The sequence below is a fragment of the Anomaloglossus baeobatrachus genome, chromosome 1 (genome assembly GCF_048569485.1).
Source record: "Anomaloglossus baeobatrachus isolate aAnoBae1 chromosome 1, aAnoBae1.hap1, whole genome shotgun sequence".
Lineage (NCBI taxonomy): Eukaryota > Metazoa > Chordata > Amphibia > Anura > Aromobatidae > Anomaloglossus > Anomaloglossus baeobatrachus.
The window spans coordinates 855419174-855491262 of record NC_134353.1 but is presented as its reverse complement, the minus strand read 5'-3'; the positions used below and the strand labels follow the sequence as shown (position 1 = coordinate 855491262).

The 72089-nt window shown below is 47.0% G+C and overlaps 1 protein-coding gene across 1 annotated transcript; it reads right to left on the bottom strand.

Annotated features, from left to right (window-relative positions):
* Positions 1–18641: 18641 nt before the first annotated feature.
* On the bottom strand, positions 18642–59403 carry LOC142255431 (proteinase-activated receptor 1-like). The gene is made up of 5 exons (XM_075327062.1): positions 58476–59403; positions 58284–58367; positions 33316–33345; positions 29863–30141; positions 18642–18814 (listed from the first exon to the last, which is right to left on the bottom strand). The coding sequence occupies exons 1-5, from the start codon at positions 59401–59403 to the stop codon at positions 18642–18644; spliced, it is 1494 nt and encodes a 497-aa protein (XP_075183177.1).
* Between the last annotated feature and the right edge of the window lie 12686 nt (positions 59404–72089).

Genomic DNA, 72089 nt, shown 5'->3' with positions numbered 1-72089 from the left:
GTTTTCTGCTGATTAGAATTCTGTGCACAGGGGTCTTCTCCTCCCTGTCGGTGATTCCCAGGCCCCTCCACCTGCCTCCAGTGACTGAGCTGCCTTCTCTGTTGAAATATCAGTAGTGACCTATCATTCACAGATTGGAGGCAAGTAGGGGTATGGGTAATCACAGACAGGGAGGAGACCCAGTGTACAGTCTGGCCCCTATGCACCAAAATCTAATTAGCAAACAATTCAGAAGAAAATTTCAAATGGTGATTAAAGGAGAACCATAAAGCAGATTTCTGCACCAAAGGTATACATTTGATTAGTATTACAGCATTATTACAGCCATGTTTTTTCTTTACATTACAAAATCATGGAGACAAGTTCTCTTTAAAGGGCTTTTCCCATCTTCAAATTGCTATCCAATTTGTGTATTAGGTGTAATAATAATAAAATTAGAAAATACCTCCAATTAGAAATGTAGTATAGTTCTCCTGATATAACCATGTATCTTACCTCATGTGCAGGCCATTGAAGTTTAGATATCCATGGTTACGACCATGAGCAACTAACTGACTAACTGTCACGATATGAGTGGATGTAACCATGGATTCCTTAGCCAAATTGCCCTGCACATGAGGTGAGAGACATGGCTACATCAAGAGAACTAAATCACATTTCTGATTGATTTGCTAATATTATTCTTATTACACCTACTACATATTGGGATAGGATATTGGAGATGGAAATAAACCTTTAGAGATAGTTGTTTTCTACAACCTTATTCAAAATCATTATTTTTTTATATAATTTGGCACATAATATTGGTCCAAACACCAAACTCATGCCCTGTTGCTTTGACACTAAGCAAGCGACTGATTGGAATTCTAAGGTCCCACCAGTAACATTGACATTGAGGGGCCCAATGTTCAGCTACATGCAAATATTACAATACCCTCATTCACAAATATAATTATACTCTTTGCTAAATGAATGATTAGATGCTACCTTGATATGTACATAGTGAGTACAATACATTGTGCAACCATTGCTCCTGTAGAATGGCAGGGGAAACCCTTGCACTGAGGCATACCGGGGGATTCACTTATACCCCTGTGGGCCAGTCCTTGCCTGTACGCTGCACTACATCTGTAAGCATGCATTCTGAAAATTATCATAATAGGATGAGTTCCATACTTACTAATGTATTCCACTAATGAAATAAAAACAAGGAAAAAAGAAAAGATTTATCAATTCCAATATAGTTAATGTCACAAATACATTAATCAGAGGTAACTATGTAATTTACTTTGTGATATCAAAATATTACATTTCCACATGAATTTATCTATTCTACTCCAGCGTACATTACTGCGTATTGTTGGGCTTTGTTTACATATGGATTGAGAGCCTGTAACCCTTTCTGGTATTTTTTTGAAAGTGTAGTTTGTCAAATATTCCTTGTATCCATTGAAAAATGCATACAATATAGCTGTCATTGATATAGTAAGATCCAGAATATTTGGACAGTGACAAGTTTTAGAATTTTAGCTGTTTACCAAAACATATTCATTATACAGTTATATAATCAATAGTGCAACCTCTAAGGTTTAAATTGAGGGTATTCACATCCTAATTGGAGTTAGGGTTTAGAAATTACAGCTTTTTAATATGTAAAACAAAAAGATAAGAAGGCACTCCTGTGTAAAACCAATTGGGGAACGCGAGGTAAAATGACAAATGCACTCACCTCCCTCGGTTGTGCTGCGAGGCACAACTCTGTGACAGCATGTTCACAGGTCCTCTCACCTCCGAGCCCTCGCGAGGTGGACCAGTAAAACCTCCAAACAACCGCATCCGTCAACTCCGGTGAGATATTGAAATGTCTCAGTCGACTCTGTGAACTCCGGATTGAGCTGCTGCACCAAACGCCCGCTCCCTGGGCCAGGAGCTGATAAACTCTCAGGGATAACAGGCAAAAAGGTAAGCACCTGATAAAGTGGATGCACCATCCCGGAAACACGTTGTGCTATTAAATGGTTAAACTTCAAACCTCCGTGTGGCTTGGATTTGTGCAGCGCCCGGATCACTTTCCTTTTTGCCTGTTATCCCTGATAGCCTTGTAATATGTAGCTGCCCCTTTCTCAAGGGATGACAAGTAAATGGATAAGTATCTCAAAAGCTTTTTAATAGTCTGCATGGGCTATTCCCTCATTAATCCATCATTCATCATGCAGTTAAAAGGTTTGGAGCTGATTCCAGATGTGATATTTGAAAGCTGTTGCTGTGAAACCATAACATGCGGTCAAAGAGGCTCTCAATGGAAGAGAACGGACCATCATTAGGCTAAAAAAATAAGAACTCCATCAAAGAGATAGCTGAAATACTGAGTGGAAAAATCAGCAGTTTGGCACATTCTGGGGAAAAAAACAGCACACTGCTGAGCTTGGGAACTCAAAAAGGCCTGGACGCCCATCGAGTACAATAGTGGAGGATTACAGAATCCTTTTCATGGTGATGAAAAATGCCTTCACACTCTCCAGTAGGTAGATGTTTTAATATCTACGTCTGCCATAACGAGAAGAGTTAATGAGAGCAAATACAGAGAGTTCACCACAAGGTGCAAACAATTAATCAGCCTTAAAAATAGAAAGGCCAAAAAAAAAACATCTAAAGAAGTCAGCCCATTTCTGGAAAAGCATTGTATGGACATATGAAACTGAGATCAATCTGCGGCAGAGTGATAGAAAAAAGAAAGTATGCAAAAGGCTTGAAACGGCTCATGATCCAAAGCACACCACATCCTCTATAACATATGGAGGAGGCAGTGTGATGGCCGGGCGAGCATGGCTTTCAATGGCCCTGGGTCACTAGTGTTTATTGATGATGTGACTGAAGACAGAAACAGTCGGATGAATTCTGAAGTGGACAGGGCAATACTTTCTGATCAGGTTCAACCTAATACAGCAACATTGATTGGATGGCGCTTCACAGTACAGATGGACAATGATCCAAAACATTCTGGTAACGCAAACCAGTTTTTTAAGACAAAGAAGTAGAATATTCATGAATGGATGAGTCAATCATCAGATCTTAACCCCCATCGAGCTCCATTTCACATATCAAGACAAAACTTAAGTCAGAAAAAACAACAAACAAGCAACAAATGAAGTCAGCTGCAGTAAAGGCTGGCAAAGTATCATGAGGATACCCAGTGTTTGGTGACGTCCATGGCTTCCAGACTTTAGTCAGTTATTGCCTGCAAAGGATTCTCTACAACATATTAAAAAGGTACTTTTAAATTATGGTAAAGTAAATGTGTCCAATTAGTTTTGAGCCCTTGAAATGAGAAAACATTGTAAAAAATAAAAAATGTAATAATTAAACATGCTATAGGATATTATTGTTCTACCCCTTTAATGAAACTGAAAGTCTCCACTTCATTTGCATATGAGTTATCTCATTTTAATTCAAAAATAGCGGCATGCAGAACCAAAATCACAAAGATTCATTCACTGTCCGAATATTTCTGGACCTAACTGTATACTATAAATGGAAGCCATAATTTTACAGTAAATAGATAATTATAAATATTGTAAGTTGCTATATAGAAACCCTAATTATTATTACCTTCTAATTTAGACTAGTTCTTGAAAGTTGTTTGTGCCATTAAACACTTTCACAAACATGTTGTGAAGATAAAATTTGATAGAGCCCTGTTCTTTAAAGCATAACCATTGTTTTAATTTTTACTTCTTAACTCAATAGTAAACATAAAAATAAGTGACTTTGTAATAAATCTGATCAGACAAATCTGCTTCTTTCTCTGCCAGAATTGATCAGTCAATATCAATATTCTTAAGTCTAAGATAAAATCTGTGTTCAGTGAAGACTTTCTTATTACTGAGATAGTTGTGGTTACTTAAAAGATTTTTTGTTGATAAGAGGAGCTCTGCCTCTAACCTCTCCCTCCTCCCATCTTCATAAAATTTCATTGTCATAGCTTGACTCTGGGGCTCTATCCAGTGACATCTGTGGTGTGGTCGGTTTCCCTCTCGATTAGACCACAGCATGTTTTGTTACAGTCCAGCTGCTCTTAGTTCTCTTGTCTTTCCTTTGCCTTGCCTTTCTGTTTTATCGCCTTTCAGATGTATCCTTTCCCTCATTTTAGGGGCCATTTATACACATCATACACGTCTCAATGCTAGCTATATTCCAGAGTTGATGGATGTATGGAGTCCCAACCTTTTAGGATAATCTTGCTCAGTTATCACTTTTGCTTTTCCCTGCATTTTTGTGTTTCCCTTTCCAGCATTCTCCCATTCTAATTCATTTGGAATTTTGAGGAGTTCCACTAAGGCCTGTTTCACACGTCAGTGATTCTGGTACGTTTATGCTTTTTTTTAAAACGTACCAGAATCCCTGACATACGCAGACCCATTATAATGAATGGGTCTGCTCACACGTCAGTGATTTTTCACTGCACGTGTCTCCGTGCGGCATACCCGCGTGTGCGTGATTGCCGCACGGAGACATGTCCATTTTTTTCTGGCATCACTGATGTCCCATGGACCACGCAGTGGTGTGGTCTGTGAAACACGTGCCAGAAAAAAACGTGATTTTAAAATAAAAAACATTTTAACTCACCCGGCGTCCAGCGATGTCCTCTGCAGCCCGTGCAGCTTGCTGCTTCTGAGCCGGCTCATTATTGTCGCGCATATTCATGATGCGCGACACAGCCGACCCGGAAGCAGCTGCTGCGGGGGTCAGCGCCGGCCGGATGCTGCACCGCGGGAGTGATCAGCACCATGGAGAGCGGGAGCGGGCGCAGGTGAGTTGATTACTAAGTGCAATCACGGGCCACGGAGAACGGAGCCCGGATTGCACTTAGACAACCCACGTGTGCCGTGATTCACGGCACACGCAGGGACATGTGCGTGTTTTACACGCCAGTGAAAAACATCAGTGTTTTTCACTGACGTGTGAAACGGGCCTTAATCTGTAAGTCTTTTCAATTTATTTCAGTTTCTTCTGTCTGCCATGTATGACTGTGAACATGTCTTTATGTATCTCACCCTCTGCCTGTGTAAACTTTTTTTATACTGTATTTATTAGTGTTTTGTGTTAAGGGTGCTTTACACGCTGCGACATCACTAACGATATCGGGGTCACGTTGTTAGTGACACACGTCCGGCGCCGTTAGCGACATCGCAGCGTGTGACACCAAGGAGCGATGGTCAACGAGCGCAAAAATGTGAAAAATTGTTGCTCGTTGACACATCGCTCCTTTTCCAAATATCGTTACTGCTGTAGGTACGATGTTGTTTGTTGTTCCTGCGGCGTCACACATCGCTATGTGTGACACAGCAGGAACGATGAACATCTCCTTACCTGCGTCCACCTGCAATGAGGAAGGAAGGAGGTGGGCGGCATTTCCGGCCGCTCATCTCCGCCCCTCCTCTGCTATTGGATGGCTGCCGTGTGACGTCGCTGTGACGCCGCATGAACCGCCTTAGAAAGGAGGCGGTTCGCCGGCCAGAGCGACGTCGCAGGGAAGGTAAGTCCATGAGACTGGTGTTAGCGATGTTGTGCGCCACGGGCAGCAATTTGGCTGTGACGCACAACCGACGGGGATGGGTACGCTCGCTAGCGATATCGGTACCGTTATCGCAGCGTGTAAAGTACCATTTAGGCCTTGTGCCCACGGGAGCTTTTTGCTGCGGAGTTTGCCGCGGAAAACCTGTGGATTTTTCTGGATTTTCCAGATAAATCCGCAGGTTCTAGAATGTACAGGCACTCCCCATGTTACCCTATGGGACATGGGGAGTGTCTGTGTCCACGCTGCGGAAAGTGCGGCTGCGGAATCTCCTGCCGAGATCCCTCAGCCGCACCTAACTGCATGTCAATTATTCATGCGGATTTACTTGCGGAGATCCCGGCCCTCCGCTATGGAGATAGAGGCCGGGACGTCCGCAGGTAAATCGTGTGAAACTCCGCATGTTTCCCGCAGCTATTCCGCTGGAAACTCGCAGCTAAAAATAGCTGCGGATACCAGTGGGCAGCTGCGGGAAACATGCGGCCGTACCTGCGAATATATCCGCAGGTACGAGCGTCCCGTGGGCACATGGCATTACACTTGGTTTATAGTTTTACAAGGGAAAAATTATCAGCTAGGAATCCATGGGAAATATATAAAATTTAATTTTTAATGTTCCATTAAAACTCTGTTACACTGGCATCTTCCATACTGACCTATCCAGTGGTTATATGTGAGGACAACGTCTTCCTCCGGATTCCTAGCTGATAGTTTTGCCCTTGTGGTTCTACATACTGAGAGCTTGGCTACATGATATCGTGCTTGGATCCTGAGGACTTCACTACAGAGGTGCATACAGGCATACCTTCTGAATGGTGAGCGGTTACTTTTTCTTTCTTTTTTCTTTCAGAAATTGGTTTATAGTTTTGGGCACAATTAAGGACACTCAGGGTCAGCCATCGTTGAATGGCGGCGCCATTGTGTATCTTTAGAGTGCCAACCTACTCTGTCAGGCAGAGACAAAACAGGGTCACGTTTATAGTATGCCTTGTCTGTATAGGGATCTGTGGTTAACATCTCCCCTGGTTTGTTTGTCTCCATATGAGCAGATGGGCTCAGTTGTAACACTCATTAAATAACAACTGCCATCTCCTATCTGAGTAATGGGAAAGTTTTCACTAAATACAGATTTTACCTCAGAAATGAAAATTTTGATAATGACTGATCAATTCTGGCAGAGAAAGAAGCAGATTTATATAATAAGATACACTGACAAGCAAAAGGGTAACAATCTTTTGAACTTCAGAATTTCAGGCTCCATATCGCACTATACGCTACAACTTTGAGCGTGAAACTACCGTCACTTTATAAACAATCATATTAGCTATCTCATACATAAATTTGACCTTCAACTACGCATATTTAGCATATAATTAGTTATGCAGATTCTTGTCATGTCACTGTATTGTTATTGTTTTGATCCTTAAAATCTAAATTTAAATTTTTAGTATTTTGTTAGTATTTTGTAAATCCATCTTTGGCTTTCAACACTGCCTGCATTCTTCTGGGCATCTCGACCGAAATCAGATCCTAGGTCTCTTCTACACGCTCGAAATGTTGGTGCATACTTGTCGACTCACTTGGGTAATTTTACAGCTTTTCTTCAACTCTACCCACAAGTTTTTGATTGGGTTGAGGTCTGGAGACTGTGGGGGCCAATGCAGCACCTGTAGTGGAGGGGAGGAGCCTGCCTTTCTGCTGCTGGAGCTGCTGGGTGTTGGCTGTGGATGACTCAGCTCCTGGTTTTCCACACCACACCCGTCCTGGCTGTCTCCTCTTCCCCAGAGAGGAGGCAGCCTGCCTGGGCAGTCCATGGAGGCCCAAGCCCCCCCCCCCTCCGGTTACCATACGCCGAGAGGATTGGGCGTATGTTCCGGAAGTTTGAGGAAATGGGGCTGCAAATGTGTGATTTACGGGAATGGTTGAAGGATGCCAGTTTCTCCCGGGACCACTGTGCTAAGCGGTACTGGGAGGAACACGGTGCAACGGTCAGGGCCCTCCAAGCCGAACTAGAGGCGGTCATCGCTCTCCTTGAGGGGATCCTTAGGAATTCGGGTAACTTCATGGAGAAGCTGCAGAACGATGACCGCTTCGCAGCCATGAGGGCAGTGAAGTCAGGGGCTAGATGAGCGGTAACAGTCCCTTCGGGGTCTTCGGCTGGGGAGGACCTGTTTTAGCTTCACAGCCGGGAGTGGCCCCACTCCTTGTGTCAGTGTAGCGGCTTGGGAGTCCAAGATGGGAAGGTGTACTAACCATGGCAGCGCCAGATACTGCTGTATCTCCACGTGGCAGTATTGCAGCGGCCCTCCACGTGGCATCCCCAAAACCGGAAGTGGCGTCACCAGAAGTGGCGTCACGGAAGGCGGGGGGTGCTGCAATGGAGGGTGAGCCACGGAGCTGCATGGCCCCAGCCACCGGCACCATACCCCCTGCTAAGGTCAGTGAGGCTGGTGACTGCAAGGAAGGGGGAACCCAGCCTAACAGTGCTGCTGATAATACAGGTGGTGCTGGTGTGAGTAGGCGGGTTTGCCCTGGCAGCGGTAAGCAGGGGGAACCAGTGAACAGTGGTGGCTCAGGGATCGGGGGGGATACTGCCGTGCCTGTGGGGAAGAGACCTGCCCAGGAGGAGGACAACCGTCCCGTGGTCACCAGCCGCCCCACTAAAGCTAAGGAAAAAGGTAAAAGTAAACTATACTGTAACATTTCAAGGAGCAACACCTTCGTGTGCCCAGGACAGGAGACACATGGAGGTGAAAATGAATAGGACATGGACACATATAGCTCATCCTCCTCTGAGGGGGATGGGCTGTTGTGAGAGATCCGGCACCTTGAGTCCCCAGTGGAGTTGTCGCAATTTTGTTTTGGGGACGAGGAACATGAGAAGAGAGGAACATGAGAAAAGTGAAGAAGTGAATGTGAAGAAGAGGAGGGAGGTGGTGGCATACAGATATACATCTATGTCTGACATGGAGACCACCACCTCCATGTATGATGAGGAGCGGCGGGTCAAGCAGGGCCAGAAGGAGAGCCCTGTGCGGGGCCCCACTCCCAACATGAAAAGTGTGGCAGATTTCCCGTCACTTCCTTCCCCACAGGGCCCGGTAGTATCTGGAGTGGGTGGAGCGGACGGGAGGGAAAAAGGAAACAAGCCCCCCTGAACAAGGGGGAAAAGGTGGTGCCGGGGGTGAAGGAGGTGGCCCTGACACAAATGAAGCTGGAAATCGAGCCCGACTCGTCAGGTGTGCATTTGGTGAATATATCGGGGGCTGCGGCTGGTGTTCTGGTTGATCTAACGGATATGGAAGTTATTTCGGCTTTGGCTACTGTGGATAATGGTAAGCGTGAGAGGGAGGAGAAATTGCAGGAAGAGAGAAAGAGGGGGAAGAGAATGTTGCGGGCTCCACTGCTTCCCCGGTGGTGGCACCTGGCCCGGTATGGGCAAGTACATATGCCCAGGTTGCTGCTGCTGGTGGTGGTGCAAGGGGAGTGGCTGAGGCTTTGTCCGATGATTTTGGGTCTGGTGATTTGCAACAGCATCTCCTGAGCGCCCTGAAGAGAGGAGAGGAAACTTTGACAGTATGGGACAGGGTGGTAGACCTGTCTTTTTGGATAAAGAGACATGGTTTGTCAGCCTTCCAAGATAGAGAACAGGAGGGACCCATGGTGTGGTCCCTCCACACAGCGGGGCGAGGTAGTGCCACTAAGAACATGGTCCGTTTCCGATGGTCCACCTTGAGCGATGAGACATGTCCTTGGAATTGCAGGGGCAGAATAGCTGATCTTTTATCGGGAATGGGCTTTAAGGGTCGCCACCTGGCTGGTTTTGGCCAGCCTTTTGGCACTACTGTTTTTAAGGCCAGTTTCATGACTCCAGAAGGCTTGAAACTCTTCTGGTCTCGATATGAGCTGGCCAAGAATACCCCTTCATGGTGTAACATCAAAGTAGAGGCAGTTAAGAAAGTGACTGTAATTACAGTTAACGTGTTACTTTCTTGTGTTGACATCATCACCTGGATCGGCCGTTATGGCGAGATGGTCCAGGTCCCCAAGAAAGTGAGTGATCGATTTGGTTTCTGGCCTGGTGCCTGGACTTTCATGGTATAGTTGAAAGTTTCGGGAAACTCTGTTGCCCACATCCCTCCCTCAATGTTCCTGGGGAGGGACCGGATACTGATCCACTATCAGGGGCAGCTGAGGATCTGTCACAAGAGCGGCAGCCCCTGCCACTTCAGTGCCGCTTGTATGTACAGAAGTGTGCACTGTGTGGGGCACATGACCATCTTGCCGCCACGTGTAAGGTCATTCAGTGTAACCTGTGTGGGGATCTGTGTCACCCGTTTAGCCATTGCCCACGCTCTTTTGCACTGCGGTCCTTCATCCTGCCACAGCTCCACAGGGTGCTGAGGAGTCAGTAGGGGAAGGTACTAACAGAGGTGAAAAGAATAAGGGTCCTGTGAAGAGTAAAAGTATGCCCTACGAGTGAGGCGACAGGAGCAACGTCGGAGGGAGAGGGAGCGAGGTGTGATGACTTTGCCCTCTAACTCTGGGGCACCTGGAGCTGAGGACCTGGCTAGCGAGCTAGATATGGAGCAGAGGAGGTTGAGAAAAGAGGAGGAGGTCAACACCTCACATTGCTCTTCCATTGAAGATCAGGAAGAGGTGTGCAGGCATGGCAAAAGAAACACCGTAACAAGAAGGGTATCAAGAGCAAAGCCAGGAAGGGAGACAGAAAGAGGGAGTCCAGGACTCCTTCTCTGGAGTGGGACCCCTCAGGGACATCTATCCTGGTTGACCTTCCTGGTACGGTTTCATCAAATCAGTCCAGGTGACCAATGGAGGCTTCTGCCACCCCACCTCTGGTAGCCATCTCCAACCGGTACCAGGCCCTGGATGAACACATCCCTCTCTGCCCAAGTGGGGAGGACAAGGGCACGGTGCCGGTGAAGGACATAGGGGCCTCTGGGGATGCTGGATCCCCTCCGCTGGAAGAGTCCTCCTTGGAGGGGGGAGCGCCCCAAAACCACCGGACAAAAGGGTGTGTGCTAAAAGCATGGATGTCACAGTATGCCTGAAGTGTATGGCCTCGTCAGAGGGTGAACAAGATGAGCGTGTTGGTGGAGGTGGGAAAAAGCTGGCTGTCGAGCTCAATCAATCTTGATGGCGGCACTCACCCCGTTGACGTTGGCGAATGTCACCAGCATTAAGTCTGATATGGCTAGGTTTACGGCCTTTGATTTTTTCGGTCATTTTGATGCTAACATTTTGTTTATGCAGGAGACCAGGTTGACAGATCAGTCATCCTTGCAGAAAGCAAGGCAGGTGTGGACCCATAGTCCCTCCTACTGATCTCTTGCGGCTGAGTCATATCGCGGGGTGGCGATCCTTTTTAAGATCGCGGAGGTTTCCTACCGACAAATTATTGAGCTTGAAATGGGAAGGTGTCTGATACTACAGTGCTGGCCAAAAGTATTGGCTTCATTTAATTTGTCGTCAATGAAAAAAAAAACATTTTCATAAAGCCAAATTGGATATAATTCCACACCAAACATAAAAAAGGGGGTGGACAAAAGTATTAGCACTGTTTGAAAAATCATGTGATGCTTCTCTAATTTATGTAATTAACAGCACCTGTAACTTACCTGTGGCACCTAGTAGTTGTTGGCAATAACTAAATCACACTTGCAGCCAGTTGACATGGATTAAAGTTGACTCAACCTCTGCTCTGTGTCCTTGTGTGTACCACATTGAGCATGGAGAAAAGAAAGAAGACCAAAGAACTGTCTGAGGACTTGAGAATCCGAATTGTGAGGAAGCATGAGCAATCTCAAGGCTACAAGTCCATCTCCAAAGACCTGAAAGTTCCTGTGTCTACGGTGTGCAGTGTCATCAAGAAGTTTAAAGCCCATGGCACTGTGGCTAACTTCCCTAGATGTGGAAGGAAAAGAAAAATTGACAAGAGATTTCAACACAAGAGTGTGCGGATGGTGGATAAAGAATCTCGACTAACATCCAAACAAGTTCAAGCTGCCCTGCAGTTCGAGGGTACAACAGTGTCAACCCGTACTATCCGTCCGCGTCTGAATGAAAAGGGACTTATCGTAGGATACCCAGGAAGACCCCACTTCTTACCCCGAGACATAAAAAAGCCAGGCTGGCGTTTGCCAAAACTTACCTGAGAAAGCCTAAAACGTTTTGGAAGAATGTTCTCTTGTCAGATGAGACAAAAGTAGAGCTTTTTGGGAAAAGCCATCAACATAAAGTTTACAGTAAAAAAAAAAAGAGGCATTCAAAGAAAAGAACACGGTCCCTACAGTCAAACATGGCGGAGGTTCCTTGATGTTTTGAGATTGCTTTGCTGCCTCTGGCACTGGACTGCTTGACCGTGTGCATGGCATTATGAAGTCTGAAGACTACCAACAAATTTTGCAGCATAATATAGGGCCCAGTGTGAGAAAGCTGGGTCTTACTCAGAGGTCATGGGTCTTCCAGCAGGACAATGACCCAAAACACACTTCAGAAAGCACTGGAGACTACTAATGTGGCCAGCAATGAGTCCAGACCTGAATCCCATAGAACACCTGTGGAAAGATCTCAAAATGGCAGTTTGGAAAAGGCACCCTTCAAATCTCAGGGACCTGGAGCAGTTTGCCAAAGAAGAATGGTCTAAAATTCCAGCAGAGCATTGTAAGAAACTCATTGATGGTTACCGGAAGCGGTTATTCGCAGTTATTTTGGCTAAAGGTTGTGCAACCAAGTATTAGGCTAAGGGTGCCAATACTTTTGTCTGGCCCATTTTTGGAGTTTTGTGTGAAATGATCAATGATTTGATTTTTGTTTCATTCTCTTTTGTGTTTTTTCATTGCAAGCAAAATAAATGAAGTTAATAATACCAAAGAATTTGTGATTACAATCATTTTCAAGAAGAAACTGAATATTATCTGACAGAATTGCAGGGGTGCCAATACTTTTGGCCAGCACTGTAGATGTGCTCATGAAGGGTCAAGAGCTTCGACTCATTAACATCTACAGTCCCCAAACCAAGTGGGACTGGAAAAGACTCTTTATGAGGATAAAACCCTTCCTGTTTTGTAGCCGGCAAGTAGTCTTTGGAGGAGACTTTAACACTATCACAAGACTCCGGGATAAAGGAGGTTCCAGAGACAGGCTGGCATATGACAGGGTCGCGTTAAATAGCATAGCTAGTGAAGCTCGCCTGGTAGATGTCCACATCAGGGCTGATCCAGGCCACTCGGGGTTCACCTATTTTAGGGGTAGTCAGTGTAGGAGTAGAAGAGATAGGTTTTTTTTTAAGGAGGAAGCCATTTTCTCGCCTTTGTCGGTTGTAGAAGTGGAGTTCTAAGATCACTATTTAATTTGTTTTTCTCTGAATTTTAAAGAGACCCCTTGGATGGAAAGAGGCATGTGGAAGCTGAATTCGTCACTCCTGGAGGAAGCAGCTGTAAGACAGTCTTTTGAGGATTTTCTTCAGAGATAGGTACCATTATTGGGCCTTTGTAACAATGAGTCAGAGTGGTGGGAGATGTTCAGACATCGGGTAGCAAGGTTCTTCCGACAGCTTGCTAACCTCAGAAGCTTGAACAGGGACTGCCTGTATCATAGCCTGAGGAGGAAACTCGAGACCCTAGTCTCGGCTGGAGGTAACCGTGAGGAAATCTCCAGGGTGAAGGCCTTGCACAAGAGGTGTCAGTATGATAGGCACACATCCTTGGTTTTGAGAGGGATTTCGGGAAGTACCGCTCGCCTGACCCCTACAAGTACTGTAGGATATCAGTGAATAGTAAGTTGATAGTGGGTCTGAAGGATGGTACGAGATCTCTGGTACGGTCCAAGTCAGAGATCCTGGATGTTGTAAGATCCTTCTACTCTCACCTCTTGGGAAGGAGGGACCCTGATCAGGAGGGGATTTTGGCTTTCCTGGCTGAACCTGTCCCCATGTCAGGGGTAGACCCCTCGCTTGGCGTTTCGACAGAGGATATTAAAAAAGAGGAAATAAAACTGGTCATTTATGGGCTCCGGCCCAAGAAATCGCCAGGTCCGGATGGCTTAACATCCGAGTTTTACAAGACCTTTAAGGACTCTTTGGTCCCCTTGTTGACTAAGGCCTTTAATGCGTGTCTTTCCTCAGGCACGCTACCAAAATCAATGAGGAGGTCAGCTTTGATACTTCTGTGAAAGGGTAAAGATCAATCGCACATTGAGAATTGGGGGCCCATATCAATTCTCAATGTGGATAGAAAGGTTCTGGCAAAAGTGCTGTTTACCAGACTAGTAAAATTTGCAGCAGTGCTCCTTTTGGAGTCCCAACACTGTACTGTTCCTGGCCGGGGCACTTTTAGCACCGTTCTGGGTGTCCGGAAGGCCGTGGAGCAGGGCAGGTCTCTGGAATGGGTACTTGCTGTCCTTGGATCAAGCTAAGGCCTTTGACCGAGTTGATCACGAGTACCTCTGGTGTACTCTCTTGAGGTATGGTCTGCAGGGAGGGTTTGTCAACTGGCTACAGATTTTGTACCAAGGAGCAGAGATTTTCCCGTTGATGAATGGTTGGATTGGATGGCCCTTTGTGGTGGGATCAAGTGTTCGTCAAGGTTGCCAGCTGAGCCCATTGCTCTATGCCTTTGCGATCGACCCCTTCATTAGAAGGATAGATTGTGAGCGTATGAGGGGTGTTTGGATGGGTGATCCTGGGCCACAGGATACCATCCTGAGGGCAGTAGCCTATGTGGATGATGTCACTGTCTTCATTTCCTCGCAAGAGGAGGTGTAGATGGTGCTGTCAGAAGTGGAACGCTATTCGGAGGTTTCCAAGATTAACGAGGATAAATGTGAGCGTCACTGGCTGGGTGGAGGAGAGCCTGATTTTAGTCTCCCGGACACTCTACCGGAGCTCCAAGAGTATGCCAAAGTTCTAGGCGTGGAATTTGGCCAGGATGATTACCCAGCGCAAAATTGGGAAGGCAGAATTCAAATCGCCGCCCAGAGAGTGGATCGCTGGAAGGGTCTAACTTTGACCCTGAGAGAAAGGGTTGCCTTGTGCAAATCTTACTTGATCCCAGTGTTACTTTATTTGGGCAATGTATGCATTTTGCTGGAACCTCTCTGTACAAGGGTCTATAGCCTGTTTTTCCAACTGTTATGGGGAAACAGGTTGAACCTAGTAAAGCGAGAGGTTACTTACCGTACGAGGAGACTAGGGGGGTTAAATATGGTATTTTTGGTAGATACCTTTCTGAAGTTAAATATTACAAACTTCTGAAAAGAGAGGGCTCCTCAGTGGGTATCCTCCTGCAGGGGGTGGTTTTGGCCTTTCTTCCAGGAATGGGAGACAGGCGGGCGTGTGAAGGACCTTTGAATACCTCACGGCCATCTCCCTGCTTATGTTACCCCGGTTCTGAAGGTCATCCGCCGGTAGATTCTGGGGGTGTGAGAGGTGAGGACTCTGTCGGGGAGGTTACTCGATGAGAAAATCTTGTCTGCTCATTTCCAAACCCTGCTGGTCCTCAGAGACTGCCCGAGCCGGGATCTGGAGGTGGGGCTGAGGGTATTGAATTCTAAGCGGATCCCTGAGAAGTTTTGGGACTTGGCTTGGCTCTGTTTCCTAGGTAAGCTATATGTGAGGGACAATTTGAAGTGGCAGAACTCCAATGACAGAGACTGTCCTCTTGAGTCTTGTGTGAACATACTTGAGAATATGGACTACTTCCTGCTTCAAAGTCCCTTCAATATGTAGGTTTATAAACGTGTGGGTGCTTCCATGGATTGGCTTCGGCTGGCGAGTCTCTCCTATGCTGAGTGGGCCTATGGAGCATTTAGGGACCCGGGTGGATGGGACCCGACCACTTTATTCATAGTTAGCATAGTAGTCAGGTACTTCACGTGGAATGCGAGAGCTTTAGTATCCACGGGTAGCAAAATCCTCCAAGTAGAAGAAGTGTGTAGTAACATCCTTGGTGACCTGGTAAAGGTACGCTCCTTGGAGTATGAGCGATTCAGTGCACCGAGGGCCTCTCACCTGTGGAGGGACTTCTCGTTCAGGGTGCACTAGCTCCAGTATCTTTCCTTTCCTAGTTGTTCCCTTCCCTCCCTTTTCCTCCCCCTTCCCTCCCTTTTCATTCCCTTTTTTTTCCCTTCTCTATTCCTGGTGATGGGCTGTCTTTCTCACCCTAGGTTTTTGTTTTAAATACATTGTCTGGGGGAAAGGTTTGCAGACACTGACCCTGAGCTAAAATATTATGATTTTATTTTGTTATCATACCTCTTTTCTTTGGTTTTCAGAATTTGTTTTATGGTTTAGTGTAGGGGAGTAGTCAGGTTTGGGTGGGGTTTTTTTTAAAGGGGGTGGTGGGAGGGGAGGTGTCAAAAGTATCGGATGTCCAGCTCGGTCCCCCAGTCTGGGGAAAACTATCGGGGATCTACTCAAGCTCGGGAGAACTATCCTTTGAACCTGGGAACTGGGCAGCCGGATGGTGGTGGGTTTAGTTAGATATGTTAAAGGGGTTGTCCGACATAACAAAAATGTTTGAGTTTAAGCTAATCTGTGCTGTATTGTCATATTAATCACCCCTACATTGTTATTTTTTGTTTTCTAACTTTTGTTCCTCTTGAATTCACCCTTTATTCTATGCAGCTTCTTGTTTACATTCAGCTCCAGCAAACTGACCACTTCCTGTACAAAACCTCCCAGTCACAGCTGGCACCACCAAGCCTCAGTGTCCAGCCCCACCCCAGTGTCCATCCCCACCCTCTGCCCGCCCCCTGCACACACATTCCCTGTCAGTATATTCTGCCCCAGCACCTGACCTGTTATCACTACAGGGCAGGACACTACACTGCAGGACACTACACGGCAGGACACTACAGGGCAGGACACTACAGGGCAGGACACTACAGGGCAGCACATTACAGGGCAGGACACTACAGGGCAGCACATTATAGGGCAGGACACTACAGGGCAGGACATTACAGGGCAGGACACTACAGGGCAGCACACTACAGGGCAGCACATTACAGGGCAGCACATTACAGGGCAGGACACTACAGGGCAGGACACTACAGGGCAGGACACTACAGGGCAGCACACTACACTGCAGGACACTACAGGGCAGCACACTACAGGGCAGCACATTACAGGACACTACAGGGCAGGACACTACAGGGCAGCACACTAGAGGGCAGGACACTACAGGGCAGCACACTACAGAACAGGACACTACAGGGCAGCATACTACAGGGCAGCACACTACAGGGCACTACAGGGCAGCACACTACAGGACAACACACTACAGGACAGCACACTACACGGCAGGACACTACACGGCAGGAAATTACACGGCAGGACACTACAGGGAAGCACACTACAGGCCAGCACACTACAGGGCAGCACACTACAGGGCAGCACACTACAGGACACTACAGGGCAGGACACTACAGGGCAGGACACTACAGGGCAGCACACTACACAGCAGCGCACTACAGGGCAGCACACTACAGGGCAGGACACTACACAGCAGGGCACTACAGGGCAGCACACTACACTACAGCATTGCAAATAACAGCCCCACATCAGGCTCTGCACCGCATACACACACATCGGGCTGTGCACCGCATACACACACACACACATACACACACATCGGGCTGTGCACCGCATACACACACATCGGGCTGTGCAAAACACACACACACACACACACACACACACACACACACCACCGGGAGTACATACTCACCCTTCCTCGGTCCCCGTCGCTCCTGCACGTTCGCGCGCTGTCTGTGCTCTGGACATATCAGCACAGTAGTAATGTCACCACTGTGCTGAGGAGAGCACAGACAGCGTGCAGTGATGAGAAGCAGCGCAACGCTCCTTCTCATCAGCGCTTTCAAATATATCGGCATCGGTGATCTGTGATGCCGGTATATTTGAATGTGTGATCCTGAGCAGGTGGCCCGGTGCTGGCGCTGACACCATGGCAGCCGCCGCCAGGCCCCGCCCCCAGGTCACGGACCCCACAGCAGTGCAGGGGGAGGTTACTGGAGAGTAAAAGAGGTGCGGGGGAATGTGTGGGAGGGCGCAGGGATGGGGGGCGGTGACTCCTCGCACTGTACAGCCCAGCAGGGAGGTGACATGCTGTTTCCACATTTGCATGTCAACATGGCCCTGCCCATGTTGACATGAAATGACCGGAAGCAGCAAAATCGCGGTAGGAGCGGTCACATGACCGCTCTGAGCCGGGGGAGAGGGGTTGACAGCAGGGCAGGTAAGTGGTCTCTATCTACTCACCTGCCCCAATGTAGCCCAATAGGGAAATAATAAAAAAAAGCAAATTAAGCCGGATAACCCCTTTAAGTAGGTTTTATTATATGGGTGTAGATTAAAAAAAAAAAAATATATATTTTTGGTGTTTATGGGTGGTGGGAATGTTGAATTTATTGCCAAGTTGTGCCTTTTATGTTTTGCCGAGGAGTGCTTATTTTTTGTTTATCTTTTTATATATGTAAATACTTGTATATATTGTAATATATAGTGTAATATTTTGGGGTGTATGTATAATACTTACATATATCTCAGCATTGAGACCACCACTGATCCTTGTAAAGTATCCAAAGCCTTTTTCTGTGAAACAACCCCATATTATCATTCTTCCTCCAATGAATTTGACAGTTCCTTCAATTTTTTGAAACCCATTAGCCTCTTTTTCCTTTGTGTCTTTCAGACCTATCAGACCTTAACCTATTGACTTTAGTCTCATCGGTTCAAATCACCCATTTCCAATTTTCTCCTGTCCAATTTTTGTACTGTTTTGCAAACTTGAGATGACGCTACTTATGATGATATTGAAGTTGAGGTTCTTTATCTTTTTTTTTGGGCCACCATTCCAGACTTGTGTAATATGCATTGCACAGTGCTTGCATGTAAGTCTGTGATCTCCCTATTACGGAACATATGAGCCACCTCCACTGCCATATTTGTCACACCAGTACTGATAGATCTTGTCATCAGCCGAAATGTTGACTCCGAAATTTTGCGTGAATGACCCCCTCTTGGCTTTTAAATGGATGGACGGACTTCATTTCTTATCCTTCCAACTGTCATAGAATTCATATGATGTAGTTTGGCAATTTTCTTGCCCAAGAGATTGCTATCGATGAGCTGGATGATGTTGTTCCTCTTTTCTTGTGAAATCTTCTTGGCTACGCCTCCATTCGAACCAGTGACTTTCGCTTGGGAATCAACACAACAGACTGAGCTATTAGGGAATGTGAGAACAGGTTGTAACTTATAGTATACAGGAAGAAAAGGATTTTTCAAACAGCAGGAGCAACTCAGTAACAATGCAGTAATATGACAAGAATCTGCATGACTAATCATATGCTAAATAGTTGCAAGTCAAATTTATGTATGTGATAATTATCTATATAAAGAAGGTAGTTTCATGCTCAAAGTTGTAATAGATGGGGAGATATGGAGCCTGAAAGTCAAAAGCTTAAAACATTGTTACCCTTTTGCTTGTGACTGTATATTACAAAGTTGCTTATTTTCATATGTACTATTGATTTTTTAAATAAAAATGAAATTACAGTTATGCTTTAAATAAATCAGGTCACTCATACACAACTGATTGTCATTCCATTAATTGAAAAAAACAGAGACTAATTTAATTGTCAATTATCTGCTAATGTTAAAGGTTCACAAATAGTGAATGGCGGACTCACAGATACCCGTGGTTGGCGGGTCTAATCAGGTTTTTAAAAAACCGTTCGGGCCCAGAATTGATCCAGGATATCTGGCCAGACGCCAGTTCCCATATAAATCTATGGGGACCCAAATCAGGAGCTTAAAAATGGTAGTAGAAGGGATAGGGGGATTGGAGCAGGTGCATTACACTTACCAGTTTCCGCGTGACTCCACAGCTACTTCCAGAGCCGCTCATTAGCCTTCATACATATTCACTGGTTCCCCGCCCACCAGCAGTCCCCATGTCTCTGATTAGTTGCAGTCAGACGTGCCCCCACCCTGTGTGACAGCATGTCTGACTGCTTTCAATTGAAGACGCTGTATGTGTCTATAGTGCTGTAAAAATAAATAAAAAAATTGGAGTAGGGTCCCCCCATAATATGATACCCAGCACAAATAAAGGATACGGCTACAGGCTACAGCCTCCAGATGTGTGCTTATCTTGGCTGTGTATCAAAATAAGAGGGACCACATGCGGCTTTTTTAATTATTTAAATGAATAATTTTAAAAAACAATGTGCATTCAGCCTCAGCCATGATAAAGCCAGTAGCTGAGAGCTGGTATTCTCAGGCTGGTGAGACCCATGCTTATTGGGGGTCCCAGCCGAAAAATAGCAGCCTGCAGCTGCCCAGAATTGTGGCATCCATTAGATTCCAGGAAGTGCAAAATTGGTGCTAAAATGTCTGTACGTTCAATACAAGTCTATGACAGCTAGAATGAGGCCAGAGCGACGCTCTTATAGACTTGCATTGAGCTGTGACCTCCGACAATCCATGAAACACTGGAGCTGCTGGCAGGTCACAATCTAGAGAAAACCACTGGGAGTGGCGGTAATAGAAGATGAAGATACTGGCAAGTGAATATAAGAGTAGGTGCAGGGGATTTTAATGTAAAGCACCATTCCAGTAGTGGAATAAAATAAAAAAAAAACACTGGAGTGGTTCTTGAACTTTTACTTAAAAGGGTGGTTCACCCATATTTTTTATTGTCCAGATCGATATTATATTGAGAAACAAAGTTTCTCTCAAATACCTTGTGTTGGCAATAGTGCCTGTGAGAGGCGCTATTGCAGACCGCTGATCCCGCTCCAGTGACGTCTCCGTCAATTGCTGCACACGTCACATCCGTGCAGCCGGCTGCATTCTGAACCCATCTGCTCCCTTCTCCCTCCTCCATCACAGCACAGCGTGTCGTGTCTCTTGCTTGCAGCGTTCTGCTAGGGGGTAGGAGGGAGAGGGAGGAGGGAGAGGGAGGGAGAGGAGGGAGCAGATGGGCTGTGATAGCGGTGAAACAATGCTGACAGCTCAGTGTGAGGTAGAATACAGCCGGCTGCACGGATGTGACGTGGCAGCATTTGACGGAGACGTCACTGGACGGGGAACAGTGGTCTGCAATAGCTCCTCTCACAGGCACTATTGCCAACACAAGGTATTTGAGAGAAACATTGTTTCTCAATATAATATCGAGCTAGACAATAAAAAAATATGGGTGAACCACCCCTTTAACTCCTTAAAGGGGTTTCCTGAGAAATGTAATTGTGATAATTGTGACTAGGTGGCGCTAGGCACTACCTGCATGCAGTGAATGGAAAGGTAGTTAGACAGGCCAAGGTCAGAACCAGGAGAGCACAACAGTTCACGGGGGCAGACAAAGACAGGTCAGGATACAAGCCGAGGGTCAAGTTTCCAGGAGAGTATGTACAGAATAAAGGGAGCTGGCGGGGACGTGGTCAGGAGGGACTCCAAGGTCAGAAGCCGGGAAGTAATGACAGAAAAAGAGGGGCAGGCAGAGGGTCAGCAACAGTCCAGAGTTGAGAGGCCAAGATCAGATCACTGAGCACCACAGGAGCCAATAGCACAATGGTAACCAGGAAGCGCGACTGGCAATGTCTCAAGCTAACATGCTACCTAATGAAGTGCTTGAAAAATCCTTCGAATCCAAAAAACGTGGCGCTGATGCTCAAATATATTATATCAGAAGAAATTTTATTTGGCTACTATAAAATATTACATAAAATATTACAACGCGTTTCGGCTAAAAATCTTAAAAAATAGCCTTCTTCAGGTAAAATAACATGACAGTTGATCTCTTAGACCTTGACTTTAAATAAGACATTGCTAGAAACTAATTAGTACAAGGAGATACGATGGAATGACCCCACCTCTTTCGTCAACTAGTTTCATATATCTCCAAACAATGGAGGTCCTGGAGGTTCTCAGTTGCAAAAAAAGGTTTTTTGGTTTTGTTTTTTTTTATGTATTTAAACCTCTCAGTCGCTTTCTAGCAAATAAAAATATAAAAATATAAATAAACCAGATATAAAATTTCCCCATTTTCACATCTATAAAATTACAATCAGCAGAAAGCATTTGCCTTGCAGTCCTTTATGTCTGTATGTGGACAACATACTTTCACCAACACATCATGTAGACCATTTGGATACAGACAATTAAGTTTATATATCCAAAAGGATTCTTTTCTACTGAGAACTGCCATGCGATTATTTACTTCCTCTGAGACACGCTACACTGGAGTAACTTTCACCTTAAAGGGAACCTGTCATCAGAAATTTCGCCCAAAAGCTAAAAGATTCCCCCTCTGCAGCTCCTGGGCTGCATTCTAGGAAGGTCCCTATTATTATTGTGCCCCATGTGAGACCAAAATAAAGCCTTTATAAAGTTCTACCTTTTTGTATGCAGCTTCTGTAAATCCGTCACGGGGGCGGGCTCTCTGCCGTCCGTTATTCTGCCTCCTGGTCCTGTATGCCGCCCCCATCGCTCCTTTCCATATCTGATGCACCGCCCACTGCTCCAGCCATCCCCACGCATGCCCAGTGCCAGTCTCACAGGACTGAGCAGTGTGAACGCTGGTGACATGTGCGCAGGCAAGTGATTATGGACGGGACTGTGACTGTTATCAGCAAGTACCCGGCCATAATCTCTTGAGCGCGCAAACCTCTCCAGCATTCACACTGAGCTCAGTGTAGATGCTAGACTGTATGGGCTGCTTCCAGGGATGACGTCCCTTTGTCATGTGATAGGGGCGTGTTCGAAATACTATCACATGACAAAGGGACGTCATCCCTGGAAGCAGCCCATACAGTCTAGCATCTACACTGAGCTCAGTGTGACCGCTGGAGAGGTTTGCGCGCTCAAGAGATTATGGCCGGGTACTTGCTGATAACAGTCACAGTCCCGTCCATAATCACTTGCCTGCGCACACGTCACCAGCGGTCACACTGCTCAGTCCTGTGAGGCTGGCACTGGGCATGCGCGGGGATGGCTGGAGCAGTGGGCGGTGCATCAGATATGGAAAGGAGCGATGGGGGCGGCATACAGGACCAGGAGGCAGAATAACGGACGGCAGAGAGCCCGCCCCCGTGACGGATTTACAGAAGCTGCATACAAAAAGGTAGAACTTTATAAAGGCTTTATTTTGGTCTCACATGGGGCACAATAATAACAGGGACCTTCCTAGAATGCAGCCCAGGAGCTGCAGAGGGGGAATCTTTTAGCTTTTGGGCGAAATTTCTGATGACAGGTTCCCTTTAAATTCTCTGTTGTGTCTCAAGAGCAGGTGCCTAGATAAGCTGTGTTTGAGAAATCCATTCTTGGTATTATGCCGGTGCCCATTCATACATGACCGCACTATTTGTGTGGTACGGCCCACATATTGAAGACCACAATCACAACTTATTACATAAATGACAAAGTCACTATTGCATGTCAGATGTTCTCTTATTCTTATCTCCTCACCTGTACTATTGGACACTATTGTTTTAGCTCCATGATTTAAGATCTCACACCTACAGCATTTTTTGACCCACATTTAAAAGCTCCACTATTCAGTTTATTATTATTTTTATCCGTAGGCATTTTTTATTACATAAAAAAAAAAAATTATGTTCAAAATCCTTACTTTTTTCCTGGGATGGGAGTTTCCGAATTTTACTAGGGGCAATAATATTTTTGATAGTTTGCCCCCTCCTGAATGTGATTCCTGGAGTTGCTGATAGTAATTTTTTCAAAAATGGGTTGTTTCTCAGTAAATACCAATATTTATTAAGGACTCTTCTAATCAGCTCATTCCCTCTATTAAATGTGGTAATAAAATTAAATTTCCACAAATTTACAACTATATCTGATTTATTCACCATCTTTTTTTCTATCATTTTATTTAAAGGGAACCTGTCACCAGAATTTTCGCTATTAAACTAAAATAATCCCCTTCTGTAGCTCATGGGCTGCATTCTATAAAGGTTCACCTTGCTACTGGCCCCCCTTTCAGACCTAAATAACAACTTTATAAAATATTACCTTTTGCTATGGTAATGAGGTTTGCTGGCCCCGTGGGCGGGCTGTATTTCGTCCGTTATCCCCCCTCCTGCCGCTGTTCGTCATCCCCCAGTGTTCATTTACATAGTTGAGGTTGCCGCCCTCATGTTCCGCAGTGCTCCTGAAGTCTCGCGCATGCGCAGTGGCACTATCGCGGGACTGAGCACTGTTTTCAAATCGCGAGCGCCGGTGATGTTATTGCGCAGGCGCAAGATTATGGGCGGGTACTTGGATGATGCTGGTGATCACATTGACATTCATCACCAGCGTCATCCAAATACCCGCCCATAATCTCGCACCTGCGCAATAACATCACCGGCGCTCGCGATTTGAAAACAGTGCTCAGTCCCGTGATAGTGCCACTGCACATGCGTGAGACTTCAGGAGCACTGCGGAACATGAGGGCGGCGGCCTCATCTATGTAAATGAATACTGGGGGACGGTGAACAGCGGCAGGGGGGGGATAACGGACGAAATACAGCCTGCCCCCGGGGCCAGCAAACCTCATTACCATAGCAAAAGGTAATATTTTATAAAGTTGTTATTTAGGTCTGAAAGGGGGGCCAGTAGCAAGATGAACCTTTATAGAATGCAGCCCATGAGCTGCAGAAGGGGATTCTTTTAGTTTAACCCCTTCAGCCCCCAGCCTGTTTTCACCTTAAAGACCCGACCAGTGTCACTTTGACAGGTTATAACTCTGGAACACTTCAACGGATCCTGGCGATTCTGACATTGTTTTTTCGTGACATATTGTACTTCATGTCAGTGGTAAATTTAGGCCGATATGTTTTGCATTTATTTGTGAAAATTTCGGAAATTTGGCGAAAATTTTGAAAATTTCGCAATTTTCAAAATTTGAAATTTTATGCCCATAAATCTGAGAGATATGTCACACAAAATAGTTACTAAATAACATTTCCCACTTGTCTGCTTTACACCAGCGCAATTTTTGAAAAAAAAAATTTCCGTTAGGAAGTTAGAAGGGTTCAAATTTCATCAGCAATTTCTCATTTTTCCAACAAAATTTACAAAAAAACATTTTTTAGGTACCACATCACATTTAGAGTGATTTGAGAAACCTAGGCGACAGAAAATACCCAAAAGTGACCCCATTCTAAAATCTGCACCCCTCACTCTGCTCAAAACCACATCCAAGAAGTTTATTAACCCTTTAGGAGCTTCACAGCAACCAAAGCAATGTAGAAGAAAAAATGAAAATTTTACTTTTTTAACACAAAAATGTTACTTTAGCCATAAAAATTAGTATTTTCACAAGGGTATCAAGAAAAATGCATCATAAAATGTATCGTGCATTTTCTCCTGAGTACGCAGATACCTCATATGTGGTGGAAATCAAATGTTTGGGCACACGGCAGGGCTCGGAAGGCAAGGAGCGCCATTTGAATTTTTGAGTACAAAATTAGCTGCACTCATTAGCGGACGCCATGTCGGGTTTGAAGACTCCCTGAGGTGCCTAAACAATGGAGCTCCCCCATAAGTCACCCCATTTTGGAAATTAGAGCCCTCAAATATTTTTTCTAGATGTTTGATGTGCACTTTGAACCCCTGGGGGCTTCACAGAAGTTTATAACGTTGAGCCGTGAAAAGAACATTTTTTTTTTTACCACAAAACTGTTGCTTCAACCAGGTAGCTTTTTTATCACAAGGGTATCAGGAAAAAATGCACCATAAAATGTATTGTGCATTTTCTCCTGAGTACGCAGATAACCCATATGTGGTGGAAATCAAATGTTTGGGCACACGGCAGGACTCGGAAGGCAAGGAGCGCCATTTGAATTTTTGAGTGCAAAATTAGCTGCACTCATTAGCGGACGCCATGTCGGGTTTGAAGACTCCCTGAGGTGCCTAAACAATGGAGCTCCCCCATAAGTGACCACATTTTGGAAACTAGAGCCCTCAAATATTTTTTCTAGATGTTTGATGTGCACTTTGAACCCCTGGGGGCTTCACAGAAGTTTATAACGTTGAGCCGTGAAAAGAAAATTTTTTTTTTTTTTACCACAAAACTGTTGCTTCAACCAGGTAGCTTTTTTATCACAAGGGTATCAGGAAAAAATGAACCATAAAATGTATTGTGCATTTTCTCCTGAGTACGCAGATACCCCATATGTGGTGGAAATCAAATGTTTGGGTACACGGCAGGACTCGGAAGGCAAGGAGCGCCATTTGAATTTTTGAGTGCAAAATTAGCTGCACTCATTAGCGGACGCCATGTCGGGTTTGAAGACTCCCTGAGGTGCCTAAACAATGAAGCTCCCCCATAAGTGACCCCATTTTGGAAACTAGAGCCCTCAAATATTTTTTCTAGATGTTTGATGTGCACTTTGAACCCCTGGGGGCTTCACAGAAGTTTATAACGTTGAGCCGTGAAAAGAAAAAACATTTTTTTTACCACAAAACTGTTGCTTCAACCAGGTAGCTTTTTTTATTACAAGGGTATCAGGAAAAAATGCACCATGAAATGTATTGTGCATTTTCTCCTGAGTACGCAGATACCTCATATGTGGTGGAAATCAAATATTTGGGCACACAGCAGGACTCGGAAGGCAAGGAGCGCCATTTCACAGCAAAATTGGTTGGAATTATTAACGGACGCCATGTTGCTTTTGGAAACCTCCCTGAGGTGCCTAAACAATGGAGCTTCCCCACAATTGACCCCATTTTGGAAACTAGACCCCTCATGGAATTTATCTAGCTGTTTAGTGAGCACTTTGAACCCCTGGAGGCTTCACAAACGTTTGTAATGTTCAGCCGTGAAAATATTTTATTCTTTTTTTTACCACAAAATTGTTTTTTCAAACAGGTAGCTTTTTTTTCACAAGAGAATCAGGAAAAAATGCACCATAAAATGTATTGTGCAATTTCTCCTGAGTACACAGGTACATCATATGTGGTGGAAATCAATTGTTTGGGCGTACAGCGGGGCTCAGAAGAGAAGGAGCGCCATTTCACAGTAAAATTGATTGGAATTATTAGCAGACGCCATCTTGCATTTGGAGACCCCCTGAGGTGCCTAAACAATGGAGCTCCCCCACATGTGATCCCATTTTGGAAACTAGACCCCCCCTTCATACAAAAAAATTAGTTTGGCGAAATAAAAAATAGACATCAGTAAAAAAAAAAAAAATGAATAAAAAAAAAATATGAGCGCCTGCCACTAAGACCAGTGCCAAACGTGAGAGCAATGCACGAGTCTCGCATCGCATCATCCACTGCAGTCTGGAAGCGAGCAACTGCGCTGGATAATGCGATGCGAGAGGGCGGGGCGGCAGATGAGAAAGGGCACAGCGGATGGAAGATGGGAAAGGGCGCAGCGGGTGGAGGAGCGGCAGAGGATGGGAAAGGGCGCAGCGGATGGATGATGGGAAATGGCGCAGCAGGTGGAGGAGCGGCAGAGGATGGGAAAGGGCGCAGCGGATGGATGATGGGAAATGGCGCAGCGAATTGAGGAGTGGCAGAGGATGGGAAAGGGCGCAGCGGATGGATGATGGGAAATGGCGCAGCGGATGGAGGAGCGGCGGAGGATGGGAGGGAGGGAGGTGAGATGGGGATACCTACCTTACAGGATGGATCTAGGCAGCAGGATCACAGCAGACAGAAGAGGCAGCAGATGAAGGAGGCAACAGATTGAGGAGGGTGAGAGGGGGCAGTAGATGAAGAGGATGGGAGAGAGCAGGCAGCAGATCGGGGAGGGGGGCAGAGTCTGATGGGAGAGAGAAATGGCACATGGAGGAGGGGGGGCCCCGGGGGGAGGGTGGCCCCCAGAACATGGAGGGGGGAGGGTGGCCCCCAGAACATGGAGGGTGGAGAGTGGCTTGCAGCACATGTGCTGCAAGCCACCCTCCCCCCACATGTGCTGCAAGCCACCCTCCCCCCACATGTGGGGGGAGGGTGGTTTGCAGCACATGGAGGGGGAGGAGGTGTAGTGGTGATGGAGAAGGGGCAGCCGATGAAGGAGGTGGCGGCGGCCGATCGGGAACAGTGGGGGCCGATTCGGGGGCAGCAGCAGCGGCTGAAAAAGGTGGGTGCGACGGCGGTGGGGACAGTGGCGAGCGTGGCGGCGGGGACAGTGGCAAACGTGGCGGCGGGGACAGTGGCGAGCGTGGCGGCGGGGACAGTGGCGAGCGTGGCGGTGGGGACAGTGGTGAGCGTGGCGGCGGGGACAGCGGCGAGCGTGGCGGCGGGGACAGCGGTGGATCGGGAGCAGCGGCGGGGCGTTTGGAGACAGCGGCGGGGCTGGCAGTGATCGGACCCGCGGTGGGGCTGGCGATGGAGATCGAACCCGCGGCGGGGCTGGCGGTGGCGGGCGGGGCGATCGGAGACAGCGGCGGGGCGATCGGAGACAGCGGCGGGGCTGGCGGAGGTGGGCGGGGTGATCGGAGACAGCAGCGGGGCTGGCGGTGACGGGCGGGGCGATTGGAGACAGCGGCGGGGCGATCGGAGACAGCGGTGGGGCGATCGGAGACAGCGGCGGGGCAATCGGAGACAGCGGCGGGGCTGGCTGTGGCGGGCGGGGCGATCGGAGACAGCGGCGGGGCTGGCAGTGACGGGCGGGGCGATCGGAGACAGCGGCGGGGCTGGCAGGGCGATCGGGGACAGGGGCGGGCGGCGGGGGCAGCAACTTACCGATGGGCACCCGCAGAGACCGCTCTCCTCGGCTTCCAGGGACGGACACAGGTCACAGGCCCCAGATCAACATTGATTGGAGAGATCGGTCACAAGACCGGTCTCTCCAATCAGAGCTGGGGGCGGGTGAAGCACCGATCACCCAGCTCCAGCCAATGGCCAGTGCTACAGCAGCACTGATCAGGGCTGGATTTCAATGTTCCAGCCATTTTCAATGGCTGGAACATTACAGTGACTGTAATTGGCTGAGCGGCGTTCGTCAGCCAATCACAGCCTCTGTAGGTTCGGGGAGGAGGCACCACCCCTCCTGAGGTCAGGCAGAGGTCCCCTCCTTCCCGAATCTACCGTTTAATTAAAGAAATTGGACTCCCCGGGGCTCCGGGACCGCGATTTCGCCATGATGTATTGGGTACGTCATGGGTCGTTTAGCACCATGTCACTGTGACGTACCCAGTACGTCAAAGGTCGTTAAGGGGTTAATAGCGAAAATTCTGGTGACAGGTTCCCTTTAAACACTCCTCTTGTGTTTTTTCCAGATTTAACTCATAGGTTGTACTAGTTCCTTAGGGTACTTTTTATCTTTACTGTAAACCTGTTGATCAAAATTTTTGATTGAACTTTATAATCTTTTTGTTCTAAACAATTTTTCCTTATACGGAGGAATTGACTATATGGTATGTTTTTTTTCCACTTTGAATAGTGGGCACTACGAAAATCAAGGTAACCATTAGTGTCAACTTTCCTGAAGTGTGTTTTTGTCACTGTATTCTTCTGTTCGTGACTAATATCCAAATCCAAATATACTATTTGTTTCTTTATTAATATTTCACACAAAACTTATCCCCAGTCATTTTTATTGAGTGACTCCACAAAAAAACGTACTTTTTTTCGGGCCCTTTCCAAATGATTATTAAATCATCGATGAAACGTTTGTACAATTGAATTTCATATATTGTGGCCCCTGCAGTGGCGAAGATGACTCAAACCACCCCATGAATAAGTTTGTGAGACTTGGGGCGACCCTCGTCCCCATTGCGGTGCCAAGTCGCTGAAGGTATAGATCCCCCTGAAATTCAAATAGATTATGTTTTAAAATGAAGTTCAGACCTTCCAGCAAGAAGTTTTTTTGCAGTAAAGGTATATGATTAGGCTGAGAGAGGTAATGATCTACTGCCTTCAAACCTAATGCATGATCTATATTGGAATAGAGCGAATTAACGTCCATGGTAATAAAGAGAAAATCTTCCTGCCATTCAATATTTTTTAGTTCCTCTATTAGATGTGTTGAATCACGGAGATAAGAAGGTAAAGTTTTCACCACATTTCGTAAAAATTGATCAATATAGTGGGATAAAGGACTCATCAATGAGCCTATCCCTGATATGATCGGACGACCTGGTGGAGTTAGGGGATTCTTGTGGATTTTGGGAAGATGGTAAAAAAAATGCCCCAGAGGGGGCTGTATTGGCTAGGAATCCTTTTTCTTTTTTATTTAATATATTATTTTCAAAAGCTTCATTGATTAAATGATGGTATTCCACTATAAAATCACTTGTTGGATCTATAAAAATGTTCTCATAATATTTCTCATTTGCCAGAATCCTATAAGCTTCTTCTATATAATCACGTCGATCCTGAATAACCACTCCCCCTCCTTTATCCGCTTGTCTGATCACTATCTTTATGTTTTCTCTCAAACCATCAAAAGCTTTTTTCTCATGGAATGGAATGTTGTCTTTATTTTTTCCCTTGTTATAAGTAAAGTTTTTTCGACTTTTTTTATTATACTTATCTTCCACTTTTTTATATTTATTTAAATCTCTGAATTCATCTGCAACCATTGAAAAAAAAGTTTCAATATTACTACCCTTATGGTGGATGGGCTAAAAGGAAGATTTAGGTTGAACCTCCATATGAATAAATTCTGTGTCAGGGTATTTATCAGATGCCATCTGGATTACTGGTGTTCCTACATTTCTTTCTTTTATTGCAAAATGACGTGCTAATGTTATTTTCCGTATAAACTTCTTTAAATCCAAATATAGATCAAAAGCATTCATATCCTGTGTGGGGGCAAAAATTGAGTCCTCTACTTAAAACTTCAATTTCTGATGATGACAGAATGTGTTTGGATAAGTTGAAAATTTTTACAGTAGATTTTCCTTCTGCAGTTTTTTCTTCCTCTTCAATTTTTCCTTTTTTTACTTTTATAGTTTGTTGCTCTATTTCTTTTTCCTATAGTCCCCCTACCACTTGATCCTCTGGCCCTCCCTTCCTTTTTTTGGATGCCTCCATGGAAATCCGCATAAAATACTTTGTGATTGAATTTTGTTGAGGAGGGGGTAATGCCTGTGCTATTTGGGAACAGCTCATTAACGGTGGTATTATTTGTTCCGTCTCTTGGAGTCGAGTGGGGACAATCTCTTTAAGATTTTTAGCCGAAATGCATTGTAATATTTTATGTAATATTTTATAGAAGCCGAATAAAATTTCTTCTGCTATAATATATTTGAGGATCAGCACCACGTACATCAAGTACTTCAATTTACCGGTTTCCTGTTGAGGTGATTCACAGTGTATCAAATCCTAGTGAGCAGCAGATCAGCACAAGAGATTGTGGAGATTGATCCTAAAGGGATCTATGGGTTTGATCTAACTTGAAACAAGGTGAGTGCAATTTATGCACATTTCTAAATCATTTTTTATGCATTTGAACTACTAAATTTAGAGTGGCGCCGCGTGTGTCCCTTTTTATTTTAAACCTCTCAAGGTTTACCCTCGCATGCTCCCTAATGGAGCAGAGCAATCACCAGGAATGAGAAGCTTGTGTTTAAGTGTGACGCCCCTGGACTATCAGGTCATCACAGGGTATTGCACAGTCTGCCCTCCCGTGCAGTATACACCTCCTTCTTGGTTATGGGTCCCCAACTATATGGTGTTGCCTACATTAGCTAATCAAAACCCTAGGTACACTCTGCCCACATCCACCAAACACCCCAGTGGACGGCTTGAGTGGAATAGAGTCGCCCACTTTGGGGGTTGGAGAGGGGAGATCAGGAGTGTCAGAAGGAGAGTAATTTTGGAAGTGAAGGAGAGAGGAGGTCAGGAGCAGGGCTCCTAGGAAGCTATCTAGGTGGCGGACGGTGGTCTGGGCCTAGAGGAGCTGGACCCCCGGTCGCAGGGGATCGTGGCACGGGGCACGGAACTGTCGAGGAGGACAGCCGGCAGCCTTGCACCATCACCGAGCTGGGACCAGGGCACGACGGCGTACGTGGACCCTAGGTCAGGGAGTAGCTTCAGGACACCTGACAATTTACCCAACGAGAATGGACCCTTCAAGATCCGCTCTCCACCTGCTCCGGAATCGGGGTTCTAGCGCAACAAGGGGGATAGGACTTTCCATTAAAATGGTCCAGAAAATCCCAAGCATGAATCCTGAGAGCAAGGTCCCACACTTAGCCATAGTGGGGAGCGGGACCCGCAAGTTCCATACTACCGGGACCAACAGAGAAGTAAACTTAGTGCCAGGAGGCAGGTCACGGATCACCAAGCAGCACCATTGGGGACGGGACCCGAACTATCTCCCCTCAGCGGCAGCGGTATCCAGAACTTTGGTTTATCTAGTTGTCGGTGTCAGCTTAATGGACTAAGTGACCCCTTTGCACCTAACGGCACTCTCCCACACCATTACTGAGCTCCGGGGTACTCCCCCCACCCGTGGAGGGTCACAACACCTGGCTGCCCCATTCCATCATAACCGGGTACTCCCAACTGCAGCGGTGGTACTCCAATTACCACATACCACGGGTGGCATCACGAACTTTACAATCCCCTGTAAATACCCCCTTCATTTGAGTGGCCGCACGACCTCCGAGTCCGGAGACCCCTCGAGCCACCGCGGATCTGGATCCGAGCAGCTAGGCTGCTGGCACGGGGGCGACACATAAGCGCCTCCCAGGACCAGCATGGAACCCAGTGTTGCAAAACAACCCCTCCAAAGGAGCTCAAGAACCAGCAGAGCATCCAACCTGCAAAATGCTGTGCAAAATAAAGCAACCACACTGACTCTGCAGAAGAGCATTGCAGAACAAAACAATTCAGGATGTTCAGCACATTGGAACTGTGACAGTAATAAAATAAATAAATAAAATAAATATATAATTTATTTAGCAAAGAGGTATGCTTTATCTACTGCATTCTGTCAGGATTATAAAGATGGCAATTTCTAGGACACACGGTAGGGAGAACTGCATGAAATACAAGACAGATGCACTAAAACTGTCAGGCTGACTAAGATGAATGTTTATTTTCAGTCAGCTTAAGAAAGGTGTTTATCTTCTCCTTTAGTCCACTCTACTCAGTGTCCTGTCAGGTTGGCTAAACATTAGAATGTACGTCTGACTTCTCATGCTTCACACAGCCTGTTGTGTTGCATGTTATCTCATATCTAGGATGGGTTGTGATTGATGGCAGTTGCCATCTTTAAAATCCTAACAAAGTGCAGTAGATAAAGAATACTTTTTTCCTAAACAGAGGAATTTAGAAAAATGTTTAACATATAAAAGTGTATTATTTATATAAAATTTCTCAGATAACCCCTTTAACTCAAAACATTGTTAAGCATTATCATATAGTACAAGATTTGAGTTTCATATAACATTTTTTAACCCATAACATGAAAGTAAGATTAATAATATAACTTTCATTACACAATCTTCAGTTTTACTCAAATGAGATGATGGAAAAATGAATACTCCACACATCAAAAACTACTACATCTAGGATTTTGTATGACCTCCAGCAGCTTGGTAAGGAACAAATGGATGGCAGTGTGCATGCAGAGCTCTATTCTGATGAGAGTCCTGTTCTTGGGATTTTTGTGGGGTACCAGCCAACCCCAACCAATCCACATGCCATCACCTATACTTAGGACAGGTGATAACTTTTAAAGTTGATTTGTCATACATTTTAAAGAAGAGAAGTTACGAATAAGTAAATATCATACCAGTATCTGAGGCAAACATTTTATTGTGAGCTGAAAGATAAAAAAAAATTAACATAAAATCACAAGTATGACTATAGAAAATACAACATATAAATAATATTTCTATACTTTTCAGTAATCTCTATATTGGTTTGCAACTGTTTTGCAATACACTGTGTGCAGAATTATTAGGCAAATGAGTATTTTGATCACATGATAATTTTTATACATTTTGTCCTACTCCAAGCTGTATATGCTTGAGAGCCAACTACCAATTAAGTAAATCAGGTGATGTGCATCTCTGTAATGAGGAGGGGTGCGGTGTAATTACATCAACACCCTATATAAGGTGTGCTTAATTATTAGGCAACTTCCTTTTCCTTTGGCAAAATGGGTCAGAAGAGAGATTTGACGGGCTTTGAAAAGTCAAAAGGGATGCAGCAGTCTTGAAATTGCCAAACTTTTGAAGCGTGAACAATCAAGCGCTTCATGGCAACTAGCCAACAGGGTCGCAAGAAGCGTGTTGAGCAAAAAAGGCGCAAAATAACTGCCAATGAATTGAGATTGAGGAAAATCAAGCGTGAAGCTGCCAAGATGCCATTTGCCACCAGTTTGGCCATATTTCAGAGCTGGAACGTTACTGGAGTATCAAAAAGCACAAGGTGTGCCATACTCAGGGACTTAAAAACGACCACCTTTAAAAAAGAAACCCTTGTTCACCTAATCTGAACCCCATAGAGAACCTGCGATCCCTTATAAAATGTGAGATCTACAGGGAGGGAAAACAGTATACCTCTCGGAACAGTGTCTGGGAGGCTGTGGTGGCTGCTGCAAACAGATCAAGCAACTGAGAGAAGGGACCAGCCCATCAACTAGTGGAGAAAATTCAAGGCTCAGCTAGCAAACTGGAGGCTGAGGTTACTTCAAGGGCCGAATCCACATCCACACACATTCAGCGAAAAAGTGACCACATAGGGCGAAGGAATAGAGCTTCAAGCCACCCAACAGGGTACAAAGACACTGGCTTGGGGCTCTGTGTGTGCAGGCGTGGGACAGGCGGGAGAGGTCAGTGCAGGAAGACAACCAGGAAAGGAACACAGAAGGGTGTACCGGGTTGTGCCTCCGAACTACCGGGGATCAGCTGGGGACCATCACAGCAGGACCCGGCACTCCAAAGGCAGCATTTGTCTAGACTTGCTAAGCTGGAACTCTTAACTGTGAGTAAAAACCTTATGACTACATAACTGTGTCGTCCGGTTATTCCCTGCACCTCCGGCCCTGCACCTCACCATTACAGACTACTACTTCCAACAGCCCTGGGACCCAGCTCTACCTATGGAGGGCTATTGCAACTCTGCTGCATCACCACTGACCGCAGGGGAACTGAACGGCAGCGGCGGCACCTATCTTGCCGCATACCACAGGTGGCATAACGACATCTCCCCTGTAAATAATCCCCACCATCATCAGCCATTAAACGTCACCGCCGGGGTGGCGGAGCCGGGCCCTGCTGCCGTGACATCCCAGAGCAGAACCGCGGCCCAGTGACAAGTGTCCCCAGATCCCGGTGCGGGCATGTCATTAGCCTAACGTCATTTTTACTGCAGTCTAATCTCTAAATAATATCTCAAGAAACACTTGCAGATTTACTTTTGCTGCCATAATTTTCTGCTAAAAAAATAATCAATGATGTCTTTTAAAATAAAACATACTGTCTGCTAAAAATAATTCCCATAGTGCTAAGTCGAAGGAAAAGTATTAAAGTTATAGTTCTCCGCATTCAATAATAAAACAATAGTTGCATCCTAAATGCTCAAAATTATTTTTACTAATGCTTGCGGAAACCAAAGGACTGCTTAATTACTTTCCTAAAATTTGCAGTGAGAAACTATATATGCCGTTTTTGTCTTACCTCCTGAGATATTTTCACATTTTGTCATCCAGGAAAACGTTGTGGCAACGATAAAAAGATAAAATAGTGATTTCATCTTATTTAACCTGGTAGGGTAGATTCCTTCACTCTTCCACCATAGACAGCATCATCAAAGTAATGCGACCTTATATACAGTATGAATATCCAGACAAGACAATATCTGTCACTGGATGTAAGGAGATAAGGTATAAACATTTACATACTGGCTCATTTACAAGGGCATATTGATTGCAGTAGAATTTTGCACACGAGGAACTCCCTTGATTCTGCTCATGTGACTGTTTATTTTGCCTGCAAAGTTATTGTAGGGGTTTTTTTTTAACAAGTTATTTTTTAAAAATAAGTTTTAATGAACCGAATGAAACATGTGACTGTTAATTATAGAGTTAGCAGACTGACAGCAAGAGCATGCTACCGGCCAGGTCACCTCCTAATCCCCACGCATTGCAATGTTCAGACATTGTTCTGTACTGATCACAGAGGCAAACCACCACTGAAGTTCGTCTACCTAGATGAGACAAGAACAACTATTATAAAACTCATCATATTTTCTCCATCTCACTCAACCCCACTACCAGAGCTGTCAATCACAGTAAATTACATTATGCTTTCCCTTGTAACACAAGTCCGCTGCCTCTGTCGCGGGCGGAGGAGGGGACGCCGCGCTCTCCCACTGCTCGGGTCCGGCTGCCGCTGCGGCTGCAGCGGCCTGCTGCTGCTGCTCGGTGGCTCGAGCGATGGGCCGGATCCCGGGGACTCGAGCGGCGCTCCTCGCTCGTGAGTGAAAGGGGATTGGTTTTTGGGGTAGTTTATTGTCCGTGACGCCACCCACGGTTGTGGTGATTTGTTGACACCACCGCTGCTCTGTATGGGGATCCCGGGAGTGATGGTATGGAGCAGCTAGATGTTAGTCCTCCCCTCCGTGGGTAGGGGGGTTGGTTGTCCCAGGGCCCAGTGAGGAGGTGGGTGATGCAGGGCTTGGTGGGGTGCAGGGACACAGGGACAGCGCTGTGCCGCACGGGACTGTGGTACTCACTCAGCCTGAGACGATGACACAGTTCTCGGTAAAACACACGGCTGGAAAGACGGTTCCCACGGACGGCTGCACTTGCTTTTCCCCAGTAGTTGACGGTGACGGTCCCTTTTCCTGCACCTAAGATGATGATGGTTTCGATGGATTCCCACCGGTAACCCGCTCCCCGGCTTGGATATGAGCCGGAGGAGCCCTACTTTGCCCGCAGGCGCTGGCCCTGAGAAACTGGTGCCCTGGCGGTGGCGGTGTCTCTCTGTAACAGTTGGACTGTTGCCTTCAATCGGGACTTGCTTGTTGGGAGACCCAGAGGTCCCCTTCACTAACGGATTTGGCAAATTCACGGCGACTCCTAGCCTTGCCGGGATCCGAAAGGCCCCTGCCACTGGTGCTGACTGTTCTTCGTATACCGCTCCGGTACTGCCGGGCCACCATCCGTCCGCGGTCCTTTCGGCAACCTCCAAACAGCCACCCCTGCAGACAGTCACCGCCGTCTGCTGACCTTGCTGTCTCTCAGTCCGGGGCACACACCCGGACCAACTTCAGGCTGTCTTTACTGTCACTTTCCCTTTACTTCAGCTTCTCTTCTTTGCTCCTCTACCACTTCACTTCCTTCTACCTTCACTTCCCTAACTTCACTGCCTGGTTTTCCCGCCTCCAGGGCTGTGAACTCCTCGGTGGGCGGAGCCAACCGCCTGGCCCACCCCCTGGTGTGGACATCAACCCCTGGAGGAAGGCAACAAGGATTTTAGGTTAGCCTTGGTGTTCCTAACTGGGGTGTAGGGTGTGGTGGTGTTATGACCTGTGACCCCTGGCTTGCCCAGGGCGTCACACCTCAATATAACATTTGACTCTGCCCTGTCCTTTAAACCGTACATGCTAGCCCTTACCACCTCCTGCCGCCTCGAACTCAAAAAATATTTCCAGAATTCGGCCTTTTCTCAATGTTTAATCCACTAAAATGCAAGCATATATCTCATCTTCTCCTTCCTCGACTTCTGCAATATCCTCCTCTGAAGACACTTGACTTATACTCTCGATTAATCCTCCTTTCCCTTCGTAACTCCTCTGCCTCTCCCCTTTGTTTATTCCTTCACTGGCTTCCAATTCATAAAGCCATTTTAAGTTACTAACAATGACTTAAAAGGCTCTTTTCTCCATGCATCTACATATTAATCCACCAATATCTTCCTACACGTAATCTCTGGACCTCGCAAAATCTCTTTCTCTCTTCCACTCACGTACTGTGACGTCTGCTCGGGACCACCATCTCAGGATGGCTGTCATGAACAAACTAGAGGTAAGCCACCCACTAAGCAGGACCCCGAGGTACCCCAAAACCCTTTAACCCCTATACAGGGATCTGGAATTACTACAGGGTCCAGGGGTTCACTGCCTAAGGTAGGCTGAAGTCCAGAGACACGGATAGTTGCCAGGCAAGGTCTAAACCAGAACGTCAGCAAGGTACAAAATGGGAAGGCAGGGGTAATGTCCAGAAAACATGCCGAGGTCAACCGAGACGTCAGGCGAGGTACAAAACAGCAGGCAGAAGGGACGTCAATAAACAATAAACAAAGCCGAGTTCATATGAGACATAAAACAAAGTGCACAATACCAGGAAGGATGTGGTTCACAGCAACACAAGACTATATCTGGCAAAGATCCAAGCACACTGAAGGATATAAAAAGGGTGTGGTGCCTTCCCATAGGCTGGAGTAGGAGCTGAGACTAGCTGGAAAGCACACACCCCTACATTCAGTCAGCAGTACTGCAAGTTCCAGCCAGACCACGCCTGGTGAATCTGCGGCGACTCCGCCGACCAGAGGCACTGGAACTGACCTCTCCTCCATCACCAGCACTGCCTGCAGTGAGAGCAGAGCGGCGCCTGGTGACCAGGGAAGACGTCACCGGAGCACGCCCTGGTGGAGACGTGACAGTAGAGTGGCGCCTGGTGACCGGGGCAGACATCAAAGGAACAGGCCCTGGTAGAGAAGTGACATTTAACCCCTGTACAGGGATTTGGAATTACTTCAGGGTCCAGGAGATCGCTGACTATGGAAGGCTGCAATCCAAAGAAGAATGGTCATCAGTCAGGGTCAAAACCAGGAAGTACAAAAAAGGGACAAAATGGGCAGGCAAAAGGGTGGTCAGGAAATCAGGTTAAGGTCAAACTGGAGATGGCAGCAAAGTACAAAAATGTCAGGCAGGAGAGCAGTCAGTGAACAGGTAGAGGTCAAAAACATAGGGATCAAAAAGTTCAAGAGCAGGGTGTGAACCAGGGCCGCAGCAGTAATACAACAAGACTATATCTGGTGGCAAACAGCAGACAGGAGGAGGAATTAAAAGAGTGTGGTGCCTTTTCATTGGCCGTGGCTGAAAGGTGGTAACTTCAGCTGGAAGACACATGCCACCAGTCAGACAGTGGTACTGCAGGTCCCAGAAAAACCCAGCTTAGTGGAAGGGTGGAGCCTGCGCCCACCAGAGCCACTGGTACTGACTCCTCTCCTATCACCAGTACTGCCCATGGCAGAAATGCGGTGGCGCCTGGTGACAGAGGCAGAAGTCGCAGGAGCGAACTCTGGTGGAGACGTGACACGTATGTAACTATAAAGAGGGATAGTAGCCCAAGCGATAAGCTATTTTATATAATGACTATTTGCAAAGTTGCTTCATTCTTTTTTTCCTGAATGTACTGAGGCAAAAGCAAAAAATGTTGCGTAGGGTGAGTTTTTTTTACGCGATCGACCCTGCATATCTCTGTCCACACGGTGTAAATGTCTTGTAGTTATCATTTTAACAAATATAATGAAACACACTGCAAATAATCTTCTCTTAACAAGTTTGGTTTTAACCATACTCAACGTTGTTTGTAAATAGCAATAGAGCAAATCAAATGCAAATTCATGGTGGACTGTAAAATAAACATTGTTTCAATTTCATGCCTTATTTGCAAATTCTGTAGCTCCTATAAAGTTCACTATGATAAATGTTTTTATGAAAAATATTTTCATAATATTCCATATCAGACAGCTGTAATATTCATAACATTTGTAAATGATTTCCTGAAGACCACAGCACATAATTGCTACAGTAAATCCACAGACTAACCACTAAAAGGTTTTCTCTGGTCATATCATATTAATGATTGAGATGAGGGGACTGACTATGGAAATCGTCTTCAAGTCCAATGCCAGGTAACATTCTACATATTTCAAAAGATTGCATGAGCTAGACAATGCTCATATAACCTCAGCCACAGTCATGTGGGTTTGCCCATAAGATTTACACTATTTACAATTATCACATCACATGTTGAAGGCCAGGTGGAATCATCAAGAGCCGGTATAAAAGCTGAGGCACAGAGAGCAGCGGCTGTTTTTGTTTCACAGCCAAGAAAGTGGACCACAGAGCGCACAGCTATACATAAGATATAGGGAGAGAGAGGATTGAAACAGATATGACAACTACTGCAGCACTGTAAAGATAGAAAATGGGAGGGATAGTACTCTGTGACAAAATCTAACAACTGCACATGCTACAAAAATACTGTGGACTGTTGCATTCTACTTTCCAGGCATGTAGCTACCTACTAACTAACTAAGCATTTTTTGTTACAGCCTTTAGTCATGGGTGGAGAAAAGTGCTTAAAAAATAGAAAAAGAAATGAAATAAAAAATGCACAGAATACTTCTTGCATACCTGTTTTAGTGGTTCAATTTGAAAAGTGTATTTAAAATAACAATATTACTGGCTATTGCCTTGACGCATTTGTTTCCCTAGGCGCATTGTTTGGCATGTCTATTTTGACCAGTGAAATTTAATTTGGTTATCAAATAAAATAGAAAAAAAAAATTAAACTAAATCTACAAATTTAGTTGTGCAGGTCAGTTTTTGCACAACAGCTTAAGTAGTGAAATTTGAGACACATGTACGGTTTGCAAATTTGCCCGTGACGCACAACCGACGGGGCGGGTGCTTTCACCAGCGACATCTCTAGCGATGTCGCTGTGTGTAAAGTGCCCTTTATTGTTGTGTTTAATTTATTAGAGATTGCTTGCTCGTCAGTTTAAGGTGCACAATTTGAAGAACGAAGGAGTAGTAAAAGTGTATCATCGTAATTGGCTTCCATGGACTCTAAGGTATTCAGGCCTGCAGTAAGATGACTTGTCCTGAATCTGGTGGGGGGTCGAGAGTCTTTTATTCCTCTCTGCAATGGGCTTCAGTAATACACAATCGTGCAGACAGCCTCAGAGACTGGGCTTCTGGAACCTTCATACTTTGAGCTACATGTAGAAAATATCTAAGGGTGTGGGTGTGTTGAGTACTTCTGTCCATCCCTTGGGCTGATCCCAGGAGAAGTAGAACAATATGCCACATGTTTGATTAATGAGGTAGTTATTGCTGTGAAGTGGAGGGGCGAGGATCTGTTGTTGAGTCCAGTTCTTGGTGCCGATGAAAGGTCTATAGACATTGGAGCTAGAAATGTGCACTATGGTTGTGATATTCATCTGAAGGAGCAAAGAACTATTGTTTCTGGCTGAAGCTGAATATACATACTACATTCATGGTATCCGTCATCTGGAGGCGCATAGGCTAGGACTGCACCCTATACTGGTGGGAGATACAAAAACTGTGAGCCAAATAAAGGTTGAGAGACAGTGAGTATTGCCTGATACGGGGGCAGTAGACCTACCGGTACCAGTCTGGGGTCTCATGGACTGGGGACATCTCATTTTGACCATCTACCCAGAGCTGCTATAAGAATGTGGACGGAAGAAATGAAAATAATTGCATTATTGACAGCTTAATACAACCCACAACCTCATATCTTCACAGCTTGTAAGCACTCTACATGTTTAGCCATTCTTGTTTAGACTATTCAGGTGAGTATAAGCTTTTTTTATTTTTATGGGGGCGAACATGTGTGGTGGAGGGCACGAGGCAGGCAGTGATTTTTAGTCGTGAGTGCAGTGGGAACAACAGGTCACAGCTCAGCCTGTCATTAACCCATTGCCTCCCCATCGCCACACCACACACAGGAGGACTCCGCATCACTTGAAGGCTACACCAAATTCACCTTCTCAGGAAATAAAGTCCAGTCAATATTTCTTTTCTCTAAACAAGCCAACTTTATTTTCCTTTATCTTCCGCAACATTTCGGTCCGCGCTTCGCCGCCACTGGTATTCTTCCCATAGGGATTCCTTACATCTTTTCCTCTCATACATAATTTGGCAGCAGTCCATATTTCTGGCACCTGGGTACTTTCTATCACCTCTAGGCCTCTTCTTCCATCACTACACTTCACACTGGCACAAACCAGGTCATGAAGTCGATTGGGCCACTTCACCACATCCACAGGGGACGTTGAAACATAAGAAGGACTGCAACCACCAGAACTCTCCCATCCATGCCCAGGCCATCCAGCCATACCCTCCTACCTGAGGGCGCACTGACCTTTCAGTGAGCTAGGAATTCTTTGAGCATTAGCAGCCAGATAAAACAGACGCCAGACCCCCGACCATTGGACTAAACCTCTCTCCTTGGGGGATGCGGTTGACTAATCTGGATTTGATCCTGCTTGTCACAGCCGCAGGGACGACCCACAGGATCAGAATCTTCAGGGTGGGGTTATTACTCGTACATCTTTCCAGGGACTTTCCTGCTGTCTAGTTCATATATCACCCTTTTATACAGGCTGCTCTCCTCCTCTTCTTTAACTCTTTCCCTGCTCACCCAGGTGCCAGGACAGCTGTGCTACAACACTGCCACCTGGTGGCTTTATATACAATTCACATGCACATTATACATTACACTTACATTTTACACACCATCAGTGTGATGGCTACTTCTGCAGCGGTGGGCATAACCCTGACCCCCCTACATTTCCCTCTTCCTTAAGCTAGGCTGTCCCGGCCGATTACATACAGGGGCCAGCACACACACACTTGACCCACCACCCAGCCCAGCTGATAGCCCAGGGCTTACCGAGCAGCTTTCTCTAGCTGCTCCAAGGGTCCAGGTTAACGTCCTCTACGGCTGAGTCCTCCAAATCAGCAGTTACATTATTGACCCAACAATGTCTTATCACACATGTACATATAAACTTACATTTTACACATTATACATAGAACATCAGTGTGCAGGCTACTTCTGCAGGGGTGGGCATAACCCTAACCCAATACACATGGGGAATGAGAAAAGGTTGTCCAAGTGGTGGACAACCCCTCTAAACTGGCCATATGTTCATATAGCTGACAGCTATCTGTACTGATTTCTTCATACATGTGAGCACTTGCCTCAGCTAAAAAGGTGTGAGGAGAAAGCCGCTGCTAGACTTACCTTTACGGAAAATGAAAGAATCAGTGGTTTAAATTATAGGCCCATGTGCACATGTTGAGTATTTAGTGAGTTATTTACCTCAGCATTTGTAAGTCAACAGTAGGAGAGAAACATTCAAAGGAAAAGTATAATAGAAACACGGGCACCACTTCTGTATTTATCATCCACTCCTAGTTTTGGCTACAAATCCTGAGGAAAAAAACTCCCAAAATACTCAATGTGCACACGTGGCCTCATTGTCAAAACTGTCTCTCCTTTGACATCATCTGTTGGGAGAGTTAGTAGTCCTTAACCTATACAGAGGACAATCCCTGTATTAAATAGTAACTGCAAAATGTAAATATAATCCTATAATAATGGGAGGCTATATAAAGTTTCATATTAACTTTATAATTTCAAAAATGTACATGATAAAAAAGTATACAAAGACACATAGTACATTTTTCAGGAAAGATAAAATAAAAATGTCCTTATGTTCAGCTGTATATAATTCTCTTAAATAGGCACTCCATCATTTTGTATTTTTTTATTTCAGTGCTGGAGTAATGCTTTAAATCTAAGGCGGGCTTTGCACACTACGACATCGCAGGTGCGATGTCGGTGGGGTCAAATTGAAAGTGACGCACATCCGGCGTCGCAGGCGATATCGTAGTGTGTAAATCCTAGATGATACGATTAACGATCGCAAAAGCGCCGTAATCGTATCATCGGTGTAGCGTCGGCGAATTCCATAATTATGCTGACGCAACAGTCCGATGTTGTTCCTCGTTCCTGCGGCAGCACACATCGCTGTGTGTGAAGTTGCAGGAGCGAGGAACATCTCCTACCTGCGTCACCGCGGCTCCCGTCGGCTATGCGGAAGGAAGAAGGTGGGCGGGATGTTTACATTCCGCTCATCTCCGCCCTTCCGCTCCTATTGGCCGCCTGCCGTGTGACGTCGCAGTGACGCCGCACTACCCGCCCCCTTAATAAGGAGGCGGGTCGCCGGCCAGAGCGACGTCACAGGTCAGGTGAGCGCATGTGAAGCTGCCGTAGCGATAATGTTCGCTACGGCAGCTATCACAATGATATCGCAGCTGCGACCGGGGCGGGGACTATCTCGCTCGGCATCGCAACATTGGCTTGCGATGTCACAGCATGCAAAGTACCCCTTAGTCCCCTGCCCCTGGTGACAACTCACCTTACAGCGTATTCATCTGTTATCTGTGCTGCTCTCATTGGTCTTCTACAGTTTGTGATCTGCTGGCTGATTATGGAGCGAGCTGGAGGTCATACAGTAACTCAATACAAGTCTATGAGAGCCTCATTATTGTTTCTCATAGACTTGTATTAAGAGCTTGTGACTAGTGATGGGCAAACCTAGATACCTAGTATCCGTGCACCAATCCCGGGTCTGGAGTTCTCAGGGAACTCCAGGTCACTATCCAGATCCGGTCATGTGGATAATTAAAAAATAAATAAATAAAGGAAACAGAACGAAAATAGGAGTAATGCAGGCACGCTATTGTGTCGCCCTGGGCAAGCCAGGGGACACAGGTCACAACACCACCACACCCCGCACTCCAGGTAGGCACATCACAGCTAACCACAAATCCTTGTTGCCTTCCTCCAGGAGTCTGATGATGCACACCAGGGGGTGGGCAAGGCGGTTGGCTCCGCCCACCGAGGAGCTCACAACGCTGGAGGCAGGAAGTTCCAGGCAGATAGCTCAGGGAGGAGCAGGAGTGAGGAGCTAAGAGAGAGAGTAGCCCAGGCAGGGCAAGAGTGAAGATGAGTCCGGGAGGAGGAAGTGGAAGGAGTGGAGGAGTAGTCTAGACAGAGTGAAAGTGAAAGTAGTAAAGGAGGAAAGCAAGTAAAGTGACAGAAGAGAAAGACAGCCTGAAGGGTCCAGCTTTGTGAGGGCCAGAACAGCAAGGTCAGCAACGGTGGTGACTGTCTGGAGGGGGACCGTTTGGAAGTTCCTGGAAGGACACCGTTGGCTGTGTGCCCGGTGGTCTGGAGCAGTGTTCCGAAGGACAGTCAGCACCAGGGCAGGGGCCTCTCGGACCCCGGCAAGGCTAGGAGTCGCCAGATTTGCCAAATCCGTCAGTGACGGGGACGCAGATCCCCCAACAACCAAGTCCCGATTGAAGGCAACAGCCCAACCCGTATTGGAGAGACACCGCCACCGCCACGGCACCAGTTTCTCAGGGCCAGCGCCTGCGGGCAAAGTGTAGAGCTCCTCCGGCCCAGATTGCAGTCGGGGAGCGGGTAACCGGAGGGAATCCACCGCTACCATCAGTCAACACAGGTGCAAGGAAGAGGGACATCACCGTCACCTACCGGGAGTGCAGGTGCAGCCGTCTGTGGGACCGTCCTACCAGCCGTTGGTTTACCGTACAAACTGTGTCCGTGTGTCAGGCTGAGTGAGTACCATAGTGCCGCAAGGCACAGCGCTGCCCCCGCGTCCCTGCGCCCTCCAGGCCCTACACTTTACATCTCATCACTGGGCCCCGGGATCACCAACCCCTACCCACGGAGGGGCAACACAACACCTGGCTGCTCCGCATCACCATCCCCGGGACCCCCACACTGAGCAGCGGTGGTGCAATCACCACAACCGTGGGTGGCGTCACGAACTATAACAATCCCCCACACCCAACAAACACCCCCTTTCACTCACGGGCGAGGAGTGTCGCTTGAGAAACCCCGGGATCCGGCCCACAGCTCGAGCCACCAGGAGCAGCTGCCGGACCCGAGCAGAAGGGGTGAGCGCGGTGTGCTGACACCCTCCTCCCCGCCCGCGACAACTTGGCGTCACGAATAGGATCTTACCGCTCTGCCGTCTGGTAGAGGTGCGCCTTGTTACCGCCAGAGGTATCCGGCAGGAAAATTTCAGAAGCCGCCATCTTTGGCGCGAAAAGTTCCCGCTCGAGCGTCTTCTCGAGCAGTAGAAGCGCGAAGGCCAAAACTCCGCCCCGAGAGAGGAGGGGCCGGGAAGAGCTAAGGGGGACGAAATGGCGGCTGGCCGCATGTAAGCGCGGCTATGGAAGCAGGGACGCCAGGACCCTGCGGCCATTTACTGGTTCCTGGAAGAGGCCGCTGCTAAAGATGCTGAGTCCGACCAACAACACCGTGGTCCCCGCGCCTGCCATGGCGGCGTGGGTGGAAGTCCGGACCGTCCAGCTAAGCAGCCGTCTGCAGGTCCACAGGCAGCTCCTCCTGGAGGAGCGGGAGGCCGACATGGTGGAAGTGGTAGCTGCTATGTAGAGATGCGAGGTGGAGAAAGATTTGGAGGAACGGGTAAGAGACCCACGTCCCTGTATTCCTGAGGGATCGGCCGCTGCGGCTGAGGGGCCCGGCCTACACCCGTTCACCCTGCTGCCTCTCCCGCTACCCGCGTTAGCTGCTGCTGCCCCGCCACTAGGCCCGCTACCACCACCACCGGTAGCGGTACCCTGCCAATCCGCCCCGGCGGACCGACCTGCAGCAGAAGCTCATGACCACCCTGAACCGCTTCTATGGAAGAAGCCAAAGGCTGAGCCCGTCAGCAAAGATGCACCGGAGGCACGGCGGGGATGCAGCTGCCAGGAGGCAGAGCAGGCCATGTCACAGCGGGGTCCCTCATTACTGAAGGTGCCGGTCGTAGCCGACACGGAGGGACTCTGGCTGGGCCCGTCCCTCGCACACGCTGAACCGGAGCAAAAAGAAAGTGCTCCCGGCTGGGAGTGACGGCAACAGCAGCTGCGCAGGGAGATCGATGCCCGAGAGGGGTGTAGAGCGGATGTGCATGCCCGCATGAATATGGAAGAAGATCGCCTGCAGCGAGCTACCATTGGGGTCCAGAGTGGTGCACCATATGAAGGTGGCACTAGAGCCCCACGATTGAGGATGGACTGCTAAGCCGGCGGTCCTCCGCCTAAAAGTTGTCCCCGTTGGGACCATCACTGAAGTTGTTGTTTGTTTGAAAAAGTTTAGAAAGTTTGAAATGATAAGAAGAAAATGATTATACCGAGTTTGTTACCTGATTTGCTTTTGTGATTGAACCGGCAGGAGCCGGCACCGTTGTCCCCGTGGGGACCGTTTAAGTGTTGCATGGGAACTATCCATGGACAAGCCCGTGAACTTGCAGGGCACCACAAACGTTAAGTGGCTTGTAAATATGTTGGGTACCGTTACCGTTTCCGCAATGCCGCCTCCGGAGAGGCAGGTTGGAGGGAGGGCCCTGAGCAGAGCAGGCTAGGGCCCAGCCACCAAAGGAACCGGTGGCTACCCTCTGGAGGGAAGGACAGATCCCGCTCGGGTAACTTGTGCTGGACTGTGGGTCAAGGGGTGCTGCCTGGGTTTTAGGGGCAGCATCAGGGCCAGGTTGCTTGGGTGGGAGAGAGCGGAAACCGTGACCGTATACCGTTGCAACGTTTAAGTAAATGTGCCTCCCGTCTTGGGAAGAGTTTTTGATTAAAAATGTTATTTATGTTTGCTTAACCCTGTTATCCCCTTTTTACAGAAAAATAAAACCGGTGTAGGACGGCAGCCCGCGGACGGTCTGCATTTTGCTAAGGGGGAATGTGTCGCCCTGGGCAAGCCAGGGGACACAGGTCACAACACCACCACACCCCGCACTCCAGGTAGGCACATCACAGCTAACCACAAATCCTTGTTGCCTTCCTCCAGGAGTCTGATGATGCACACCAGGGGGTGGGCCAGGCGGTTGGCTCCGCCCACCGAGGAGCTCACAACTCTGGAGGCAGGAAGTTCCAGGCAGATAGCTCAGGGAGGAGCAGGAGTGAGGAGCTAAGAGAGAGAGTAGCCCAGGCAGGGCAAGAGTGAAGATGAGTCCGGGAGGAGGAAGTGGAAGGAGTGGAGGAGTAGTCTAGACAGAGTGAAAGTAGTAAAGGAGGAAAGCAAGTAAAGTGACAGAAGAGAAAGACAGCCTGAAGGGTCCAGCTTTGTGAGGGCCAGAACAGCAAGGTCAGCAACGGCGGTGACTGTCTGGAGGGGGACCGTTTGGAAGTTCCTGGAAGGACCCCGTTGGCTGTGTGCCCGGTGGTCTGGAGCAGTGTTCCGAAGGACAGTCAGCACCAGGGCAGGGGCCTCTCGGACCCCGGCAAGGCTAGGAGTCGCCAGATTTGCCAAATCCGTCAGTGACGGGGACGCAGATCCCCCAACAACCAAGTCCCGATTGAAGGCAACAGCCCAACCCGTATTGGAGAGACACCGCCACCGCCACGGCACCAGTTTCTCAGGGCCAGCGCCTGCGGGCAAAGTGTAGAGCTCCTCCGGCCCAGATTGCAGTCGGGGAGCGGGTAACCGGAGGGAATCCACCGCTACCATCAGTCAACACAGGTGCAAGGAAGAGGGACATCACCGTCACCTACCGGGAGTGCAGGTGCAGCCGTCTGTGGGACCGTCCTACCAGCCGTTGGTTTACCGTACAAACTGTGTCCGTGTGTCAGGCTGAGTGAGTACCATAGTGCCGCAAGGCACAGCGCTGCCCCCGCGTCCCTGCGCCCTCCAGGCCCTACACTTTACATCTCATCACTGGGCCCCGGGATCACCAACCCCTACCCACGGAGGGGCAACACAACACCTGGCTGCTCCGCATCACCATCCCCGGGACCCCCACACTGAGCAGCGGTGGTGCAATCACCACAACCATGGGTGGCGTCACGAACTATAACAATCCCCCACACCCAACAAACACCCCCTTTCACTCATGGGCGAGGAGTGTCGCTCGAGAAACCCCGGGATCCGGCCCACAGCTCGAGCCACCAGGAGCAGCTGCCGGACCCGAGCAGAAGGGGTGAGCGCGGTGTGCTGACACCCTCCTCCCCGCCCGCGACACTATACTTACCAGTCTCTGTGGCTGTAACAATACTTCCAAGGCTGCTCATTATCCCTCATGCATATGCACTGCTTCCCTCGCCCACTGGCATTCCTGGCGTCTGTGATTGGTTGCAGTCAGACCATGCCCCCACCCTGTGTGACAGTGTGTCTGACTGCTTGGAATCACACATGCTGTCTGCGTATGTATAGTAGTAAAAAAATAAATCAAAAAATTGGTGTAGGGTGCCCCCATATTATGATACCCAGCACAGATAAAATATCCGGCTACAGGCTGCAGCCCACATGTGGCTTTTTTTTAATTATTTAAAACAATAATTTAGAAAAACAGCATGCGGTCCCCCCCAATTTTGATATTCAGCCATGATAAAGCATACAGCTGGGGGCTGGTATTCTCAGGCTGGGGATGCCTATGGTTATTTGCCCCTTTCCCCCAGCCTAAAAATAGCAGCCTGCAGTCATCCAGAATTGTTTCATCCATTAGATGTAACAATCTTGGCACTTTATCAGCTCATTCTGATTGCCTAGATTAGTAATGGGAGGCATCTATGAGATGCCCCATTACTAATCTGTACGTGAACAGAAATAAACACAAACATAAAAAAATCCTTTCTTTGAAATAAGATACAAAAAACCCACCCTCTTTCATTCCTTTTTTAACCCCAAACACACAGTTCATGTGTAATACACACGAGGTCCCACGAAGATCCCGGCTCTGCCACATAAATACTGAAGTTTCAGCGCGCAAACACAGAACATGTCCGTCTGCTGTATGCTTTAGGCAGAGCATGACTGAGCCGTAGCGATGAGCGATGACATCACTTCGTTTATCTGCCGTCATAGCTGGAGGTTCCTACAGTATTCCACCTGTGACCGCAGGCAAACTGACCTTAGGTGACCTCAGTAAACTGAATGACCTCACCTTAGTATGTATGAAGTTCAGTAGGTATGTAATAAAATATAAATACCAAACCATGTATACATACTGTAGTTACCTATAGTTAAAAAAGTGTAGATTTCAAGTAAAAAAAGCTACATGAGGTTCTAAACAGACACCATATAATGCAGAGGATCAGTAGCATTTACCAACATTTGCCAGCATAATACAAAAGACACCACTGACGCACGTTTCGCGTAGGCTTCTTCATTGGGAGTAGGCTAGCTGCCAAAATAGTCAGGTTTAGCAGACTCTCTTTTAATCTGTATGGGTGCCTCATAGCTTCACCTGGTGAGATGGAATCACAACGCCATATGTACACACAGACGAAGGACGTTGTCACAGCCAGCTGGAATGTATATGGGACAGCAAGGACGTGGACATACCAAAAGCCACTGAGACAGGAAGGCAAATGAAGGGGAATACAGCAGATTGCAAACTATTGATTTGTCAGCAGGTAGCAAGAGGAGAGTTAATCAGCAGGTCTGTAGGTTTGTAAGAGCACAAAAATTTGCAATGATGCATGCAACGTAGTATGAATAGTCTCAACAGATTGTGATGTTTACTGCAAACAATGGGTCAAACAGCAGACAGCAATTGGAGGGTTAAGCAGCAGGTCATAGAGATTTGTAGGAGTCACAGGAGTTTGCAAAGATAAATGCAGCCAAGTATAAACAGTTATATCAGTTAGTAATGTTTAATGGAGTCGATGGATTAACTACCAAGAAATCACAAGAATCAGAACAGATGATGGCATTAGAAGACACTGGATGTAGGCAAGCTCGCAAACAGTAACTGAATACATCACAGAGGCGATCATCAGACACAAGAGTGTGTCCAAATGGATTCGTAACCCCTTAACAACTGGGCAATTTTCTATCTTTGTTAGTGTCAGGGGGCACGGACTGCCAAGGAGGGCAGCCGGTGACCTTGAGCTATCACCAGGCAGGGGCCAGGGCACGACGGGGCACGTGGACCCTAGGCCGGGAAGTAGCTTCACACATCCTGGTAATTTACCCGACAGGGTGAAGACTTCAAGTGTCATCCCCAATCCGCTCCAAAATCGGGGTACTAGCGCACCAATGGGATATGACTTTCCCAATACAGTCCACAGAAATCCTACGCGTGAACCCTGAGAGCAAGCTCACTCCGTTAGCCACATGGGTGAGCAGGACCCGAACAGTTTCAGACTCGAAGGTCCAAAGAGAAACACAGGTGCCAAGGAAAGGGACACAGACTAACCGCAGCACCAAGGACATGGACCCAAGCGTGCTCCTTCCAAGCTGCAGTGGTGCTCAGAACTTTGATTTACAAGCTGTCGGTGTGATTATTTCTGGACTGAGTGTGTACACTGGAAACCCTTCTCCTATCCCCAACAGAACCCCACACGCCAACTACCCAACGGGCCCCGGGACACCCAAACCTCCTACCCAGGGAGGGGTTAAACATCCAGCTGTTTCAACATCGTCACCGGGCTCCCCAACAGCAGCGGTGGTCTCTCACATTACCACGCACTGTGGGTGGTGTCACAACTATCAATCCCCCTGTACATACTCCCCTTTTTCTCTTGACATTCAAGTGTCCGCGCGGGCCCCCGGGGTCGGAGACCCCTTGAGCCACTGCGGCTCTGGATCCGAGCGGCTCGGCCGCTGTTGCGGGGGCGGTACACATGTGTAGCGCCTTGGACAAGCCAGGGGCCACAGAGAACAACACTTACACACCCCACACTCCCGGTCAGGCACACCGAAGTCAGACAAAAACCCTTGTTGCCTTCCTCCAGGGGCTGATGTTCACACCAGGGGGGTGGGCCAGGCGGTTGGCCCCGCCCACCGAGGAGTTCACAGTCCTGGAGGCAGGAAAAGTAGATAGTTCAGTGAGGGAAGTGAAAGTGGAAGGAAGGAAAGTAGTAGTAGAGCAGACTGAAGTTGGTCCGGGTGTGTGGCCCGGACGGATCAGCAAGGTTGGCAGACGGTGGTGACCGTCTGCAGGAGTAGCCTATCGGAGTCTACCGTAAGGACCGTGGACGGGTGGTGGCCTGGCGGTACCGGCCCGGTACGCAAAGAGAAGTCAGCACCATCCCGCAGGGGCTTACGGACCCCGGCAAGGCTAGGAGTCGCCGTGAATTTGCCAAATCCGTTAGTGAAGGGAACCTCCTAGGTTTCCCAGCAGCCAAGTCCTGACAGAAGGCAACCGTCCAACCGAGAGAGGGAAACACAGTCAACGCCAAGGCTAAAGTTCCCAGGGCCAGAGCCTGTGGGCAAGAGGGGCTCCTTCAGCAACCTTCAAGCTGGGGAGCGGGTTACCGGTGGGAACCCATTGGAACCGTTACACTACATAGGTGCAGGGAAAGTCAGTCACCATCAACCTGCCGGTAGAAACAACACCGCAGCCGTCTGTGGGACCCGTCCATCCAGCCGAGTGTTTTATCGAGAACTGTGTCCTCATCATTGGCTGAGTGAGTACCACCGTGCCATGCGGCACAGCGCTGCCCCCGCGACCCTGCACCTCGCCAGGCCCCGTACCCCGCCTGCCATCCAACCCTACCCCATCACCGGGCCCCGGGACAACCAACCCACTACCCACAGAGGGGAGAACTAACATCCAGGCTGATCCCTGTCATCGCTCCCGGGATCCCGTCCAGAGCAGCGGTGGTGTCACCAACTTCACCACAACCGTGGGTGGCGTCACGGACAATAACCAAATCCCCACCATCCAATCCCCACCACCACGGGCGAAGAGCGCTGCTCGAGTCCCCAGAATCCGGCCCACCGCTTGAGCCACCACCGAGCAGCAGCAGCCGCAGCAGCAGCGGCCGGACCCGAGCAGTGGGAGAGCGCAGCGTCCCCTCCTCCGCTCGCGACAACTTGGCATCACGAACAGGATCCTACCGTTCTACCAACTGGTGGAAGTGCACCTTGTGTAACCGCCGGAGGTGTCCGGCCGAAAAATTTGTGAAGCCGCCATCTTGGGCGCGAAGAATTCCCGCTCGAGCGTCTCCTCGAGTAGTGAAGGTGCGAGGGCGGAGGCCCCGCCCCTGTGGAGGAGGGGCCGGAAGGAGACTAAGGGGGACTGATGGCGTCTGGCCGCATGTAGCCCGCGGCTATAAAAGCAGGGACGCCAGGACCCTGCGGCCATCTTGTTGCTGGTTCCTGGAAAAGGCCGCCAGAAAGATGTTCATGCCGTCCCGTAGCACCGTAGCCCCCGCGACCCTGCACCTCGCCAGGCCCCGTAACCCGCCTGCCATCCATTCCTACCCCATCACCGGGCCCCGGGACAACCAACCCCCTACCCACGGAGGGGAGAACTAACATCCAGGCTGCTCCCTGTCATCGCTCCCGGGATCCCCGTCCAGAGCAGCGGTGGTGTCACCAACTTCACCACAACCGTGGGTGGAGTCACGGACAATAACCATATCCCCACCATCCAATCCCCACCCTTTTCACTCACGGGCGAGGAGCGCCGCTCGAGTTCCCGGGATCCGGCCCACCGCTCGAGCCACCACCAAGCAGCAGCAGCAGCAGCGGCCGGACCCGAGCAGTGGGAGAGCGCAGCGTCCCCTCCTCCGCCCGCGACACATGCGTCCTACGTCCTCTGCACAATCTATGTAGATTGTGCATGAGACGTGCGCACAATGCTTTTATGAACGCAGCGATTTGGGTGCTAAAATTGTGACCCAAATCTGTGCGTTCATAAAATGAGCATGTCACTTAGTTTGTGCGCTATGGATGCAGCTCCCACTCTGTCTATGGTGGGGGAAGCATCCTGAGCGCATGAAATCGGCTTTTTAAGTACCGAAAAACTGCATCAATTATGCAGTGGTTCTGCAGCGATTTGACGCGCACATGTGCTGTCAAATCGCTGTAGAATATTCAGCAGTTACGTGCACATGAGCCCTTAGTGCCAAATACAGACTTAACAAAAAAAAACATTGTTTGGATTGGGCGTTTCGGTGCTTTACATACACAAACCACTAGTGTGAGCATCGCTGTGCTCGGGTACGCACGGTGCTCAGCCCAGTGGATGCTGCTTGCAGTGTTTAAATGGCTCGCACTGGGGGTAACAACAGCATGATCGGATGTAGTGTGCACCAAACAAAAAAATGGAAAATTCCTGCCCACCCTCCCCCAGAAATTATCTTTTTATGGCTGACTGTATGTGGATGGAGACCTGAACTGCCCAATTAGTGACTTCCATTGGGGTTCAGATCAAGTCTGGGTCTCAAACCGAACTTTAACGAAAGTCCGACTGAACTCACCGAACCGAACTTGCACAGGTCTGCTCAATCCTAGTTACCATTGAATTCACCCATTATCTAATGAATTTATTATATTGGTGAAAATACAGTTTTCAAAAGTTTTGAGTTTTTTTTTGTCTTTTTAACCCCTTCATCCCCGAGCCTGTTTTCACCTTCCTAACCAGGCCAAATTTTACAATTAAAATTCTGAGTCACTTCATAAGTTAATAACTCTGGAACGATTTAATTTTCCCCTTTGATTCTGAGACTGAGACGGGGCCAGTGAACGTAGGTAAAAATGCAATGTGAAAGCGGCCTTACACGTAAGCCCCAGAGCGCAGGATAAATGTGAGACAAGTCTTAAGGTCACTTTACACGCAACGACATCGCTAACGAGATGTCGTTGGGGTCACAGAATTCGTGACGCACATCCAGCCTCGTTAGCAACGTCGTTGCATGTGAAATGCATAAACGACCGTTAACGATCAAAAATACTCACCATATCGTTGATCGTTGACACGTCGTTCTAATCTCAAATATCGTTGCTGCTGCAGGTACGATGTTGTTCGTCGTTCCTGCGGCAGCACACATAACTATGTGTGACACCGCATGAATGAGGAACAACATCGTACCTGCAGCCGCCGCCAATGAGGAAGGAAGGAGGTGGGATGTTAATGCCGCTCATCTCCACCACTCCGTTTCTATTGGGCAGTTGCTTAGTTACGCCGCTGTGATGCCGCACGAATCGCACCCTTAGAAAGGAGGCGGTTCGCCGGCCACAGCGATGTCGCTAGGCAGGTAAGTATGTGTGACGGGTATTAGCGATGTTGTGCGCCACGGGCAGCGATTTGCCCGTGAAGCACAACCGACGGTTGCGGGTGCTTTCACCAGCGACATCGCTAGCGTGTAGTGGCCTTTACTGTGATATTTGGGAGATTAGGAGAGAAAATAAACCAATCAACAGCTGGTCATAGTATCATAGTATCATAGTATCATAGTTTTTAAGGTTGAAGGGAGACTCTAAGTCCATCTAGTTCAACCCGTAGCCTAACATGTTGATCCAGAGGAAGGCAAAAAACCCCAATGTGGCAAACAAGTTCCAATGGGGAAAAAATTTCCTTCCTGACTCCACATCCGGCAATCAGACTAGTTCCCTGGATCAATACCCTGTCATAAAATCTAATATACATAACTGGTTATATTAAATTTTTCAAGAAAGGCGTCCAGGCTCTGCTTAAATGTTAGTAGTGAATCACTCATTACAACATCATGTGGCAGAGAGTTCCATAGTCTCACTGCTCGTACAGTAAAGAATCCTCGTCTGTGATTATGATTAAACCTTCTTTCCTCAAGACGTAGCGGATGCCCCCGTGTTCCAGTCGCAGGCCTAGGTGTAAATAGATCTTTGGAAAGGTCTCTGTACTGTCCCCTCATATATTTATACATTGTGATTAGATCTCCCCTAAGCCTTCGTTTTTCCAGACTAAATAACCCCAAGTTTAATAACCTGTCTTCGTGGTCAAAAATTTGTTTTCTTTCTTTTTTACACCGTTCACCATGCGGTATACGGTAAGTAATAACAGGACTTTATTCTTCGTGTCGGTGTGATTACAGCAATAGCAGATTTATATAATTTTATATTTTTCTTTGTTTGGCTACTATCACACACTAAGAAACACTTTTTTTTTTACAAAAAAAAAAGGTTTTGTATCCCAATATTTTAACAAATATAATTTTTCTGTAATTCTGCTGAAAGAGTCATGCGAGGGATAGTTTTTTGTGGGTGAAGTTGTCGTTTTTATTGGTAACATTTCTGGGTCAATTTTTATTAGGCAGAGTGAACATAAAACAGCAATTCAGTAACTATTTTTTTTGTTTTTTTAATTACTTTCACCGTGTGGGAAAAATAATAAAACAGCTTTATTCTTTGTGTCAGTATGATTACAGTAATACCATATTTATATATTTTTTTTTATGTTTTTCCGGTTTTGCACAATAAAATTATTTTATTGAAAAAAAATATTCTGATAGCAATTTTTTTTTTAGCTTTTTTTTATTTCTCTGCAAATGGAGCAGTGTGGTGGCTTGTTTTTGAGGGACAAGATGATGTTTTCAGTGATACCTTTTTTTTACATTCATCTTTTTGATTAAATTTTATTCCACTTTTCTTCGTCTGTTTTATGAAAAAGCATAGCTTTTTGCCACGTTTTTTATTTATTTTTTACGGTGTTCACTGAAGGAGTTAAATAGACAGTTTTATAGGTCGGGTTTTATGGATTAGGTTGTGTACTTTTTTTGTTTATCTGTGTTTTTACATTAATATATGTATTTATTGGTATGGGTTTTTCTTTTTTTTTCTTTATTTTATGATTTTTTTCTAAATGTTTCGACATTTTTTAAAAATGATTTTTTTACTTATTCTTTCCATGGAATGTTAGCTTTCATTCCTCTGATATAATGTATAGCAATGAACTAGCATTGCAATACATTATATCTTTCAGTGCTGCACTGATAGAAGCCTCTTAAGGCCGCTTTACACGCGTCGATTTATCGTGCGATCGCATGTGCGACGTGACACTCCCAGATCATATTTACGATTTGCCGGTATCGCTTATAGGTCGTTTATATGCTGTCACACGTAACGATCTCAAAATCGACGCATCAGCGATCAACGATATATTGTTGGACCCAGGTGGTCGTTTGAATGTTGTTCGATGTTGGCAGGGTGTCAAACAGAGCAATATGTTGGCTGCTTCCCCAAAACGAACAATTTTTTAAAAATGAACGACGTGTCAACGATCCACGATTTTCATCCTATTGCCGATCGTTCAGAGTCGCAACGATGCCGGATGTGCGTCACGGAATCCGTGACGTCGACGACATATCGCCATATAAATCGACGCGTGTAACGGGGCCTTTAGACCATGCTCCTGGCATCATAATGACAACCTCAGGTTGCCATGGCAACGATTGGGCCCTTGTGATGATGTCACGAGAGCACTGATTTAAATCGTTTAAATCATTTAAATCACACTGTAACATTTTGACAGCACGATTTAAGGGGTTAACATGCACAGGTGGATCGCGGATCCATCTGCGCCTGCAAGGCACACAAGTCAGCTGTTCAAATTTGCTGACACATTTGGGGATCACCTGCAGCAGCCAGCGGTGATCACCTCTTGGTGCTCTAGGACGTTTTGCTATGTCCTCGGTCGTTAAGGGGTTTTAAAGGGAATGTTTCATTTGTAGAGGTTCAGCTCTGGTAGGCAGGGACGCAGTAAAGAGGCTTAAACAGGTATAAAGTCCAAAAATAATCCATGTTTTATTCACACTTAATACAAAGATAAATGCAGTCTTTCATCAGAGAAAACAAAGGAAAAAATCCAGCTAAGGCCAGTTTCACACTTGCGTTGTTTTGACGCAAACGGAATCCGTCACTAATGTAGTACAGTTCATTTATTTACATTGGAAGCGCGACATCATGTGGACACAAGCGGGTACTGCATGACACACACACGCGCCATAGTAACGCGCTTCCACTGTAAATAAATGAACTGTACTACATTAGTGACGGATTCCGTTTGCGTCAAAACAACGCAAGTGTGAAACTAGCCTTAGCATACAGCACAGCAACAAAAGTCCAAGACATACAGCGAAAAAACGTTTTGTTTTTTTTCTTCACAACAGCCGACAGCTACAGAACTCCAACCCCACCACCCACACACTGAGGAGTTCTGGCTGCCTTTTTATGCTCTCTTAATTATACAGTTATGCACCACAGAACTAGCAGAAAAGATCCAGGCCAGTATTAACCTCTTCCCGCTGCTCACCAGTGCACAGAGCACTCGCTAGGAGGCTTATAGCTCCCATTAATCACCATCCCTTTTACTGCATCACACATCATAAAATGACTTCTTGTGTAAGTTAGGTTTAAAATATATTTTTTGAAACACATTTTATTTTCCATATCATTATCTATATAAAGAAAAATCACTCTGGCATCTAGGCCTTAACGCGCACCAATCACCAGGATTTTCCTATATAACCTAAAGCCAATGCTATACTGGCACTATCAGGCTGATTCTATACATACCTTTAGTTGTCAGCTCAGATGTTTAGGTTTTGAAACACAAGAAAGTAAAGTTTGTAAAATCAGCAGCTTGTTGAGCAACAGCAGCTGCAGCAGCTGATAGCTGGGGTGGATATTCATAATTGTCCCCTCTCCCTGTTATTTATGCTAATTCTATTATACAATTGATTTACTTTGTGACTAAAAGTACCTGCGCTGAGGTCATACCCATGTGACCAGAAGGGGCGGGGCTTCAGCCAACATAGCTTATACCAGGAAGCAACATTTTTCTGTTGGCTGAGGCTCCTTCTGGTCACATGGGTATGACATCAGCACAGGTCCTTTTAGTCACAAAGTAAAACGATTGTATACTAGAGTTAGCATAAGTAACAGGGGGAGGGGACAACTATGAATACCCACCCAAGCTATGAGCTGATCGGCAGCTGCTGTCACTCAACAAGCTGCTGATTTTACAAACTTTTATTTGCTTGTTTTTCAAAACCTATACATCTGATCTGATCACTAAAGGTATGTAGAGAATCAGCGTGATAGTGCCAGTATAACACTGGCTTTATGCTATATAGGAAAATCCTGGTGATTGGTGCACTTTAAAGTAATCTCACAGTTCCTCTTCTTTACAGGAGATTTTTCAGCAGTCTCATGATCATCACAGACAAGATTACAATAAATTGTAATAATTCTATATACTGTAAATAACACAGGCTTTTAACATATCGTACATAGTTTCCATTTTCTGATTTTTTTTTTTCAAATGCGCCTAAACTCAACCTGAGAAGATATATGTGTGGAGTTACTTTGTGTTATTTCTTCAGCGTCTTTCTTACAGCACAGCCGCCTGTACAGGTCGATACAATTTTTTGGTGATGCAAGGTAATATAAAAACGGATCAAGACAGCAACTGATACTGCACACACAGGTACATAGGATATAGGTAAAATACAGGTGATTACCAGAATCAGGACTCATAGTGAGATTTTTAATGAAGAAGACGACATTGGTCGGCCCGAAGCACAACATAAATGCAGAAATCACAATGATGACCAAGATCACGACTTGTCTCTTTTTCTCAGCATTGCCCATTTTTGAGGATCTCAGCTTTCTTATGGTTACAATGTAGCAGAAGGCAATAACCAGAAAAGGCAAGAAAAAGAAAAGTATACAAAAAGTAGCAAAATAATAACGATAGAAATTATTCACTGCTGCTTTACCCTGAACATCATGACAGGTTGTTTTGTCCTCTGAGAATAAGTACAGAGTTTGCTTATATATGACAAGGGGAATGGTGCTGCACAAGGAAATTAACCAAATGACGAAACAGACCAACCAAGACCTGCTCACTCTACGCCAATAGAGGGACTGCAAAGGATAAACCACGGCCAGGTATCTGTCCACGCTCATACCTGTCATGATGAGGATGGAGCAGTACATGTTACAGTAAAATGCCGCAATGGTAAAGCGACACATTCCTTCCCCGATGAGCCAGTTATTCCCAGAAAACCTATAAACAATGGTAAAAGGCAGCACACAGACAAAGAACACATCAGCCAGCGCAAGGTTCAACATGTACACCATCGCTGGTTTTTGGATTTTTTTCTTAACCAGAAATATGATGATGGCTTTTATATTTAATGGTAAGGCAAAAATAAACACAAAAATATATATCAGCGGTACAAATAGGGTCAACCAGCGGCTGGAAAGATAATATTTGATTTCTCTTGACATTCGATTGCGTTTAGAGATCAATGTATCCAAAAATAATTCTACGTCTTCTATGGATGAATTAGTCGGTGGATGTTTTGCAAAGGTGTAGTAGGTTTCGTTGCTGTTTTCTACTTCAGTTGAGGTTTTTCCATCTAAATAAATGATGACAATAATGACACTGGTGAAACAACAAATTATTATTTATACAGCACTATTGATTCCATGTGAAAAGAGGTATACCGTATTTTTCGGACTATAAGACACACTGTTTTTCCCCCAAATGTTGGGGGAAAGTGGGGGGTGCGTCTTATAGTCTGAATGTAGGGCATGGCTGCGGGGAATGAGGGTGCTGCGGTGGAGCAGTTCATCGGTGGCATGAGCAGGCTGTAGCAGTGCCTGCCGTGACCACTCCTTTCATATGCATGCATCCTCCCGCTCATCATCTCTCAGCACCTAAGCCGGCGCTGACAGGTGGGCGAGATGATAGGCGGGGGATGCGCGCATAATTAGTAGCCAGACCGCGTGATCATGCCTGGCAACTACAGCCTGGAGTGATCATGTGTGGCTATATTCACTGCCCCCCACGCATCATCATCAGCGCGGGGGGCAGTGAATAAGTACGGTATATTCACCGTTCCCTGCTGCATCACGATGTCCTCCTGTCTGCCGCCCCGCTGATGTGTGTGGAGAGCGATGAGCACAGCAATGATGTCATCCCTGTGCGCATGGATCCACACACATCAGTGAGCCGGCAGAGAGAAGTACATCACGATGCTGCAGGGAACAGTGACCGGCTCCACACAGGTCAGCGGTGCTGCTACTGGCACTGACAGGAAGATGAGCAATGCTGCTGGAGTGAGGAAAGGTGAGTATAAACGTTTATTTTTTTATGTGCCACAGGATGCAGGCCGTATACCAAGATGGGGGTATATACCAGGATGGGGGTATATACCAGGATTGAGGTATATAGCAGGATGGGGGTATTTATCAGGATAGGGGTATATAGCAGCATGCGGTATATAGCAGGATGGGGGTATTTATCAGGATGGGGGTATATAGCAGGATGGGGGCTATACCAGGATGAGGGACATATATACAAGGATATGGATCATATACAAGGCAGGAGGATCATTTCTAGCATGGCGTACCTTAGTTAGAGAATTTGGGGACATTACCTCCATAACAGTGTCAGCAGCAGATCCTCACCCCATAACAGTGTGTCATGAACACACTTTTTGCTTAAAATTTTATTTTCCTATTTCCCTCCTCTAAAACCAGGGTGCGTCTTATGGTCCGGTGCGTCTTATAGTCCGAAAAATACGGTATATACAAATCACAATGCACAAATTAACATCGACAGACTAGAACAGAGGGGAGAGGACTCTGCCCTCACAGGCTTACAGTCTTAAGGATAAGGCTGGACTCACACGAACGTATGAAAAAACGGTCCCATTCTCGTTTGCAAGAGTAGGACCATTTTTTCTCACTTGTCATCCGTGTGCTCTCAGTGTGCTGTCAGTGTGCTGTCAGTGTGCTATCAGTATGCTGTCAGTGTGCAATCCGTTTTTTTCCTCAGCAGCTGTTACTCATTTACAGTCATGTACAGGAACATTTACAGTGTTCTCTGCTACATGATTGGATTGTATTTAGAAAAATGTATGTCTCTAGGATGGTCCGTGTGCTGTCCGTGTGACATCTGTTTTTTCCTCGCACCCATTGACTTGCATGGGTGATTCTCGGCCGTTTTACAGATGAAAATGCAGCATGCTGCTACTTTTCCCGCATCCCAAATCTGAATGAGAGAAAAGCTGACCAACTGCTCTCCCTCGTTGACTAACATTGGTCAGAGTGCAATGCGAGATTTTCTCCCATTGCACTCATCCGATTTTCACGCTCGTGTGAGCGCACCCTAATAGGGAAGATGTTAAGTATATGAAGACGTGTCAGACACAAAACAATCAATAAATACATACAAATTGGCAAGCACATTCTATAGCAATTAATCAATAAGGAGCAGCAAGTACTACCGTATATATACAAAAACTCTGCAAAAGCGCCCTGAAAACATTGCATACATGAATTCCACTACTACCAAAAACAAACAACTACAAACAGGCGAAACAAAAGAGTGGGTTTTCCTAAGCATGCTGTATTCACCCCCATTATATTTGATCCACATATACTGGGGACTTACGCTGTCTGTGTTGTACTGTAAAAAAGTGAAAAAAGCTTTGGCACACCAATAATGAAATAAGATGATAGATGACCAAAAAATAGTTTGGTTAATTGTGTATGCTGGCATGTGTTAAAGTATCAGTCCAACGTTTCGACCCTCTATGGGTCTTTTTCAAGTACATACAATCTATGCTGGATAAGGAAACATTATTCTCTCTCGGACGAGATGAACATGAACATTTGCTTTTGTGACCATTTGGAAACTCTCTGGTACCAATATCTGACAATGGGATTAACTTGTTATTAGAATTACAGGTGATGTTACCACATTAGTTAGCCCGCCGTGGGAATGGCGATAAACCTCTTGTGGGGAGTATGGGTTGGTGCCCAACTGAAATACAAGGACAATGTACCTTCAGTGGTGGTTCAGGTGGGAGTGCCTTAATGTGGTAATGTGACGCCCTGGCAAAACCAGGTAGTCACAGATGACTGTACCCCCACCAAGGTCTAGATGTTAAAAAGTGGGTCGTGGTAGATGAGACACCATGCCTCCCCTCCCACCGTCACCCTCATGAGAAGAAGTGAGGTAGCGTTTCCCGGCCAAGGTGTCAGGACTGGCGACACCACCCCAAAAACTTTCTTGGGTCTTGTAAATAACACCCCTCATCTACCTTCTTGTTACTCACTGCCAGGAGGCGGCACCCTCTGGAGAGGTCGGTTGGAGGAAGGGCCTGCGGTGGGGTCGGCCGAGGCCCAGTCACTATGGAAACCGGTGACTACCCTCCAGGCCAAAGGGTTCCGGTCCATGGGAACCTTTGGGGTGATACAGGGTGCGGAACTTTAACCCAGACACTGACAGAGGCACCCACCAGAACCCAGGATGGTGTGACACCTGACTAGCGATGGCACCAAGGGAGGGTATAGGTGTTTTGGGTCAAGAAAAAGGGTAGATGGTAACCTCTTCCGTAACGTTCAAGCTATGTGCCTCCCATAAAGGGAAGAAATGTTCTAATGTTGACTGTTAAAATTTTATCCTTGTTTTTATCTTTTCTCGGATGCTGCAAAATAAATACCGGTGCCGGAGACGGGCTGTGTTTTACCAAGTGGGAGTGTGATGCCCTGGCAAAACCAGGTAGTCACAGATGACTGTACCCCCACCAAGGGTACAGTGTTATGATCCGGAACCATGGAAGATCACAATATATCATTGGCAAAAAATGTGACAAGAGCATTGGCAACTAATCTGGCCGCCATCCCCTTACTAACCATCAACACTAGAAGTAGCTGAGGGGTGAACTAACATCCTATGCACCGCAGACCCAGCCAGATAACTAGCTATCCTAAAGGAAGGAAGGATGAATAACGCTCTGCCTCAGAAATAGACCGCAAAGAATAGCAAGCCCCCCACATTAAAAGATTACGGTGATATAGGAAATCACAATACACAGATGGATGATAGGATTAGCAAAGGTGAGGCCCCATTGACTAAATAGGAAAGCATAGGAAAGGGGCTGATGGTGGCCAGAGAAAAACCCTACAAAAATCCAAATTCCTGATAGTACAATAAGTCCTCAGATCGCACGATCTGAACTCCATCCTATATCAGGCGCTCTTGTCAAACCAATGAACAGAAAGCAGGAACAATTACAAATTCAAGAAGTAACAAACACATGGACTTATAGGAGTAATACTCCAAACATAGCTACAGGGAGCTTCCCAGCTAAGCAACAGAGAGGGAAGATTCCTGCATGCAAATGAACTGACAATAACCACAGTAAATGACAAACCCAGATAAGAACAAAAAGAACAAAACAACATAAGAAAGAACAAAGCACTTATCTGGGGTAGATGTGGTCTGGAGCAAGATGAGAAGGCTGGTAAACTAAAGAACAAATGACAACCGCCTCAGACTGCTAGCAGACCAAGGTTTAAATAGGCAGAAAGTTAGCAATGAAAACGCCCATTGCTCCAGCACACCTGGTCTCTGTCCAAACCATTCCTGGCCACAAAAGGGAGCCTCACAGCAGCAAAAGCATAACTGACATTCACAACAGTACCCCCCCTTGATGAGGGGTCACCGAACCCTCACCAACACCACTGGGTCGCTCAGGATGAGCATAATGGAAGGCGCGAACCAACCTGTCCGCATGAATGTCAGAAGCCACAACCCAAGAGTTATCCTCCTGCCCATAACCCTTCCATTTCACAAGGTACTGAAGCTTCCGCCTACAGCGACGGGAATCCAGAATCTTTTCAACCTCATACTCCAGATGCCCTTGTACCAAAACAGGGTCAGGAGGCACTGCTGCAGGAACTGTTGGCTCCACATGTCTCTTCAACAAGGACTTATGGAAGACATTGTGAAACTTAAATGACGCAGGCAGAGCCAAACGGAAAGATACAGGGTTGATAATCTCCGAAATCTTATAAGATCCAATAAATCTGGGTTTAAATTTAGGAGATGGAACTCTCATAGGAATATTTTTAGAGGACAATCACACCATGTCCCCCACTTTAAACCGGGCACCAACAGTTCGACGCCGATTGGCAAACCTTTGGAACTTTTGGGCAGTTTCTTGGGATTGAAACAATTTATCCACTACCTGCCCCCAAATCTGCTGCATTCGGTTTACCACAGCATCCACCCCCGGACAGTCAGACGCCTCAAGCTGCCCCGAGAAGAACCTGGGGTGATACCCAAAATTACCGAAAAATGGGGACACCAATGTGGTAGAGCTAGCCCTATTGCTAAGGGCAAATTCAGCCAAAGGTAAAAACGAAACCCAATCATCCTGATCTGCAGAAACAAAACACCGTAAATAGGTCTCCAGGGTCAGTTAGCCCTTTCAGTCTGACCGTTGGTCTGAGGATGAAACGCCGAGGAGAAAGACAGCTGAACACCCAATTTGGAACAAAAAATCTTCCAAAATCTGGATACGAACTGCACTCCTCTGTCAGAAACAATGTTTTCGGGAATACCATGCAAACGAACAACTTGTTGGAAAACAAAGGCACCAACTCTGATGAAGACGGCAACTTAGATAGGGGAACTATGGACCATCTTGGAGAATCTATCACAGATCACCCAAATCACAGTCATTTTCTGAGAGACGGGAAGCTCTGAAATAAAATCCATAGAGATGTGCGTCCAAGGTCTCTTAGGTACCAGCAAAGGCAATAATAGCCCACTAGAACGTGAACAACAGGGCTTGGACCTAGAACAAACTCCACACGACTGCACAAAACTACGGACATCCCAAGACAGGGAAGGCCACCAAAAAGAGCGGCTCACAAGATCCCGAGTACCCTTAAAATTTTAGGCCGGTTGTACAGTTATGATCCGGAACCATGGAAGATCACAATAGATCATTGGCAAAAAAGGTGACAACTGCATTGGCAACTAATCTGGCCACCATCCCCTTACTAACCATCAACACTAGAAGTAGCTGAGGGGTGAACTAACATCCTATGCACCGTGAACCCAGCCGGAGAAATAGCTATCCTAAAGGAAGGAAGGATGAATAACTCTCTGCCTCAGAAATAGACCGCAAAGGTATAGCAAGCCCCCCACATTCAAAGACTACGGTGATATAGGAAAACACAATACACAGATGGATGATAGGATTAGCAAAGGTGAGGCCCCATTGACTAAATAGGAAAGGATAGGAAAGGGGCTGATGGTGGCCAGAGAAACACCCTACAAAAATCCAAATACCTGATAGTACAATAAGTCCTCAGATCGCACGATCTGAACTCCGTCCTATATCAGGCGCGCTTGTCAAACCAATGAACAGAAAGCAGGAACAATTACAAATTAAAGAAGCAACAAAAACATGGACTTATAGGAGCAATACTCCAAACATAGCTGCAGGGAGCTTCCCAGCTAAGCAACAGAGAGGGAAGATTCCTGCATGCAAATGAACTGACAATAACCACAGTAAATGACAAAGCTAGATAAGAACAAAAAGAACAAAACAACATAAGAAAGAACAAAGAACTTATCTGGGGTAGATGTGGTCTGGAGCAAGATGAGAAGGCTGGTAAACTAATGAACAAATGACAACCGGCTCAGACTGCTAGCAGACCAAGGTTTAAATAAGCAGAAAGTTAGCAATGAAAACGCCCATTGCTCCAGCACACCTGGTCTCTGTCCAAACCATTCCTGGCCACAAGAGGGAACCTCACAGCAGCAAAAGCATAACTGACATTCACAACAGTACAGGAATCGCCTCCTCCTTGGGAATTAACACCACACATCTCACACATAGGAACACCAGCCACAAATCCTAGCCGCCCCCCATGACAGCCAGGACACCCCAGTGGGCGGGACCAGGCGGATGGGAACGCCCACCTAGTGGTCTTGAGGTGACAAGGGGTGGGAACCAGTGAGTTTTCAGTTAAGTTTCAGTTGGAGTTGAGTTAATTTGGAGTGGAGGAGAACGTCAGACAGAGTCAAACAGTGAGGAGTCTGACAGTGGAGCTGAAGTGCAGTGTAGTCAGGGTTGGAGCCCTTGGACCACGGGAGAACTGACTAGGTGGCAGACGGCAGTGTAGGGCCACAGGCGATGGAGATACGGTTGCGGGAGACCTGAAGTGGACCGGGGCAGGGTTGTAGCCCACCGGTACCGACGACGGAAATCCGGTCCGGAGGCCGTGCACAGGTGGGTACCTGGACCCTAAGAAAAGGCAAGCTTCAAGCCCCTTGTTAATTGACCAGCGGGACAAGGTACCAGGCCTTGTTTCCGAGGAGAGAAGCCCAGATAGAGCAGACCGGCAGCCCAACGCGGGGGATAGGGTGGCCGCCAAAAACCCATTGAGATCCCACAGGTCAGAGTTTGTGGGCAACGGCTCCCTCTGCGTAAAAAGCTGCAGGGGAGCAAATTTCTCCCGTTCCAAGCGGGTTTAATCAACACACAGCAAGACAGAAGTGCAGGAGGAAGGGTCCCTACCTTGCCAACCCGTGTGCGGGACCAGCACACCCCTCCAGAGGCAACTGGCATCTGGCCTTTGTTTACAATACAGACTCTATGCGAATTCTTCCTAATTGTGAGTACACCAGTGACATCCGGTCCGACATGCCGACGGCGCCCCAGCACTGCTCCCTACCTACACCTGGGCCCCGGGACTACATCTCCCCCTACCCATGGAGGGGATACTACCTTGCTGCTCCCACACCATTGGTCCCGGACGCTGGCCCCGAGAGGCAGCGGTGGTGCCACCATCCCATCACCACAACCCACGGGTGGCATCACAATCTCCCCTGTAAATACCCCCCTTTTTCACTGTTGCGAGGAAGGCTGGTTGCACGAGCCCCGGGTCCGGTTAGCACTCGAGCCCCAGACACGATCCCAGATCCGAGCGTCACTCGAGCGGCCCCAGTTGCCGCAGCGGAGGCGGCACCCGTCTGCGACTGTAACATCACCTTTAGTGTAACATGGTTTAGTGTCAGAACAAATAGGCATGTCTATTGCAATCTCCAGTTAGTAAATTATAGACATGAATGATTAGCTAATGATATCAATGTCAAAGAGCATTTAAGGGTCCTGGATATATTGGCAACAATAGACGTTCTCGTTGTGAGTATTCACCCTTACCCACATGAACTAGAGCAATTCCTATGACAAGTTGAAAGGAACCTGTCAGGTGCAATATGCACCCAGAACCACGAGCAGTTCTGGGTGCATGTTGCTAATCCCTGCCTAACTGTCCCTGTATACACTAGCATAGATAAAGAAATCTTTAGAAAAAGTAATTCTAAAGATCTTTTATACTAATGAGCACAGGGACTAGTCCCAAGGGCGTTATAGCCCCCGACTAGTCCACCCTCTTAAAATGTTAGTGTAGTGCCCCTGAGACCATCAGGGTGCTACAAGGTTCTGCATCCCCACCCGGATGCAGGGCCTACCCCCTTAGGCACCCAGAACACCAACAAAAACCCAGGTAATCCCAGTTTTCCCAAACAATCCCCCATACAATGGTACCCAGCTAGGGTGGGACCAACGGATGGCCGCCTCAAGGTGGAGCCACTCCAGTCCAGTAGTTGACCAGGTGGGAGGGGCAGACTGTGGAGAGTAGTCAGGTGAAAGTTGACAGCAGAGGAGTGAAGGTGGTAGCAAAGTGACATCCTGACTCGGGTTAACAGTGACCTGGAACCCAGGAGAAGTGGTTGCTGGTGGAGTACGGTGGAGTACTCCCGGAACTACGCACCAACGGGGTACAGGACTCTAGGACAGGAAAGAGCTTCAAGCCGCACAGCAAAAGGGACCATCAAGGACCTTGCTGACCCTAAAGAATCCGAAAACCCAGTAGCAAAGGGAGAACCGGGGACAAGACCAGAGAATCCAACCCCACAGGGTTCACGCTACTGTCAGGCAGACAGAAGTGGACAAACCACAGAACGGGGACCCCCAGTTGTTCTATACCACGGGGACCCACTTACCAGAGACAGGTGCAGGGGAAGAAGGTACCAGAGAACCAAACTGGCACTGGGACGAAGGGGACCTGGAGGCAAGACCAGCTGGCCTCAGGCAACCAGTTAACATCTTCGGAGGTGAGTAAACCAGTTGCACTGAATACTTGTGTGGACTACCTTCTTCCAAAACTCACTGCACCATACACCCTCTGGGGTAAAACCCTACTTGCGGAGGGACTACCATTCTAGCTGCCAGTACCACCAGCCCCAGTAGAGACATTCTGCAGCGGTGGTTCCCTACACTTAGGGGTACTTTACATGCTGCGACATCGCTGTCAATATATCATCGGGGTCACGTTGTTAGTGACGCACATCCGGCGTCGGAAGCGACATCGCAGCATGTAACACAAATGAGCGACGATCAACAAGCGCAAAAACGTGCAAAATCGTTGCTCATTGACACGTCGTTCATTTCCATAATATCGGTGCTGCTGCAGGTACGATGTTGTTTGTCGTTCCTGCGGCAGCACACATCGCTATGTGTGACGCCGCTGGAACGACAAACGACAAACGTCTCCTTACCTCTGTCCACCGGAAAAGGAGGAAGGAAGGAGGTGGGCGGCATGTTCCGGCCGCTCATCTCCTCCCCTCCTTTTCTATTGGGCGGCGGTACAGTGACGCTGCTGTGACGTCGCTGTGACTCTGAACGAACCGCCCCCTTAGAAAAGAGGCGGTTCACCGGGCACAGCGACGCTGCAGAGCAGGTATGTGCGTGTGACGCTGCCATAGCGATAATGTTCGCTACAGCAGCGATCACCACATATCGGCCGTGCGTTGGGGGCGCGTGCTATCGCGCTCAACATCGCTAGCAATTGCTAGCGATGTCGCAGCGTGTAAAGCCCGCCTTAGCCGCAACACCGCAAGTGGCGTCACATGTGAACATTATCATATTCTCCCTCGTAGACATCCCCATTACAAAAAGGGCCCAGGGCACGGAACCGGGTAACGGTCACCACCGTGACATTCCCAAGAGAGACACTGCCTGGAACCGAGTACCTTATATCCCTGGGTGCTACATTAGTATGCCCACAGGGTATACGAACATGCTATTCAATTCAGCATCACTAGCGGTGACGCACGTACCTGTGTACGCAGTGACCGCACTTCAGAATGTCAGGCACTTCCAGTCATGCGCAATATGAAACCGGGTGTACACATTCCAGCTTCAGAGAGGTCTACTGCGTATGACCGGAAGTGCCCGGCATTCAGAAGAGCAGTCACAGCGAACACAGGTACGCGCGTCACAGCTAGAGATGCTGAATTAAGTCCCTGCGCTCATTAGCACAAGATGAAAGATCTTTAGAAATACTTTTTCTAACGATCTCTGTATCTATGCTACTAGATACAGGGACAGGTAGGGATTAGCAATATGTACCCAGAACTGTTCATAATCACATTGTCAACCAGACATTTGTACCAGACTGTTTCCAAATGGTCACAAAGGCATGCTAATAGAAATATTCATGTCTGAGAGATTATATTGTTTCCTTATCTAGCATAGATTGTAAAGGCCCCGTCACACACAGAGATACATTTTTGTCAGATCTGTGGTTGCAGTGAAATCATGGACATATTGTTCCATTTGTACATGGCCACAAACCTGGCACTGATTGTCCACAATTTCACTGCAACCACAGATCTGCCGCAGATTTATCTCTGTGTGTGACAGGGCCTTTAGTCCTTGAAAAAGACCCATAGAGGGTCCAAACGTTGGACTGATACTTTAAGACACGTCAGTGTACACGTTAATAAACCAAACTATTTTTTGGTCAGCTATCATTTTATTTCATTATTAGTGTGCCAAATTTTTTTCCACTTTTTAGGACTATTTTTAGCTTTTGGGCACCCGCTCTTATAATAGTTGAGTCAGGTTTAACCTCATTGTTGTGTTGTTCTGTAGTCATAATTAGAGATGAGAGAACCCGAAGTCCGGTGTTCATACCAAACACAGACTTTACAAAAAAAAAGATAGTTTGGGTGATTTACATATGCAAACCACTCGCAGAGTTTGAACAGCTCGCACTGGGAGTGACAACAGCGTGATCGGATGTAGTGTGCACCAAACAAAAAATGGAAAAACCCTGCTCTCCCTCCCCCAGACGTGCTTTGTTTATGGCTGGCTTCATCTAGGTGGAGACCCGAACTGCCTAATCAGTGACTTCCAATGCGGTTCAGGTGAAATCCGGGTCCCAAACCGAACTTTATCTAACGTCTGGCTGTACCCGCCGAACCGAACTTTAACAGATCCACTCATCTCTAGTCATAATCTGTGTATTGTTGTGACAGCTTTACAAATAGGAGAAGGAGCACTGAGCGCACTCTATGCAGCTCTGAAATCTATGTGGTCCAAAAACTGGGCACGGCATCTATCTGTTACTGTTTTTTGCCAAATAGGATGGTGGCCAAGAAATATTATCATTTTTTTTTATCTCATATTTGAAGTGAACCTATAATAACGAATATTGTGCCAGGTCTTATATACAGGTAGCATGTTATAGAGCAGGAGGCACTTAGCAGATTTATACGAGGGGCTGTTGATAAGTCTTTGGCTTTACCCATAAAGAAACAAGATAGGATGATGAACCTTTACATTTATTCCACATACTCTCCACTGATGTCAACACACTTCTAACATAGGTATTCCAAATTCTGTAAGCCTAGCAAAAAGAAGGATTTGGGTTGTGCCTCAAACCAGGCATCCGTTAATGGTGTGAAATTTGGTACCCTTGAGGTGTTTCTTTAGGTTTGGAAACAGATGATAATAATAATAATAATCTTTATTTCTATAGTGCCAACATATTCCGCAGCGCTTTACAATTCAGGAGGATCATATACAAACAAGTAACAGTTATAGAAAACACAATATTTAGAGGGGAAAAAAAAGACAACCCTGCTCGTGAGAGCTTACAATCTACAATGAGATATGGGGGGACAAGGTACAAGTGCTTATTTACAATGACAATCCAGCCATTTCACGGAAATGGGGTATAGATAATGGTTTCCTAGCCCAGTGGGCCAGAGCCTTGAGATGCATTTGTGTGCCATGGAGTTTGATGTGGAGTTATGTTGTGAGACGTTGTAGAGGGACTATGTGAATTGAATCTGATTAGGGAATGTGATAGAGTGTGATAGGCCGCACTAAAAAGATCCGCCTTCAGGGTGCGGTTGAAGCTGAGTAAGTTGTGGTTTGTCTTAACTTCTTGGGGTAGAGCATTCCAGAGGGTTGGTGCAGCTCGGAAGAAGTCTTGGATCTGGGAATGAGAGGTTTGAATTAGTGTGGATGTTAGTCGAAAGTCGTTTGCAGAGCGTAGAGAATGGGTGGGGTGATAGACAGAGAGGAGGGTGGAGATTAGGAGGGTGCCGCACTGTGGAGAGCTTTGTGGGTGAGAACAAGCAATTTGAATTGGATCCTATGATATATGGGCAGCCAGTGCAATGACTGGCACAGAGCAGAGGCATCTGAGTAGCGGTTAGCCAGATAGGTGACCCTTGCTGCTGCATTAAGGATGGACTGTAGAGGAGAGAGTCTAGTTAGGGGGAGACCAATTAATAGAGAGTTACAGTAGTCCAGGCGAGAGTGGATCAGGGCCACAGTGAGGGTTTTTGTTGTTTCCATTGTGAGAAAGGGGTGGATTCTAGAGATGATAGTCGGAGGGAGATAGATCTGGTGAATAAGGTGGGTGGTCAACCAGCTGGAAGCCCAGCTCTGCCAGTTTTGCCGTGATCACTTGTGCAGTGTGAGCGAAGGCGTTGTCTTGCAGGAACAAGATTCCTTTGGACAGCTTGCCGCACCTTTTGTCCTTCAGAGCTAACTTCAATTGGTCCAAAAGTTCAATGTAATACCTTGCATTGATGGTGGAACCCTTTTGAAGGAAGTCCATTAGCAGCAAGCCCTCCTTATCCCAAAACACAGATGCCATCACCTTAGTGGCTGATTTTTGAACCGTAAACTTCTTTGGATGAGGACCACTGTGCCTCCACTCTTTTGACTGTTCCTTGTTTTCAGGGTCATACAAAAAAATCCAGGTCTCATCCATAGTGACCGGTCGATCCAGGAAGT

Excerpts from the sequence above, each read along its gene's own strand:
- LOC142255431 (XM_075327062.1), bottom strand. The coding sequence starts at position 59,403 with ATGTCAAGAGAAATCAAATATTATCTTTCCAGCCGCTGGTTGACCCTA. Across the intron at positions 33,346-58,283 it reads TCCTGTAAAGAAGAGGAACT|CTCACAATAAAATGTTTGCC; the intron begins GTGAGATTACTT and ends TTTATCTTTCAG. Across the intron at positions 30,142-33,315 it reads AATGTTTGCCTCAGATACTG|ATGAATTCAGAGATTTAAAT; the intron begins GTATGATATTTA and ends CAATGGTTGCAG.